Source organism: Bos taurus, chromosome 27 (assembly GCF_002263795.3).
Source record: "Bos taurus isolate L1 Dominette 01449 registration number 42190680 breed Hereford chromosome 27, ARS-UCD2.0, whole genome shotgun sequence".
NCBI lineage: Eukaryota > Metazoa > Chordata > Mammalia > Artiodactyla > Bovidae > Bos > Bos taurus.
Window position 1 is genome coordinate 17,615,249 of NC_037354.1, and position 72,089 is coordinate 17,687,337.

The window sequence follows — 72,089 nt, forward strand, 5'->3', positions numbered from 1 at the left end:
ATTAGAATAGCTTCCCCTTTTTTGAGGGTTTTCTCTGTATCACACACTATGTTACATAATACTTCATGGTACCCATCTAATAGGTGAAACATCCCAAAGAGATGTGTATTTTCTTGAGGAAATTCAGGCTAAGAGATTTTAATTAAATGGCACCCACAACTAAAAGTAGTTTTTAATTGGAATATAATTGGGACTTCCCTAGTAGCTCAGTTGGTAAGAACCTGCCTGCAATGCAGGAGAATGGGGTTCGATCCCTGGGTCAGAAGATCCCCTGGAGAAGGGAATGGCTACCCTCTCCAGTACTCTTGCCTGGAGAATTCCATGGACAGAGGACCCGGTGGGCTACAGTTCATGGGATCACAAAGAGTCAGACACGTCCGTGCAACTAACTTTCCTTTCCTTTTCTGTACCTACTAGGTGCCAAGTACTGGAAGAAATGATAGTTAAGGCTACTGACCTCACAAATTTTCAATTTGATTGGGAAAAATAAATAATAGATGAATAAATACCATTTAAGAGAGGTGTTAAAAAGCAGAAACATCATTTTGCAGGTAAAGGTCCCTATAGTTAAAGCTATTTCCAGTAGTCATGTACAGATATGAGAGTTGGACCATAAAGAAGGCTGAGCGCTGAAGAATTAATGCTTTCAAATTGTGGTACTGGAGAAGACTCTGAGAGTCCTTTGGACTGCAAGGAGATCCAACCAGTCCATCCTAAAGGAAATCAGTCCTGAATATTCATTGGAAGGGCTGATGCTGAAGCTGAAGCTCCAATACTTGGCCCACCTGATGTGAAGAACTGACTCACTGGAAAAAGACTGATGCTGGGAAAGACTGAAGGCAGGAGGAGAAGGGACGACAGAGGATGAGGTGGTTGGATGGCATCACTGACTCAATGGGCATGAGTTTGAGCAAACTCCGGGAGATAGTGAAGGACAGGCAAGCCTGGTGCACTGCAGTCCATGGGGTTGCAAAGAGCCTGACACGACTTAAGTGACTGAACAACAGGAACGAGAGAGGTGCTAAGAAAGTATAATATGAATGCTTAAGGCAGGAGTCTGAGGGGTGGGAGGTGAAGACTTCCTTAAGGAGGTGAGGTTAAACTTTGCTCTGATAAATGAATAGCAGCCGCTGGGCTCTGCACAAAGGAAGTTTCAAGTGGAAGTTCCTGAGGAAAGACATGAAAGAAGGCCCATGTGGTTGGTATAAAGAACTTCATAGTCTTACAACAATAAGACAGTGCCTATTTCCACAGCCCTAACACAGTAGGCTGTCAAAACTTCGGATTTTTGCCAACCTCACAGGTAAAAAATGCTATCTCAAGATAGACTTATTTCACAAAGTTTGGTTATTACTGTACTGTACATTTAAGGCAAGTTCTTATTAAGATATATTTGTAATAAATGTTTTGATATCAGTATTCTAAAGATTAAATAAGAGGATCCATGTAAATTTTTTAGCCCAGAGTTTTCAATACAAACAAGTTTTTATGGAAGCTTCTTTCATCATTTTGCTCAAAGATATATTTCAGTAATCTTTTCCATACTTCCATCCATCCATCCATCCATCCTAGAAACTTCCCTAATGGTCCAATGGTTAAGACTCTGCACTTCTATTGCAGGAGCATGGGTCTGACGAAGGTCTTACAAGGCAAACAGTGTGCCCCCCCACCAAAAAAAATCCATGAAACCATCCCCTATTTAACAATCCCATAACATTTCATAATTTATTTAGGAATTCCCCTATTGACATTTTTCCCTTCTTTTAACAATGTTAAAAGGAATGCCTTGTCATCCATATTTGTATACCCGTTCAATAATTTCCATGGGTTAAGTCCTAGAAGTGAACTTGTTGGATCAAAACCAAAGTATTTAAACAGATTTTTCCAGGGTGCCCTATAAAGTTGTACTCACATACACCATCTCCAAGCAATTATGAGAGTATCTGTTTCCCCATAACCTTGGCACAAAGATGCTATATATATCTGCACATGTAAAAAAAAAAAAATCATTCTCTTCTTAACACCTGAATTTGTATTTCATGCATTATTAGTGAAGGAAAAGGCATATTTACTATTTGATGTCTGCCATTGTGAAATACTTTTTTGTGTTCTTATTTTTCTATTGGACTCTGTCTTTTCTTTATTGATTTGTTGGAGCTCTTAAGACTATTAATACTTTGTCATATATGTTGCAGAACAGTTTCCCTAGTTTGCCATTTGTCTTTAACTTTATGTCATTTTAAATAGTTCAACCTTTATTTTATGGTATCTAGGATTTATGTCTTGCTTAGAAAAGCCTTTCCTAGTTCAAAACTATAAGGCTACTTTTTTCTGTAGTCTCTTTCACAGTGTTGGATTAATTTGTTTGCATTTACCCTTAATCCATCTGGAATGTATTACTGAGTTTGAGGCAAGGGTATATACTTTATTCTTAAAGGGAGAGTCAACTGTCCCAAACTGTTTATTGAATAATTTATTGTCTATACCTGGTTGGGAGTCCCCATCTCACTGGATACTTTTTATTGCCTCTTTTTCACACATTTATTATTGCATATACACTTTAGAACCATTTGGTATGTTCCAAGAAAATCCTAAAGGGATTATATTTTGAATCACTTTAGAAATTAGTTGAGAATTGGCATATGTATGGATGTGAGAGTTGGACTGTGAAGAAGGCTGAACGCCGAAGAATTGATGCTTTTGAACTGTGGTGTTGGAGAAGACTCTTGAGAGTCCCTTGGACTGCAAGGAGATCCAACCAGTCCATTCTGAAGGAGATCAGCCCTGGGGTTTCTTTGGAAGCAATGATGCTAAAGCTGAAACTCCAGTACTTTGGCCACCTCATGCAAAGAGTTGACTCATTGGAAAAGACTCTGATGCTGGGAGGGATTGCGGGCAGGAGGAGAAGGGGACAACAGAGGATGAGATGGCTGGATGGCATCACTGACTCGAAGGACGTGAGTCTGAGTGAACTCCGGGAGATGGTGATGGACAGGGAGGTCTGGCATGCTGCGATTCATGGGGTCACAAAGAGTTGGACACGACTGAGCGACTGATCTGATCTGATCTGATGACATAAAGTGTCCCATCAAGAAGCACAGTATGTCTTCCCATTTTTAAGGTCGTTAAGTAAACTTTATTATTAATGTTCCCACAAGTAACTTTGAAGGTTTTTTTTCTCTCAACGAATGAAAAACTTTTTTTGCCCTTTCATTATTTTACTTAGTTGTTGCTAATGTTACATTTACAAAATGCTAGGGATTTTAGTATTCAAAAATTCAAGTGTTCTTGCCTAGAAAATCCCAGGGACAGCGGAGCCTGGTGGGATGCTGTCTATGGAATCGCACAGAGTCAAACACGACTGAAGTGACTTAGCAGCAGCAGCAGAACTCTATGGCCCAGCAACTCCACTTCTAAACATCTACCCAAGTGGCATCAATGTGTCTATGAGAAAAATGTACACAAGAACACTTATAGCCGTTTTTTTTCCACAAAAGCTAAAAACTGGAAATAATCCAAATGTCTGCGAATGGGAGAAGAGATAAAAACTATCATTTGTTTTTACCATGAGGTACTACACAGGATGCCAACAATAATAAAACAACTACCAATACAAGAAATAGCATGGAATATCTCAAGACCAGTATTTTATCAGTGCATTCACATGAGATTTAGGAACAGGCAAAACTAATGACCAGTAGAAGTCAGCGCGGTGGTTACTGTGGGGGAAGTTCGGTATTATCTAAGAAGCTGCACCAGATGACCTTGGAGAATGTCAGAAACCTGAATCAAAACCTTAAGTGGTAGAGTCACTGGTACATAAATGTGTAAAAGTTAATGGAGCTGTACACTTAAGTATGGGTTACTCAAAATAAATTTTAACTAATTTTTTTTAAAATAGCTCCCTAATAGGCTTGAGCATACTCAGTCAGAAATAAAAGTCAAAATGAAAAACAAACATGTCCCTCAAATAAATAACCAAATAAATAAAAACGGACAAAAAAGACAAACTAATTGTCCCAAACATCTACTCATGCTTCTAACGCTCTTTCTATGTGCCCCTGCTTTGATCTGCCTTATCTGGACAGTCCCCAGTATCCAGGGGGCATAATCCCAGAGCATCTTGCCTCTTCCACCTGCTGTCCCTTATGTGTCCTGTATTTCTCTCCATGATATTTCTATCTCCCAGTTCTCCAAGTTAAAAAATAGAGTACCATGTTTAATACCCCATAACAACTGAACATCACCTCCCATCAATCTTCTTTTTTTTTCCCCTTCTTATTAACGCTATCTTTGAATGGACTACAAAAATAGCTGTCTAGGATTCCCTGGCAGTCCAGTGGTTAAAAATCTGTGCTCCCAGTGCAAACTGCACAAGTTCAATCCCTGCTCGAGGAAGTAAGTTGGCCACACTCTGTAGCCAAAAGCAATAAAAATGTATTTTTTTTTAAACCCTTCTGACAGGATCCTTCCAACCCATTCTCTGACCCCTGTGTATTTTGTAAAATGCTCTATTTGATTTTTTAGAACAGTGCTTTCTGCAATGATAGAACTATTCTGTAGCTACACCGCTGTCCAATGTGGGGACCACTGGTCGCAAGAATTGGGTACTTGAAATGTGGCCAGTATGGCTGAAGAACTGAATTTTTTCTTTCACTTTCATTTTAATGAATCTAAATTTAAATAGCCACACGTGGCTAGTGGGTAGTGTTGAACAGGGCGGTTCAAGAAGCACAGCTGTAAGCTCTGTCTCTTGATGGATGGGTCTAACTTTACACATCACTGAATGAGGGCCTGTGTAGGCTCTGAATCCATATGCTGCCACTGGCTCCTCCTCATCAAACCCAAACAAACCAGTTTGCATCATGGACTTCTCCAAGCATGATTTGTTCTTTTAACATGAATCAAGTAACTGAATAGAAACACTTTTTTAAATGTAAGATCTTTTCTCACCACTGACCATAAATGCTACATTATTTTTACAAGGTCTGACTCTGTTCTACAGGTATACCAGAAGTTTCCAGTCTCTACTTCTTTATCACTCCCACTTGAAAAGCACTTTGCAAGAACTTCCATCCCAAACACAGAACTATGTGTGACCAGGCCATACTTCCTGTCATATGTACAGATAAACAAAATTATAAGTAACTTAACTGAATCCAACCAAAACATGGGGTAATTCATTTATGGTAAACTGACAGAATGGAGCAATACAGTCATTAAAATGATTGAGACTTGTATTGACACAGGAAGATATTTACACGTTATAATATGAAATCAGCAGGACATAAAATACTAAATATCTTAATCCTAATTGATTTTTTTCTTCCTAATTTATTTTTAAGATTAAAAATATGTATACATTCATAAAGGAATAAATTGAAAGGAAATACATTAAAATATTAACAACACTGGTTTACCTCCAGGTGGTAGAAATTGATGTAGTCAACCCAAATTTTCTGTATTAACACTCTTTAAGAATGAAAACAGCACATTCAAATCCATTAAGATTCTTCCAGGCTAGATATTCTTTGCAGTCTGCATTAGGAACTGTTTTCTGCAAACTCCACAGCTACAGCATCAGGTAAACTGAAAATTCCAAGGTTAGATTGTTAATTATTCAACAAACGGCCTCTATTGATGAAGATTCTGAAAAAGGGTAAATGTAAGATTTCACAGATGGCCGGAAATAATATCAAGAAACATCTATGATGGGAGTGATATTCTAAGGAAGGACTGAATACTGATTCTAAAATTCAGAAAGGAGCATATGCAAAGATACCAGCTGACAAGAGTAAAAGAAAACTAATCATAAAAGGGGGATTAAAAAAATAATGTCACATTGGGGAGGGTTTTTCTAAACATAGCACAAAACTGAGAAACTGCAAAAACTATACAAAGCAACATAAAACAAACGTAATTGGGAGAAGTCTACAACTAATATTAGAAAAGAATAACTTCCTTAATACATAGACAACTTTTATAAATTAAAAAAAAAAAAACAACACACAGACAACAGGTGGTCCTGCGGTTAAGACTCTTCCCTTCCAATGCAGGGGGGCATAGGTTTGATCCCTGGTCAAGGAACAAGAATTCCACATGCCATGGGGGCACGGCCAAAAACGAAAACAAAGAAACAAGACAACAAAAACATGTAAAAGATACAAATGCAAAATTTAAAATATTATTATTTTGAGAAAGGAGGAAGAGAGAAACTATCAGGGAAGAGCCCATAGAAAGCATTTAAGACACTAGTAATATACATACATACACACACACACACACATTCTTTCTTCAAATTAGGTGATGGGTTCACAGATGTTTAATTATTCTTTAGTCATTCTCCCTATGTACATATGTGTAGGTGTATATACACACACATACACTCATATATTTATATGTATGTGTGTGCATGAAACAAGACCCACAGACCCACAATTGGCAACTGTGACGGTATCCTCTGCTAGTGATGGCATCCACTCAACACACACCATCCGTGGCCTCCAGCCAGGCCCCAGCCTCTTCTGAGGGTCCTTCAGTTTCTGAGCTCAGCAGTAAAGTACTCCATTTGTAAAGCACATCTGAAAATTCAGTTACCATTTACGTGTTTAAAAGGACACAAGGCTGTAGAATCTATTATAATAAAGGTTATCAACTTGTAAAATATATATATACACACAAACTTATGCTTATATATATCACACATATATTATACATGCATATTTCTAAAAAATGATTAAATGCATTAAGAATGCTTATAAGAAGGATCATACTGAGTCAAAGGGAAAGAAACAATTGTGTGATGGAGCTGGAGGTAGTCGCTCATGACAGCTCAGACACTTAACAACACAAACTTCCAGTGTTTTCCATAAGCTGTCAAAAGGCATTGTTGATGACAAAATTTGAAGGAAGATAATACATTTAGTTCCTTTCTTAAGTGTAAAAAAAACATTCGGTCAGTCTTGTAGGACGTTCAACAAACACCTAATTCATAGCATATTAGTTGAATCATAGCATATTCGTTAAATCAACAAACCGGCTTACTTGAACCATACAATTCTGTCCCCAACCCTCTATGGGAAAACAGGATGGATGCAAACATCTCCAGTGAACTGCCTTCTTCCTTGCGGGGAGGAGGTGTTAGAACCATTCTTTCAGTTGACAGGGGGACTACATTGCAACCCCACTTCCTGAGAATACCATCAAGGCGGCCCTTCAGTTCAGTTCAGTTGCTCAGTTGTGTCTGACTCTTTGCGACCCCATGGACTGTAGCACGCCAGGCCTCCCTGTCCATCGCCAACTCCTGGAGTTTACTCAAACTCATGTCCACTGAATCGGTGATGCCATCCAACCATCTCATCCTCTGTCATCCCATTCTCCTCCTGCCCTTCATCTTTCCCAGCATCAGGGTCTTTTCAAATGAGTCAGCTCTTCTCATCAGGTGGTCAAAGTATTGGAGTTTCGACTTCAGCATCAGTCTTTCCAATGAATATTCAGGACTGATTTCCTTTAGGATGGACTGATTTGATCTCCTTGCAGTCCGCAAGAGTCTTCTCCAACACCACAGTTCAAAAGCATCAATTCTTCGGTGCTCAGCTTTCTTTATAGTTCAACTCTCACATCCATACATGACTACTGGAAAAACCATAGCTTTAATTAGATGGACCTTTGCTGGCAAAGTAATGTCTTTGCTTCTTAATATGCTATCTAGGTTGGTCATAACTTTCCTTCCAAGGAGTAAACAAACGTCTTTTAATTTCATGGCTACAGTCACCATCTCCAGTGATTTTGGAGCCCATAAAGCTAAAGTCTGTCACTGTTTCCCCATCTATTTGCCATTTAGTGATGGGACAAGATGCCATGATCTTAGTTTTCTGAATGTTGAGTTTTAAGCCAACTTTTTCACTCTCCTCTTTCACCTTCATCAAGAGGATCTTTAGTTCTTCTTTGCTTTCTGCCATAAGGGTGGTATCATCTGCATATCTGAGGTCATTGATATTTCTCCCAGCAATCTTGATTCTAGCTTGTGTTTCATCCAGCCGGCATTTCACATGATGTACTCTGCATATAAGTAAGCCAGGTGACAATATACAGCCTTGATGTACTCATTTCCCAGCTTGGAACCAGTCTGTTGTTCCATGTCCAGTTCTAACTGCTGCTTCTTGACCTGCATACAGATTTCTCAGGAGGCAGATCATGTGGTCTGGTATTCCCATCTCTTTCAGAATTTTCCAGTTTGTTGTGGCCCACACAGTCAAAGGCTTCGGCATAGTCAATAAAGCAGAAATAGATGTTTTTTTTTTGTATAGTTCTGTGTATTCTTGCCACCTCTTCAAGGATGACATCCCTTCAAGGATGACTTGAAGTAACTCAAAGTTACTTGATTTTGCCAAATAAAAATTAGAGCCTGATTTTAAAGGTTTACATTCAAGCCCTTCCATGGGATCTAGTCCCCTGACCAGGGATTGAATCCAGGCCCCCTGCATTGAGAGGGCTGAGTTTTAGCCACTGGACCACCAGGGAAATCCCAGGTTATTTCTTGACTATTCTTTCGTTGCACTCTGCCACAGGGACACTCTTCTTGAAAGCATGCCGAAGGTCCTGACACAGCTCAACAGTTAGAACTAGCTGATCAACTTTTTTTTTCAGTTGTTAGAACAATTTCAGATAAAAACACTGATTCCTATTTCTCTTGGAAAATAATGAGAAGATCTGGTAGAAACAGATGTTTCCATCAAGCAACATTTTCTTGGAGTGGAAAGGCTCTCTGGATCACTCCAGTTAACTCTGCCCTGCTTCATTCATTTCCTCCTACACCTGCAGGACTTCGGCCTACTGGTCTAAATCTGTGTGGCTCTGTAAGGTCTGGAGATACACAGCGTCAGCATCTGCATTCAGAGATGCAGAATTGCAGGCACATTTCCTGTCTGCCTCACCAGAGTCTGCACTAGAACAAGGGCCCCAGATGATCTCACAGCACATCAAATCAGAGAGGCCCTCATCACTTCCTGTCTTAGCTTTACTCACCACTACCCACGAGCAATTTTCCATTCTAGCAATACTGAACTCCTTGGAATTTTCCTACTCAAAACACCTACTTGTCTTTGACTTCAAGTGGCTGTTCTTTTTGCCAAGATGACCTTCTCCAAGTCACCCACACTGTCCTAGATCAGGGGTGCCCAGCCTTTGGGATCTAATGCCTGAAGATCTGAGATGGAGCAGATGTAACAGCAATAAAGTGCACAATAAATGTAGAGCACTTGGATCATCCCGAAAGCATGTCCCCTTCCCAATCCCTCATTCAAGGAAAAACTGTCTTCCATGAGACCAATCCCTGGTGCCAAAAGGGTTGGGCGCTGCTGTCCTAGATAACTCAAATTTATTTTTTAAACTTCTGCTTAGAAGAAGCTTGGCCCCCTCTCAGATTCTTTTAAAAATTCGCCTCACTCAGTATATACTATAATGAGTTAAAGTACCCCTCCTCTGGGTTCTGCTAATACTTGGTATGACTCTACAAGATTGTAGCTCTCCGGTTATGTGTTTGTCTAGACTGTAAACTTCTTATCAGCTCAGTGTTTTGTTCATTTTTCTAGCACTAGAACCTGTAACTGGGTTGAGTGGTGGCCCTCAGAAAGACATGTAGACCTGGTGGTGCAGTGGATAAGAATCCACTTGCCAATGCAGGGTTATGGGTTCGATCCCTAGTCCGGGAAGACCCTACATGCCATGGAGCAACTAAGCCCATGCGCCACAACTACTGAGCCTGTGCTCTACAGCCCACCAGCTGCAATTAGTGAAACCATCACAGTTTAGAGCCCGAGGCTGCAAACAGGAGAAGCCACCAAAGTGAGAAGCCCATGCACCGCAACACAGATACCCCCACTTGACATGACTAGAGAAAAACCACTCACAGCAACAAAGACCCAGTGCAACCAAAAAAAAATCAGGGTATGTACATGCTTTCATTCCCAGGACCTGTGACTGTGACCATCTGGTCCTTGCAGATCTAGGCAACTCCATGGGTAGTAGATCCGATGGCAAGTGTCTTTATCTGAGACACGGAGGACGGGAAGGAAGCCATTTGAAGATGGGGCAGAGGTAGAGCAATGCAGCTGTAAGAAAGGACCACCTTAAAAAAAAAGAGAAAGAAAAGAAAGCACTGCCTGGATATCAGAGGCTGGAAAAGGCTGGGACAGATTTTCCCTACTGCCTTAAGAAGGAACACATCCTACCAAAACACAGACTTCTGGTCTCCAGAACTGTGAGCGAATAAATCTGTTAAGTCGGTCAGTGTGTAATAATCTATCACAGCAGGTAGTCCTAGGGAACTAAGAAATTGCCTCATATATAATTTGGCAGTTGTCTAATTGCATCACAAGTCACCAATACTAAGCAGCTACCAGGCACTTTTTCAGGTGTTTGTCAGATGTTCTGAAAGCCACACTGGAGGACAGGTAGAAAGGTGATTTTGGAAAAAGCATAAGCAGAAGTACAACACAGAATGAGCTCAGAGGATAACAGTGTTGTCATCTGAATTCTCATTTAAATGATCTGACTACAAATGAAGCTTTTAACTACTCAGATGGGCAAGAAGATCTCCAGCGGGAGTTCATCAGCTTTTCTGCACCAGCCAGTCAGCTTACTCAAAGGCTCGTGAGATCTTGAAGACAAAGACATAACTAAGGAATGGATAAGCAACCAGGTCCTACCGTACGGCACAGGGAACTGTACCCAGTGGTACGTGGCAGCCTGGATGGGAGGGGTTTGGGAAAGAACGGACACGTGCGTGTGCGGCTGAGTCCCCTTGTTGTTCACATGAAACTATCACAACATTGTTAATCAGCTATCCTCCAGGATAAAATACAAACATAGAGCTAAAGAAAAAAAGGAACAGGTAGCAGCCAGATGAGTTAAAGTACAAGAGTCAAAAAATATCAAAATCTAACTGAGCACAGTTTCCAAACACATGGAAACTTAAAACTCAATGTTTTTCATAACATTTTTTGGTTTCATAACCTTAGAGGGCTTATAAGAAACGGCATTTCTTATAACAAATGAACAGCTAAGTTCAACAATTCTTTTTGTTTTCCTGAAAAATTACTTATAAAACGAAATACTTAAGAGTGGGACACACGGGCAGTGGTGTACTAGTCAGTGTTTGGCAGCCAGCTGGGAGTGTGGAGCCCTAAGGGGAGCACTCACTGACTTCTGTGGTGTGAATACATCCAGTGTGACGGATCTCAAGGTATGAACATGATGTCAGCTGACTGTCACTATTCCTGAAAATGTAATAATTGGCTTGCAGGCTCCAGGAGAGCAATAAGTCAAGAGAACTAACACAAAAGAATCTCCAGAGATTTAGATGAAAAGAGACGCACACTGACATGAGGGCTCCCCAGGTGGCACAGTGGTAAAGAGTCCACCTCCCAAGGCAGGAGCCGCAGGAGAAGTGGGTTGAGTACCTGGGTGGGGAAGATCCTCTGGAGGAGGAAATGGCAGCCCACTCCAGTATTCTTGCCTGGAGAGCCTCATGGACAGCGGAGCCTGGTGGGCTACAGTCTACAGGGTTGAAAAGAGTCAGACACGACCGAGCACGCATGCACACACACTGATTTAATGTAAGAAAACAGGAGGCTGAATAATGGCTCTCAGAAAAATGGAACTAATTATTTGGATCATACAAAGGAAAAAAAGTAGCATCTTTAAAATGATCCCATTTTTGTATGACCCTGTATCTCACCACCTACCCACAGATACAGAGAAGTATTCTCATTGGGTACATTTGCTCCATGTTGCTCTATCTCTGCATATGAAATGTACAGAAACATACTGGTTAAGGTAAGGGGAAGTCCCTTGGAAACTACTAGGAAAATTTTTCTTATCTAAGAATTGAGAACTGATGGGACTTTGCTGGCAGCTCAGTGGTTAGGATGCTGTACTTCCAAGACGGGGGATTCGGGTTCAAACTCTGGTCAGGGAACTAAAATCCCACGGACCCAGAAGCCAAAAACGAAAAATGGGAACTAAAAACAACCTAATGGCCCACACTTTTGTTAATACTTAAGACCAAACAAAGGTAATTTAACAATTGGTTTTAGGCAATTTACTCCTGAAAGACAAGCCTATGAACAGCCTGATAAGCAGAAACAGCAGCATCACACTCATTAGGTACCTCATTAGGTACCTTGGCTTCTGGGAGGAACATCCCGTGCTCTGATGTCCTAACTGTGGCTCAACTTCCATCAGTCCTCCGCCTTGCAAAACACACCTTGAAAATTATCTGACTCGGGCCCTAAAATCATGTTAAGAGTCTTCACTAACTTCCCTATTTGAGAGCCTACTTATAGCCTTTTGACCTCCATTTTCTACTATCAACATTGATGAGTACAAAGCCATTCTGAAAATTACATCTGCACCCTATTTCCTCTCCTTTTGGACGTTGTTAGGGTCTTCTCTTTATCCCTGATGTTTTGCCTTGGTGTGTATGTCTTCACTCAGCACCCTGGCTTCTAAGAGGCCCCTTTAATGTAAAACCCATCCATTTAAAATTTGTTTGAAATTGTCCTGTCCTTCCCGTACTTTCTGTTCTCTCTTTGGAACTCCCACTGGTCAGGCGGCAAAGTTCCTAGATTAGATAGATATAAATAGATTGATTTACCTTTGCTTTTTCAGCTATTTTTCATCTTCTTGTTCTCTCCTGTGGGAGGTTTTTTCCTTCAAACTCTTTATCTGAATTTCGTTACTATAGTTTTTTCATATGGTTAAGTTCTTTAAAAAAATTTTTTTAATAGAAACACACTATTTCTAGAATCTTTTCATCTCTCCGAGGATAATTTAATGAGTTCTGAAGTTTTCCTTTAAATTCTACTTCTTACTGTTGGTCTCTGTCGTTCACTTTACAAGTATTTCTTAAATCACCAGAGAAACACTGGTAAATAAAGACATCTTTTCTAAAGGAAATATACATTCTTTAAGTATCTTCTATGAAAGTATGACTGCATTGTCAAACAAAAAGAAAAGCCACTAACCCCCCACTGCGGTAGGGGGAGAACCCATTGTGTTCTCAACCAGCCAATATATATTTTTGGACACTCAGTGATATTAGGTAGCTTCTTCTCTTGGACCTAGTTTTTTAAAATGACAGAAGAGTTCTGATCCTTGCATAAGAACTCTCATTTAGAGAAATGTACCCAATGAGAAAAACTGCAAGTGCTTCAAAGCTGAGAAACCATTAACTAAAACAGGGCTGAAGAGAATTTGGATTTTGACACTCATGGGCAAGCCATGGAGAATTTTGGAAGTGGCTCTTAGAATTTCTAATTTATACACAATTTCAACCTGTAACGGTCTATTTTTTAATCTAGTAGCTATAGCCTCTGGTTAGCAGAAACTATGTGACCTTTGCCCCTAAGGCCAGGATTACTATATTCCATCCATGCAAGAATAAAATGCTGTGCAAACAACAGCAACAAACAGAAAACACGGAGTTCAGATTTTTAAAATCATGTATTGAGAGACATACTCAGTAAAAGTGGATGGTGAAATGACACTGGAGGAGTTTATTTCATTAGGAGCTGCCATCTTTACAAAAAATAAAAATAAGCAATTATGTGTGTGCTAAGTTGCTTCAGTCATGTTTGACTCTTTGCAACCCTATGGACTATAGCCCAGCAGGCTCCTTTGTCCACAGGATCCTCTAGGCAAGAATACTAGAGTGAGTTGCCATGCCCTTCTCTAGTAGGGCATGGGATCTTTCCAACCCAGGGATCGAACTCGCATCTCATGTCTCCTGCATTGGCAGGTGGATTCTTTATCACAAGAGCCACCTGGGAAGCCCAATAAGCAAAACTGTACTCCAAAGCTCTAAGGTCGGCCTTCATCCACTAATGATGTCAGGTATCTGAGTTGTCTTCTCATGTCAAATACCTAGCATACAGAAATCACCTAATAAATATTTGTTGCTTATCTTATTCACCATTCTTACAAAGTCCTTGCCATGATATAGTTTACATGCCACGGAGGGAAGAAAGATAAATTAAATAATATTACTTCAGGTAATGATTGATGCTATAAAGGAAATAATGGAGAGTAAGAGGTAAGAAAATGAGACAGGACGAGATAGAATATTCAGGAGAGGGCTTTCTTTGTGAAAGACAGATGGAGGAAGGCAAGAATGAAAGCCATACTTAGAAGGCTGCCATGCTAGTCTAGGTAAGAAAGAAGAGCTTAGACTCGTATGGCAAGAGGGAACCTGGTTAAGAGTTTGACCTGGGATATATGTTGAAGGTATTGCTGACAGACTGAACACAGAATGGGAGCCAACTAAAGGGGCCAGTGATTTTCAAAGTAAATTGAGACAAAGTGAACCTGTGAAGTTCACATAAAACATGAGGTTGGTACATTTGGGAATATAGCTGGCTCTGACTAGGAAAGGCAAGACATCTGTTGGATATTCACATGTACTTTTTAAACTGTTTGAAAAGAGGGCTGGTATGTCATATATCTCCTCTAGTTCCCCAAATCGTCCAGGAAACTAGTACCCTCGCCTCTACCTACACAAGCCAAGAAATTCCACAATGAAAATAAAGAAAGCATATTCTCAGAGGAAGTTCACATTTATAGTCCCTGAAATAAATTCACATGTTTGAAGTTCTGAATCTCAACATCAAACACAGAAATAGCTTTTAGCTTCAGAAATGTCACAGACCACAGAGATAAGGAGATTGCCACCAAATTCACTGAAAGGACTGATGCCAATACTTTGGCCCCCTGATGTGAAGAGCCAACTCACTGGAAAAGATCCTGATGCCGGGAAAGACTGGGGCCAGGAGGAGAAGGGGATGACAGAGGATGCGATGGTTGGATGGCATCACCAACTCAATGGACACGAGTCTGAGCAAACTCAGGGAGATAGTGAAGGACAAGGAAGCCTGCTGTGCTGCAGTTCATGGGGTCACAAAGAGATGGACACAGCTTAGCAACTGGACAACAATGCTTAGACCACTCCCTTTTTCAAAGAGAAAACCCACCAGCATCTGGAATCACCACAGTACTATCTGAAACAACACCCACAAATACACTAAAGATTACCAGGTTAGAATATTCATTAGGATGAACACAAAACTAAGTACTCATTTAGGGGGAAAAAAAGCTTACATAACGTTTCAAAATATTATACAAATACATAAATACTTTCCAGGAAAACAATTTTACATTAAATCTCCATAGACTGCTTCTTTTAAAAAAAAAAAAAAATATTTACTCATTTGGTTGGGCTGGGTCTTATGGGTCTTAATTGAGGCATGCAGGATCTTTTTTTTCCCTCAGTGGCGACATATGGGATCTAGTTCCCTGACCCAGACCAACAGGGAAGTCCTCAACTGCTTCTTTCGAGAACCATGGATTTCACTTTCATATCGTTACTCAACTTCCCACACCTTCCCCTCCAGTCAATCTCAGATCTCACTGAATACCTTTAAGGAGATACAATCTGGGTGGAAAGAAATGAATAGCCTAGTTTTTCAAGAGTTTGTAACACTATCTCTAGGTTTTTAGCATATTTTTGACTCAATAAAACAACATCTATCTCAGAGTTAGAAGACTCAGATGAGGTAATGCATATAAAGCATTTGGAACCTTACCTTGCAGACAGTAGATATACCAACTTAAATTTTAACATGTAATACTTAAATTCAATCTTTTTGTTACTGTACCACATTTATCTATTGCACATAATTCCTCTCACTTGCGGTGAGTTTCTCATCTCACATTTGGTTCTCTTCAGGGCAAATGTCCCACTCCATTGTATACTTTCCCATCGGTCAGGACAGATAAAATGCCAACTGTCTTCATTTCCCATCCATGTGCTTTTTAACTTCAGTGTACCAGTGATGGCATTTATCACATTCTAATCAGGCACTCCAAGAAATCAAAGTTTCAAACCACTTGCCCATTCTCCATGAATTCATTATCTCCTCTATCCCAATTCCTTTTCTTTATTCAAGATTAAGGGAATTACTGCAGTGAGGTCACTTACCTTTTCTTCTTTTAACCCCAGATTATTTCAAGCAGACTGCCCTGACTCCCAGCGGAGGCTAGTAGGTCTAGACCGGTATGGGCTGTGAGCCTTCCTGGGCTCATCCCAGAAATGTGTTAGCAGTTCAGCTATAAACAGTCTCACAACTTAAGTGATCTATATAGGGACAGAGAAGTCATTTCAAGTTATAACTACAGAATGGAACTACATTTTTTTACTTAAGTTTTTTGCCCAACATACACTTATCATACTTGAAATGTTCTAAGGGTAGATACGTCCCCAGTGTCGAGGGATAACCCGAGGTGTTCTAAAGCAGTGGTCCCCGGCCCTTTTGGCATCAGAGACGGTTTCATGGAAGACAGTTTTTCCACGGACCCAGGTGGGGGAAGGGGGACGGTTTGGGGATGATTCAAATGCATTGCATTTATTGTGCATTTTATTTCTATTCTGATTACACTGTGATATATAATGAAATAATTATACAACTCATCATAATGCAGAATCAGTGGGAAGGAAGCCTTGGTCTCCCCCTCATTCTCTTTAAAATACAGACATACATATATATATATTCAGATAATAGTTATGCATATATCCCTCCCCTGCTGCTCACCTCCTGCTGTGTGGCCTGATTCTGGGGACCCCTATTCTAAACCACTGGAAGCTTCTTCCAATGGCCTGAGAGTGCCTAGCTCTTACTGAGTCCAGTTTTCCAAGACATGTAGTTTCTTAGAGTACCTTCCAACTGCCCCTGAGCCAGTCAACAATCTTCCTAAGAGAGCAGCCTGACTGGCAGTCCCAGTCATGTGAACTACACATGCTTGTTACTAAGGAAGGCGTCCAGGCTCACCTTGATCTCTGATCTAACAGCCTGACCCCCCAGCACTAGCACCACACATCCAGCACCTCTGACAGATTAAAATTACAAGCCACACGAAAGGCGGTGTAGTCACTGACCAAATCAGCTGTTCTCTGTTTGCCTTTACTAAACTTACTTCTTAATCTTGGCTGCATGTTGCAAATCACCCACAGAGCTTTGGAAAAGTGATGCCTAGATTCCAATTCCAGAAATCTTTTTTGTTTTTTTCGTTTTGGTTTTTTGGCCACAAGGGATGTGTGATCTTAACTCCCTGACCAGGGACTGAACTTGCAACCCCTGCATTCCCGCATTAGAATGCCAAGTCTTAACCACTGGACTGCCGGAAAAAATATTAGTCACTCAGTTATGTCTGACTCACAGTCCCATGGACTATAGCCTGCTAGGTTCCTCTGTCCATGGGACTCTCCAGGCAAGAATACTGGAGTGGGTTGCCATTTCCTTCTCCAGGGGATCTTCCTGACGCAGGGATAGAACCCAGGTCTCCTGCATTGCAGGTGGATTCTTTACCGTCTGAGCCATCAGCAACTGCCAGGGAAGTCCCTAATCTCAGAGATCTTGATGTAATTAATGTATGTGTAGTGGGGGGATGTAAGAGGTGATGAATACTGGGATTAAAAAAAAAAACCTCAGGTGCTTATAGGATACACAGAATTTACAAACTCGCTGTTGTACATGAAAGACTATGTTTACATTAACCCTTATGCTGTGGGTTGAATTGTCATCCCCCACCATGGGCTTCCCAGGTGGCACTAGCGGTAAAGAACCCACCTGCCAATGCAGGCAGACATTAAGAGATGCGGGTCAGAAAGATCCCCTGGGTCAGAAAGATCCCCTGGAGGAGGGCACAGCAACCCACTCCAGTATTCTTGTTTGGACAGAGGAGCTTGGCAGCCTGGAGTCCACATGGTCACACAGAGCTGGACACAACTGAAGTGACTTAGCACACACATAAGCTTCAACTGCTATACCACCACCCACCTCCAAGAAAAAATTCCTAACTCCTTGTACTTTGTTTGGAAACAGGGTCACTATTAAGTTAAAATGAGCCCATACAGTAGGGTGAACCCCTAGTCCAATGTGATTAATCCCCTTATTTATTTTTTTTAAAGGCCAAAGACCAGACACAGGGAGAACATCACGTGAAGACCGAGGCAGAAAAGGGGAGTGGTACACCTGTAAGGGAACAAAGATTTCCAGCCAACCACGAGAAGCCAGGAGAGAGGCATGCAGCCGCCTTCAGAAGGAACCGAACCTGCCAACACCGTCATTGCTAGCCTTCAGAACTACGAGTAAAGGCACTTTTGAGGTGTAAGCCACTCAGTCTGTGGTACTTCACTGTGGCTGCTGTAACAAACTCAACCACCAGTTCGCCTGAATCTGTTTATTGACCTTTTGGTTCTGACACGAGTGCAGCTCTCTTCCAGGACTTTTAACTTCTAAGCGTCACTTACCCAGCGCCATAATATACAGCACTACTTAATGCTTTCTTCCTCATTTACAATACATATTTGAGAATTCATGGTCTAAGGACTGTTTAACACAAAAGAATGAACAGAAATAGGCATGGTACTTAAATCTCATGGAAAGGCAATCAAAGAACTGTCCAAATAAATATAAAGTCGCAGACTTCCCTGGTGGGTTCAGTGGTTAAGATTCTGTGCTTCCACTGCAGCAGGGGACATGGGTTCGATCCCTGGTGAGAGAAGTTTCACACACTGCAATGTGGCCAAAACATTAAAAAAAAAAAAAAAAAAAGACTTCCCTGATGGTCCAGTGGTTAAGAATCCACCAACCAATGCAGGCAATGGGGGTTCAAGCCTTGGTCCAGGAAGATTCCACATGCCGAGGGGCAACTAAGCCTGTGCATCACTACTACTGAGTCCACACTCCAGAACCCGAGCTCTGCAACAAGAGAAGCCAATGCAATGAGAAGCCTGAGCACCACAACTAGAGGAGCCCCTGCTGACTGGAACTACAATAAGGAATAGCCCCGACTCACTGCAGCGACAGTAAAGAATAGCCTCCACTCGCTGCAACTAGAGAAAGCCTGCACTCAATAAAGACCCAGCATAGCCAGAAACTAAAAATAAAAAAGTAAACAGAATTTTTATAAATTGCAACTGTTGTTTGTATATAAGAAGCTGTAACTGGTGCAGTGATGTTCCAGGATTTGTCATTATATCAAGTATAGTTGCTTTGCAGAGAAACACTTCAGCCAAGATCACCTTTGAGCCTCAGTTTCTACATTCGAATAATAAGGATTAATACACACTTACAGGCTGTTAAAAACATGGAGATCCAGCATGATAAACCTTTCATTAAAAGTCCCTCTAATAAATATTTCATTGTCTTCTTAGCATTGTACGAACCCCTGAGCAAGGCCGCAGAAAAAAATTTTCAGTGGGTGATCAAATAGAGAAAGACGAAGGCAAACACAAGACACCGTTACAAAGCATCAAACTGTCTAATTTCTTCTAAGAAATTTAATTTTCTTATAAGAACGAAATAGAATACTTGAAACAACTTGGAAATACTCACATTTTCTGAAACACATCCTCCCCACCAAGATAAGGTATCCGGGGAAATTAAGTTGTCCTTCATGTGGAATGATGATAGAACTCTTGGCAACATCAGGAATAGGATGTCTCCATTCCACATGTCACTTTGATGACATTCTCAAATCTAAAGTCTTGATTATACCCAATTCTATTTTCTGAAATCTCAAGAGTCCTTAACCCAGTCTTAAGGATCCCAGACTATTTTCTTCTCTAATTTCCCAATCTTATACTACATAGGCACTTGCTGTTCTAATTAGCATGGGGTCCTTTAGTTATTATCATTCATGATTCAGCTTAAATCCAACCACTTCCATGAAAAGGGTATCGAAAGCCGTGCTGTGCCCTCATACTAAGCTGCTTTAGTCATGTCCGACTCTATGCGAGGCTATGGGCTACATGAATGCAAAAGCTCTGGGGTGCTCAACTGGGCTCCATCTCAAGTGCTAAAGATCTTCTACTGGCTTATTTTGAAAAATTATTTATACAAAGTCATGCTTGTAACATTCTGGGCTCTCGTGGTTATTAGATTTCACACCGAAGAGGGCTGAGGGCTAAGAGTATCATTACAAGGAGAAACATGAGGGAGGCAGATACTCAAAGAGTCTGAATTCACACCTCCACTGGAGATACTGAGAGAAAATATAGGCCTGAGAGCTCCCTGGAAGGCGAGATAAGAGAAATTATAGATGAGGGAGCTCTTTGTGGCATCATAGAACGATATCTGCTCATACTCGTAGTCCAGGAAAACTCCAACTCTGTGCACTTGCTCTCTCAAGGAGACCCTTTTGAAAGGGGGGAAAGTCCAGAAGGTGTGATCGGTTCCCATGAGAGATCCTGTGAGCAAGACCTTATTTCCGGAGCTGTTTCTGACGGTGGAGCTCCTGTACACGCCCAGCTGCCACTGCGCCGCCCTGCCCACGTCCACCTCCCAGTAGTGCCGCCCTGAGGTGAAGCTCTGCGCACCCAGCACGGTGGCACTGAAATCAAATCTCTCAGGGTGACCGGGTACACCCCGCTGCACGTTTCTAAGTCTCACACTCCTTAGATCCTCGGACAAGACCAGATAGGGATGAGCTGTTTTAGGGTCCAAAGTTATAGGTCCTGCAGGGAGAAAGAAATTTAGTTACCCGAGGGGTTCGTCAATGCCAGTGACTGATGACTTCAAACATCAGGGGCTTCCTAATGAGATGGCACCAGTCTCAGCCACAAATACTGGAGAGGCAATCTAGGAGAGTCCAGATGAAGGGACCTCTGAGCTCTGTTTCAAGTAATGGAGGGACTTCTCTGGTGGTCCAGTGATTAAGAATCCACCTGCCAATGCAGGAGACATGGGTGTGACCCCTGGTCCGGGAAGATTCCCCATGCTGCAGAGCAACTCAGCCTGTGAGCCGTAACTACTGAGCCCGTGTGTTGCAACTACTGAAACCCATGTGCCTAAGCGGGGTCCCACCACAAGAGACGCCACGACAGGGAGAAGTCCATTTCCCACAACTAGGGAAAGTCTGTGTGCAGCAACAAAGAGCCAGCACGGTCAAAAATAAATACACAAATAAATAAAATTTTTAAACAAATGGACATCACAGAGAAACAAAGTCAGTAAGATAATGGAAGGAGATGCGGTCAATCTGAGGAAGAAGAACAAAACAATGAATAATGGACTATGGAGAGTTGAAAAGCACCTCTCAAACCAGAAAGGAATTCTGCCAGGCCATAAGAATGACCTGACACCCAGTCCTGGCCCAGTATCACCTGAGACTCAAATCTAAACTCCCTAAAGATCTTCCCCAAGCCTGGAACCAACGGGAGCACTGGACTCTCCTATAGAGCAGTTGATTCATGACTCTGGCCTGTGACTGAACTTCCTTCCTTATCTTAAATATCACCAGGGCGCAGCAGAAACATCTGGGAACTGCTGCCTGCAGGACCCTAACACTGAGTAAATCAAAAGTGAATACATTAGAGGCCTGAAAACCTGTGAGAATCCTCCAGAAAAATCAAGCTGAAGTCAAGAAGGCTCACTGTGATTTCTCATACTTGACTGAAAGTGGTAGGTGTCTTCATATCTCTAACTGGTCCTTCTCATCTCCTTCTGTTCAGCCTCTAAATATTGTGACTTCTCAGAGATCGGCCCAGGATCTTCCTTTTTACTCCCTGCATATTCTTTTACCCTAAGTGACTTCATTTAGCCTCAGTTTTAAATATCTTCTATATGTTCATGAGATGGTTGGATGGCATCAGTGACTCGATGGACATGAGTTTGAGCAAGCTCCAGGAGTTGGTGATGGACAGGGAGGCCTGGCATGCTGCAGTCCATGGGGTCGCCGAGTCAGACACGACTGAGGGACTAAACTGAACTGATATGTTCATGACTTACTCCTTTAAAAAGATGACAAATACCAGCTGGACAAAACACAGGAATTTCAAACATTCTCCATCCAAAATGGAACTCCAAACCTATCCCTTCCCAGTTTCTACTTTTTAGTGGAACATATCACTTTATAGTTGGTCAAGCCACAAAACTGTAGCAGTCATTGATTTTTTTCTTTACCATCTAATCCACTAGAAACTTTTATGGGCAAGTGAAGATGCATCTCTGGACCTAATTCACATCAGTATTAAAGTGGTCTTAAAAACCACAAGCCTTAAATTTTAAATTTCAGCTTGTCCCAAGATCCTAGGATTTTCAGAAGACTGGCAGAAATAAATGCAAATTGTCTCTGGAAGAATGTACACCTTTTATTCCTATCTGAAAAGAACTTATAAAAATAATATCTAAGGAAAAAAGGAAAGCTCACTATTGAAAAAAAATCATTAACCACACACTCAAAGTGAGACTAGCAGAAAAAAATCTGAAGAACTTTACTTACTGGAATTGCCAGGCATAAACTCTACAATAAATTTTACTTCTATATTTAAAGAAAAAAGAAAAACTTCTAGTCCTATAGAATACAGGAAACTAAAAAAAGCAAGACTAAGTGGGCTTGACAACTAAATAAGATTATCTAGAAATAAAATATTAAAATATTGAAATTTTAATATTAAAATATAAAAATTTTAATATTAAAATATAAAAATTTTAATATTAAAATATAAAATAAAGTATTAAAATGCCAATGGATGATTACAAGGAAAGAAAGCTACAGAAAATATGCATTAACATAAATGCAAAAATTCTTTTAAAAACATTAAAAGAACACTTGCCAAAGTACATACACTTTGGCAATATATAAAATGGATAAAACATTATCCTGGGAATGCAAAGTTGGCTCAACATATGAAGCAAACATAATTCACATTAACAAAGAAAAAATGGATATTTTGGTAGATACAGACAAAAACATCTCTTAAGTTCACCATCTGTTCATGATACGAAATCTTACTGAATCAGGAATAGATGGGGAACTTCCTCAACATGACAAAAGGCAGCTGTGGAAAAACCTACAGCTAACATTAATGGTCAATCTTTTCTCCCTAAGATCAAGAAAAAGATTCTTACCACTCCTATTCACCATTACATTGAAGCATTGAAGGTCCTAGTAAGTGCAATAGGTTAAGAAAAATACAGAAAAGGCTTACAGACTAGAAAGGAAGAAATAAACTGATATTTAATTTCACTAATAGAACTAAAAAACACTTACGTATCTGCCTAATTAAATATGTACAATATTAGCTGAAAACTATAGAACACCGTTGAGAGAAATCAAAGATGACCTAAATAAGTGGAGATATATCACCTTATCCCCAAGTTGTTCTACAGACTCAGTGTAACACCAACCAAAACCCCAGCAGGCTTTTTGTAGAAGTCAACAAGCTCACTTTGAAATTTATGTGGAGAAAGATTTAGAGTAGCCAAAATTATTTTTAAAGAAAAAATCTGGAGAACTCACAGTGCCCAATTTTAAGACTTTCTATAGAATAATCAATCAAGCCAGTATGATATTACCAAAAGTATAAATAACGATCAATGAATCTATTAGACTCAAAACAGGTCTGTTCATTTTCAAGTGATTTTCAACAAATGATGTTAGAACAACTGAATACACATATATACAAAAAAGGAGGAGAGTTGTACCATGTCTTGAATAGTACGTAAATAGTAACTTCAAATGAATAAGACCTAAGAGCAAAAACTAAAACTGTAAAACTTCTAGAAGGAAATCTTTGTTGCGGTAAATTTCTTAGGCCACAGAAAGAACAAACCATAGGAAAGAAAATGATAAACTGAACTTCAAAATCTAAAACTTCTGCTCTTCAAAAGATACTACTAGGTAAATGAAAATACAAACCATGGGAGAAATATCTGCAAATACAGAGTCTCTTTAAATCCTTCAGCTGTCTGGAATTTATACAAATATAAAATGTCCTGTGATCATGGACATGTGTCAACTTACTTTGCAGCACTTTGAGCATTTTGCTCATTCCTGTTATTTGGCACAAACTCAGGTCTGTGATTTGGGCGGGCTGTAGAAACTGATATAGTAGTGACTCACTCCTGTTAAAGAAATGATAATCTCAGTTATCCATGCAGACCTCAGGCTCCTCCATCCAGTAGGTGGTTCTCATTGCTACCCGCATCCCAAAACTCCACCCTTGTGTGCTCACATATCAGACTGTGAATCTGACCCAAATGTTTCCAAAATGATTAACTTACCTTTCCAAAGCATATTTTGCATTCTATAGGATGAAAAAAGAGGAAAAAAATTACTAGGGGGTATTTGAGCCAAGCCTTTTGTGACTTGTCCTCATGAAAATATTTTCTCTCATAATAACAAAACTCGATTTCCAAGTAATTTCTTCAGCCTCATGGTGCTAATTCTCAGATATCAAATTTCAACACTGAACAGGAAATCAAAAAAATGCTTGAAATCACTGTTATATTCCCAAGGGAAATAATCCTCTCTACTTCACATAGAGGATGCTCCTCATTCAAATTCTGCCCATCTACCTGATTTCTATACTGGGGGCGGCAGGAACTTAGCCTGCGACGCTGGGGACGGTGGCTGGAACGAGGTCAGGAACTGAACGTAACTGGGTCACACCTGTCTGTGCCGTCTGGAACGAGGCTTGGCTCTACGACAGAACCTAACTGTTTATGTCCAGGTGCATCTGAATAGTTTTTTTTTTTTGTATAGTCTTTAAAATATAAAAATGTACTTATTGAAAATGGTAACCATGTTGTGCTGTGCTTAGTTGCTCAATCGTGTCTGACTCTTTGCAACCCCACAGACTGTAGTCCACCAGGCTCCTCTGTCCATGGGATTCTCCAGGCAAGAATACTAGAGTGGGTTGCCATGCCCTCCTCCAGGGGATCTTCCCAACCCAGGGATCGAACCCAGATCTCCTGCATTGTAGGCAAATTCTTTACCATCCAAACCACCAAGGAAGTCCCAAAGCATGCTCCTGAACAAAATTTAAAATATACAATACTGGGAATGCCTTGGCACTCACTGGACTCTGCGTGTGTGTGTGTGTGTGCGTGTGCTGAGTCTGAATGCTCTGGACTCTGCATTCTTACTCCCAGTGTGTGTGTGTCTGTGTGTGTGTGGGCGCGTGCGCGCACGCAGTGAGTCGTGACAAACTCTTTGTGACCCTATGGAGTATACCCACTAGGCTCCCCTGTCTATGGGATTTCCCAAGCAAGAACACTGAAGAGGGTTGCCATTTCTTCCTCCAGGGGATCTTCTCAACCCAGGGCTGGAAATCTGCACTGCAGGCAGATTCTTTACCACTGAGTCACTGGGGAAGCCCACTTACCCTAGTAAAGGGCATGTCAATTCAAACTTAACTATTGATCAGTGAAGCAGCTCTGTACATACTATGATTTTAGGATGAGTCATAATGCTTTTGACAGTCTTCAAGTAGGCCTGAAGATCACTGGGTACTGTATTCTAGCACTGACTCCTAATAAGTACTATCCACGTCTCATTTCTCAAATACTGTAGTGAAGGTTATTTCCAGACTCTTACCTGGAGCAACACTGAGGCAGGCTGCCTACACTTCCTCTCGAGCTCTGTGGTGATCTGCTGGAGGCTGCAGATCTGTTCAGAAAGCCTGACTTCACTCTCCTTCAGTTTCTTCATGTTCTCTCTCCCCAGAAAGTTCAGTCTCTGCAGAAGCATCTCTTTATTACTATTCAACAACTGGCAGTTTCTCTTACTGGCTAATTCAACCATCTCGTTAAAAACCCACTCTATTGCCTGCCAACCCAGAAACAGACGTAACTGGGTAAGGCCAGGATATTCCTCTGTGTCAAGCAAGACACCTCAACAGACCCTTGATTCTCTGACATACTGTATCTATGTTGATGTGGACAGTATCCTTCTATCTACTTAATCAGTTCACAACTTGGACCTAAAACAGGTCACTTTCTTTTTTTGGCTGTTCAGTTTTGTTCAGGAAGTTTCTTATTTCCTTCATTAAAACTAAGACTTACTATAATTTAATTAAATATTAAATTCAACCAATAATAAAAAACATAATCAAACCACTGATACGAGGTTCCTTCCTACTCTTGCAAAGATGCTCCATCTAGGCACGTATGAGAATGTTCATGCTATTTTTTTCTTAACACAAGTGATGTCATATTCCAGTGCTGATCTGGCAACTTGCTTTTTTTCTTAATAGATAATATGCTCTTGGAGAGCATTCCTTATCCATACATATTAAAGCCATGTTATCTTTTCTAAAGGTTAAAGAGCATTCCATTGTATGTCCTATACAATGCATTTCATGAGTCCAATATTGATGGACACAGGTTGAATCCACTCTCCTGCTATCAACAAATGTTAAAGTAATAAGAACACTTAAACTTACATTTACATTACGCAATAATGAACACATGTACAAACACTATTTAAAGAGCTTCATGTAGATTATCACACAATATTATGAACTCAGGGCCATTATCATTTTACATCTAAGGAAAGTAAGCCAGAGCTTAAGCAGAATGTCTAAAGCCACCTATTGTCATTCGGTCACTCATTTGTGTCTAACAGTTTGTGATCCCATGGACTGTAGCCCACCAGACTCCTCTGTCTGTGGGATTTCCCAGGTAGGAATACTGGATCGCATTGCTATTTCCTCCTCCAGGGGATCTTCCCAGACCAGGGACCAAACGAAGGTGAATTCTTTACCACTGAGCCACCAGGGAAAGTGGCCAATGAGACTAGTAAATTACAGAACCCAGTTAGGAATCACATCAGTTTGGCTTCAGAGACTTTCTCTAAGCCATGGCTCTGTACTGAAATCATTTTACAACATCCCTTATGAATGTGTCTTTTTATATGCATGCAAATGTATCTGCAAAACAAATTATCAGGAATAGAACTGTGGGGTGACTATATATATACACATTATTTTAATAAAAGCATAGTTGTCAGTGGTTGTGCCATTTTAGCTCTTCTTTCTTTCATTTCCCAAATATTGTAAGGATGCCACGTTGCATATCTCACCTGTAGTGTTTCCTGGAACTTCTCCTTTAGGTTCGTGGCAAACTCCATCAGTTGGTTCTGACTGGTTTGTCTTAAATTCAGGTTGAATCTGCCTTGCAGGCTTTGCAAATTCATCTCATTTTCTTCAGTCATCAACCGGATCCTTATGCTATATTCAGACTCAATCATTTCTTTAAAATTCTGCTCCTCTTTCTTCATCATAGACACAGAAATGAGATTTCAGGTTAAATACTAGAGACAATTATTTATGGTCCTTTTCCATCTATAATTCTAATATAAATCCAAGGAAATAGAAAGTACTGGAGAGGAAATAATAGGCATAGATACAAAGGACAAAGGGAATTTCAGGGTCAACATCAGCCAAGGTATCAACACAATTTTAGAACATGAAATGCAGATAGAGACATGTTCACTGACAGGAAACTGAGGAATCTACACAACTTCAGGACCAAAGAGCAGGAGATCAGGAAAACTGGAAGGTAGGACCAACAGCTTTTGCTGATGCTTTGGACAGTGGATGAGAGGAGAAGAGGAATCAACGGGTGACCCCAAGGTTTTTAGATAAAGAACAGAGCTGCCAAAACATAAAATGCGAACTATGGATGGGACAGATTCTAGACATGGGGAAGTGTATCAGCAACTCAGTTTAGGATATGTTGATTTTGATAAGTCAGCCATCCAAGGAGAGATACTAGGCAGAAAGTTGGACATGAAAGCCCACTACTTGGAAAGTCTGAGCTAGAGACATATATTGGGAGTAGTTGGCTTAACAACTGTATTTAGGGACTTCCCTGGAGGTCCAGTGGTTAGGACTCTGCATTTCCACTGAAGGGGCACTGGTTCGATCCCTGGTCAGGGAACTAAGATTCCACATGCAGCATGGTGCAGCCAAAACAACCACAACAAAATGACCATATTTAACCTCATGACACTACTGAGTGAAGATTTATCAAGACCCTGACTGTTCTCACCACTTCCACTACCCCTCCCGCCACAGTTCACCATCACGTGGCCCTGATTATTGCAAACAGTCCCCTTCAGGTACTCCCTACCTGTGGTCTCACCCTCTTACAGTCTATATATTATTTTTCAGCTTCTGTTCCCTTAACAGACTTTTACAAGATATTGACTATAGTTCCCTGTGCTTTAGAGTAGGTCCTTGTTAATTTTCTATTTTATATATAGTACTGTGAATATGTTAGGGCTTCCTGGGTGGCTCAGCAGTAAAGAATCGGCCTGCAATCCTCCTGCAGTGCATGTCAATGCCAAACTCCTAATTGACACGCCCCGAATAGAAATTCTTACATTGACCTTTAAATGCCTTCAGGATTTACACTGCCACATCCAAAGTACAAACGATGCTCAATCTCCTACGGCATTGTTAACTGCACTATCAGTCTTTTTTATATTTATAAATAAGGTATAAAAATGCCATCTCCCTAACAAATTTAATATAGTTAATTTGTATTTCTCTTAACGAGCGTATGAACCAATTCAGTCTACTCAAAAGATTATCTGCATTTGCTTTTCTGCAAGCTCTCATGTCTTTGATCATTTCTCTATGGAGTTTCTAGTCTTCTCCTACTGACGTTTTGTTTTTGTTGCAGTATCTTAGTTCCCTGAACAGGAATTGAACCCATGTCCCTTGAAGTGGAACTGTGTCCAGTCTTAACCACTGGAGCTCCAGGGAAGTCCCCTGCTTATTGACTTTTAAGAGCTCTTTATACATGAAGAAATTAATACTTTTCCTACCTATGGATTTTTAAGTAACTTTTCCTGCTGTGCCATTGGTCTTATGATGCTGTTTATGTTATTTGCTAGCCAACATTATAGGTAATTTCCGCCCAAGAATCAAGATAAGCACTGACCTGCATCATCACCATTCTTTCTTGTTCATCAGCCAGTATGATTTTAGCTGCTTCAAGTTTCTCCTTCAATGTGTCCAACATCTCCTGGAATAACTTCTGCAGAGAAATATATCACAGTAATTGCTTTACAACAGCTCGATTCCTAACCTTAGACAACTGAAAGGCCAATAGCCCTGACTACACGTGGAAGGTCTGCATTTGGTACTTATCTAGTATTCCGTTGATCAACATCAACTAAAGGAATGGCCTTGAAGGATCAGAATACCTGTTCCCCAAACAAATAAGGTAATTAATGAAAAGAGGAGGCAGCCAAAATGGCAGGGTGGTCTGGGATCCGTATGAAGCTTACCCTGTACTTCTCGGCCGCCTCTGGCACTTCATTCACCACCACGGGACTCCCACGCTCCTGGGGCGGGAGGCTGTGGCCACAAACCGCCATTTGGTCACCACTGCGGAACAGCTGCGGTGGCTGCGGGCGTGTCTCACAGCGGACACCTCCTGGGGTGTCTTGCTCTAACTGGGAGCGGGGCCTTTTGGACATCCCGGCAGGTGGCCCTCGGTGGAGATGATCAGGCTGTTTCTAAGGCGGTATACACCTCCCCACACGCCGAACGGGAAAGGAGTGCGGGGTTCTAGGGCAGACGCACTCGGCAGCCTCCGTCCTCCGCAGTCAAGGGTCCTGGACTCTTTGGATCCAGCAAACCTTCTGCAACCACGAGCCTGAGGAACGAGACACGATGAATTCCACCAATGGTCAAGTTCTCCGAGAATTTCAAGTTATTGAAAATAATTAACAAGTGACAAAATAGCAAAGTGCTTCCCAGTAAGTCATTAAAAAACGAAAAGAAGAAAAGTCACGCTCAAAGGAAAGCACACTGTGGCAAAGAGCAGGAAAGGAACTTCTGGAACTAAAAGCAGACAGAGCCTAGCCTCAGGCACTGCAGTCGCAAGCCGAAGGAATCCCTCCCTCACCTAGTTGCTCGCAGAGATCCACAAAGTGAGGCTCCTTAAACCAGACGGACGGGAACTGTTGTGTCACCGCGTTCCAAGGAGGCACTCCTTTTCACGTCTGGCTTCCAGGCGCGCAAGCTTCTCTGTGCCTGAGAGGCGCTCTGTGGAGCTCCACAACTGCGCATGCGCCTGGCTGAGGCGCCATTTTTGTGCCTGAAGGGTAAGGCGTGTCACACCAGAGACTAGGCCGTTGAAGGATGTTTGCTAAAAAAATAAATGAAAGAAAAAAAAGAAAGTTAAGTCGCTCTGTTGTCTCTGACTCTTTGCGACCCCATGACTATAACCTACCAGGCTCCTCTGTCCATGGGATTCTCCAAACAAGAATACTGGAGTGGGTTGTCATTTCCTGGGGATCTTCCCAACCCAGGGATGGAACCCAGGTCGCCCGCGTTGCAGGCATGAGGGAAGCCACAAACCCCAAGTAAATAAACCTTTTCAAAAATACTGAAGGGAAATTGCACGTATTTATATGTACATATGGGATCTGGCCGTGGCGCTAGTGGTAAAGAACCTGCCTGCCAATGCAGGAGATGTAAGAGACATCAGTTAGATCCCTGGGTCAGGAAGATTCCCTGGAGAAGGGCATGGCAACCCACTCCAGTTATTCTTGCCTGGAGAATCCCGTGGACAGAGCAGCCTGGCGGGCTACAGTCCATGGGGTCGTAGAGTCAAGACACGACTGAAGCAGCTAAGCGCAACACAGCACAAATGTACATATTTGCGCTTCCTGGGTGGCTAAGTGGTAAACAATCTGCCTGCAATGCAGGAGACACAGGTCCCATCTCTAGGTGAGGAAGACCCCCACCCCCACCCCCCACGCCCGCCCCTGGAGAAGGAAATGGCAATCAGCTCCAGTATTCTTGTCTGGGAAGTCCCTGGACAGAGGAACTTGCCAGAGGGAAGGGACTGAGCTACTAAACAACAAAGTATGTGCATAAATACATGTAGGTAATACATATGCACATATGTGCATATATACAAATATATTTTAAGAAAACAGAACAAATGATCTATAATCCGTGCATCCCCATTTCCAGACAATTCTGATAACGTTTGAGCAACAATTCTACCTTTTCCCTAGATATATTTTAATTATGTTATTAAAATGTATTACCTACTGAATTTGGAAATCTTTCCCAATGAGGAATCGCCTTAGTTTCCTTGTCTAACCCCATCTGTAGCCATTGTCGATGACACTGTAACACCAGATTTACATTTGCCCATTCTGTCTCATTAGCCAGCTCTTTTTAACAACATCTCTTGCAAAGAATTAACTTGAAAGAAAGCAGAACTCCAAAACTTTTATTTCTGGATTCATTGGCTTCTTTTTGCCTCTCATACTTGCAATTCCGCCTAAACTTGACCATCTACTGTGGAGCCCTATACCAAGGTCACAGGTGTGAAGCCCTGTACCAAGATCCCAGGATAAAAATCTCTGGAACTGACCAAGCCCCATAGCAATTGTTGCCATGAGCCTCCAGATCTAAACCGGCCAGTTTCCTGACACCTAATGACACCATTCCAGTAGGAATTTTCTGTCTTGAGGCTATGAATATTGGCTGCAAGCCTGCCGAAGTGTTCGGCTCTCCCTTGAACCAACCCACTATTCTAATACTGTTCTGTCTCTCTCTCTCTAATAAACTTTATTCTCTTCTCATTCTGCCTGATGTCTGAAAATTCTTTTCCAGCCCATGCATGGACCATGACATCATCTAGGCCTTTTACTCTTTTTTAATTTTTAAGATACATGAAACAATAAAAATTCTGAAGCTGTTATTCTTATATATTCAATGTATGAAGACATTGTTATTTTGCTAGGGTACATGCTAAAGCAGCAGACTTGATTTGCCTTTTCACTATGTTGACATTTGCACTGATAGTAGATAAAACTGCTGGTGTCCTACCATCAAGGAAGTAGCAGCAAACAGGACCACAGTCATTTACTGTATTTCTCTACCTATTTGTAGACTTCCAGTTTTTAAAAAAAAAATCTGTTTTAATTAAAAACATTCATATTTCTTGCTGCTGTGGTAAAATATTAAATCTCAACCATTGAGGACAGAATTTAGGGACTTCCCACAATCCTGTGGTTAAAACTCTGCACTTCAAATTCAGGGAACACAAGTTCGATCCCTGGTCAGGGATCTATGATCTCAAATGCTGAGCCATGCTGTCAAAAAAAAAAAAAAAGATAGGATTTAGCATACCAGGTGACAAGATAGAAATGTGTAAAACATTTATGTTGCTTATGGAAAAACAATGGATGTCTCACAAAAATGCATTTTTTCTGATTAAGTTGCAAGCTATACTAGTGCTATTTTTTTCATAGGTCATTTTTAGTAGAAAGACTGTGGTCATTCACATGTAGTGATTTGGAAAGACGTTTTTTCAAACACTGTCATCTCAAGGAAACTAAGTGCATTAGTTCCCAGTGATAAAATCTGAGCTTTTAAGCAAAAATGAGAGTTTTAGAAAACTTGTATCTACTATTCTAAGCTTGACAGCTTCCCGATACTTGGTCTTTTCTGATGAAATTAGTAGAGATATTAACAACTCATTGTTTTTGCTATTGTAAAATGAAATCTGTCCACATTTGGAAAACCTGCAAATTCAGTGAACCAATTAAAAGATGCTTGCTCCTTGGAAGAAAAGCTATGACAAACCTAGACAATGTATTAAAAAACAGAGACATTTCTTTGCCAACCAAGGTCTATATGGTCAAAGCAATGATTTTTCCAGCAGTCTTGTATGGATGTGAGAGGTGAGTATAAAGATGGTTGATCTTTATACCAAAGAATTGATGCTTTTGAACTGTGGTGTTGGAGAAAAGGATTGAGAGTCCCTTGGACTGCAAGGAGATCAACCAGTCCATCCTAAGGGAAATCAGTCTTGAATATTCATTCGAAGGACTGATGCTGAAGCTGAATCTCCAATACTTTGGCCACCTGATATGAAGAAATGTCTGATGGAAAAGACCCTGATGCTGGGAAAGTTAGAAGGTGGGAGAAGGGGACAACAGAGGATGAGATAGCTGAATGCCATCACCGACTCAATGGACATGAGTTTGAGCAAGCTCCCAGAGATGGTGAAGGACAGAGAAACCTGGTATGGTGCAGTCCATGGGGTCACAAAGAGTCACACAACTGAGTGACTGAACAAGTTATTTTCTAAAAGCTCAATGCATGATATTACAAGATTATGAAAGGGTAAAGTGGATTCAAAGTATAAAATCAGTGAACTTTCGTGTTACCGAGGACACAACATTCATTAATATGATTTAAAAACAAACAATTATCTGAAAAGGTATAGAATGATCTCCCCTTTCCCAACTATGTCCTAGTGTGAGGACAGATTTTCTTCATGGACTCCAGCTAAAATAACATTGCAATGGATAGAATGTTAGAATAGATATAAATCAAAAATTAAAGAGATATGCAATTTTTAAAATCATGCCTCTTGTCTTGAAGAACTGTTTAGAAAAGGTTCTTCATAAAAATGTTTATTTTTAATATTTCTGTGAACCATGTTTAAGCCTTTCAGCTGTTTTTTACCTGACAGGTTTTTGGTCTTTTTTTCTTAATTTTAAGATATACATTAAATAGACCATCCCCTTATTATACAAATTGCAAATATTTATCCTCTACTTATCATCTGGATTTGAATTTACTCCAGTTGTTTTTTACTGGGTCCTTTCAAATCCTTGAGCTTGTCTTGCCTCCCTGAACATAATGTAGACTGAAAAACCAAAGCAGAACACTGATCCATTACAAAAATGAAGGCTTTTAGAAAGTCAGTGGTAACTCCTGGCCTTATCTTGAGCTCTCAGCAGTGAAAATAGTTGGCCAGGAACAGTTTCCTTTCTTTGCAATCAGGATCTTGTAAATGACATCCCTTCTACTTAATTTGCCTGTTTCTCAGCATTCTTTTTTTTTTTTTTGGCTTTGAATCCTCTTGAACCTCTAAATTTTCACAGGCTTCAAGGGTCAGTGTTGGTTCCTTTCCTTCTAGTTCTAATATCTCCCTAGGTAATCCACATTTACTTCCAAACGTTTATTTAATCATCTACCTAGACCCGGCACTCCCAACTCATCTGCAATTCAATGTCTAATAAGCACCCCACATTAACATACCTGTAACACTTTTGGATTTTAATCAATAATGCTTTCCCTCCCCCAACTCCCTGGTGGCTCAGATGATAAAGAATTTGCCAGCAAATGCACAGATGCCTGTTTGACCCCTGGGTCAGAAAGATCCCCTGGAGGAGGAAATGGCAACCCATTCCAGTATTCTTGAGTCAGACCCCAAACTCACTTTAAAATTTCATTTGGAAGCACCATGTACCACCATCAATTCCTCACCTCTATTAGTTCATACTCAATCCTGCCCCACTCCTATCTCTAAATCATCAGCACAACAGCCAGAATACTATCTTTTGGGGGGTAAGAGCTTTTTTAAAAAAAAAAAACAAAAAAACAATTTTTTATTTTATATTGAAATATAGCCCATTAACAATGTTGTGACAGTTTCAGGTGGAGAGCAAGGGACTCAGCCACACATAAACACGTATCCATTCTCCCCCAGACCCCCATCCAGGTTGCCACGTAACAATAAGCAGAGTTCCACATGCTATATAGTAAGCCCCTGTGGGTTATCCATTTTTAATATATCAGCGTAGACATGTCCATCCCAAACTCCCCAACTATCCCTCACCTGATCCTTGTACCCTGGCAACCATAAGTTTGTTCCCTCAGTCTGTGAATTCAAAAACCTTAATCGAGTTTCTTTTTTTTTTTTTAATTTGGCTGTGTGGCTTTCAGATTGTAGTTCCCCCACCAGGGATTGAACTGGCATCCTCAGCAGTGAAATCTCAGGGTCCTACCATTGGAGAGAATTCCCTCTAATCATTTCTAATAACTTCCCACGGCACTTAGGATAAAATTCAAAGGCTAACACAGTTCTAGATGATCTGGCCTCCTGCCCAGAGAATCCGATGGATAGAGAAGACTGGTGGGCTACAATCGTTGGGGTCACAAAGAGTCGGGCTACAGTCTTGGGGTCACTGAGCAACTAACACGTTCGCTTTTTCTTTCAGCCCTCTTTCCTCCCTACAGTTCTCAGCTCAAATATCACTTCCTCTGAGATTCCTTTCTCTAACTATCCAACTTGAAATACCTTCCCACCATTTATAATCATTTCCTCTGTATCTATTTTATCTAACACTGAGTAAATATTTTAAATCAAACCAGCACAAAGAGAAATCAGTGAAGGACAGAGAATAGAGATAAAATATTTTTACAGGAGCCAGGTGAAAACAAAGTAGGAGATCATGAGTACGTTATCTATGCACCAAATTCATACCTATTCTTGTTTTTTTATAATTTTATTTATTTTTTGCCCTGGCTTTTTTCTCTTACCCTTTTATACCATTGTATTGTATATATGTTTCTAAAGCTTCCCTGAATACTAAAATCAAGCTTAGGTATTTAAAGAAAACCATGATTAAGGAAGCTTCCCTGGTGACTCAAAGGGTCTGCAATGTGGGAAGCCTCGGTTGGATCCCTGGGTGGGGAAGATCCCCTGGGGAAGGGATTGGCAACCCACTCCAGTATTCTTGCCTGGAGAATTCCATAGACAAAGGAGCCTGGCGGGCTACAGTCCATGGGGTCGCAGAGAGTCTGACACGACTGGGCAACTGAGCACGCACATGATTTTCTTCAGAGAAAAGCTTCCCTTTCTTTGTAATCCTGAGTATTTCCTTTCGGGGAAAGAGCAAGAAAAATGGAAACCTAGGAGCTTTGATCTATTCAGCTACTCCCTCAATCCCTCCCTCTCATCATCAGGTAGGGAACTGGTCACATTTCACATCCTATCCATACAATAAATCTAGGCCAGAGGTTATCAAAGTTCAGTGAACACTAGGATCATCTCAGCTTATTCAAACGGATTTCTGGGCCCCGCCCTAACAGTCTTCTTGGGGTAGATCTGAGGTGGAGCCCTAATTTGCATTTTAATGAGTTCTTAGAAATGCCCAATAGTCAGGGACCTTCTTCAGGCATTTCAGTCTCTGTGGCCAGGTGAATATTTCATTCTTTCCTATACCTCCAATGTCTTCCCTTGTGGCTCAGCTGGTAAAGAATCTGCCTGCAATGCAGGAGACCGGAATTCAATCCGTGGGTTGGGAAGATCCACTGGAGAAGGAAATGGCAACGCACTCGAGCCTAGAGAATCCCATGTAGCCTGGTGGGCTACAGTCCATGGGGTCAAAAGAGTCAGACAGGACTTAGCGACTACACCACCATCAAGGTCTAATTAAGGGGTTACTACCTGGTAGGCACTACATAAATGTTTTTGTTGGTGGTTTATTTTTGTTCTTCATGAACATCATGTATATAGTGACAATTTTCACAGGAAGAAATTCTTCACAAGCATTACCTGAGACTGATTCAGTTCTTTCCTTAGCCATCCCATTTTATCCTAAACCATTGAATAGTTTTTATTAGAGAACAATGCCCGAGTTCATTGTTTGCTGAAAGAAGTGATCATTGCTTTATTTGTAGGTAGGAAAGAGAGAAACAGCTGCCTGACTAAGGAATGTGCTCTAGAATGGGAGGTCAAGGGTAATCTCAGATAGCTCTTAGTTGACCTCACTGGATGGCTTCCCAGATGGAGCTAGAACCTGCCTGTGCAGGAAACATAAGAGACTCTGGTTCAATCCCTAGGTTGGGAAGATCCCCTGGAGAAGGAAATGGCAACCCACTAGAGTATTCTTGCTTGGAGAATAACCCTGGATAGAGTAGCCTGGGGGTCTACAGTCCGTGCGTCTGTTCGAGCATCCTAAGCCGCTCAATCTTGTCAGACTCTGAGACCCATGGGCTAGTTGCCTGCTAAGCTCTCAAAGAGCCAGACAGACTGAAGTGACTTATCATGACCTCAGCAGAAGGACAATCTGCACAACTCCACAAGTTTTATAATTCTGTCTCTGAAAAGTTTGTGTTTTTAAAATTTAATTTAAATATTTTGCATCAATCAGTGTGCCACTGATCAAATATCAATGCCTGTTTTGTTTTTTTGTTTTTTTTTTGTGGTGGTGGTTTTAAAACTACCAGACAGGACAATGAAAAAATTCTTCTGCTTGCTATCTGATCTTCCAAAACCTAGTTCCACCCTATGGAATCTTAAGTATACATCCTTTCTCTTTATCTCAAATGACACTCCCCACCAAACCCTCTTCTCCTTCAAATCACTCGCATTCTTTTCTAAGTATCCCTCCCTCCTCAGCCTCCATCTCTTTCCTTTTTCTACTCAGTCCTCATTTTTCGTTTAACATTTGATGCAGCCAAATTATGTGATGATTTTATCAATTATTTGGTCATTTATTCTTATTGTCCTGAGCTTTTATAATTTATATGATTTCATTCTGAGACAGGAAAACATAACCTTTGAATTGAAAGGTAAAACATCAAGCAAAATTCTCATGTCGTGGAGACATATGAGGTCTATCTTAGACTCTAAGAAAGAAAGTGAAGTCGCTCAGTCGTGTCCAACTCTTTGCAACCCCGTGGAGTGTCGGCTACCAGGGACCCCCGTCCATGGGATTTTCCAGGCAAGAATACTGGAGTGGGTTGCCATTTCATTCTCCAGGGGATCTTCCCGACCCAGGGATCGAACCTGGGTCTCCTGCATTTTAAGCAGATGCTTTACCATCTGAGCCACCAGGGAAGTCTAGACTCTAAGTAAATAGTAAATTATTCTGGAAGACCACATATTTAAACTAAGATAATTCTAGAAAGTGCTATGCAACACAATATGTTAAGCTCTTTTTATATCTGTATATTTCCCATGATCCTGTGAGAAACACTTTATCAATATGTTTTATAGCTGATAAAGCTGATCAGTAAAGAATTGGCCTGGAGTGTAGGAGATCTGGTTCGATCCCTGGGTCAGGAAGATATCCTGCAGAAAGAAATGGCAGTCCACTCCAGTATTCTTGCCTGGGAAATCACATACATAGAGGAGCCTGGGGTCACGAAGAGTCAAGCACAGCTTAGAGACTAAACCACCACCACCACCATTTCCCACCATCTTGTGAGAAACATTTTATCAATACATTTTATGGTTGATAAAGCTAATGATTTTGAGGTTGAGTAAGTGACCCAGAGCACTCAGTACAGAAAATTACAGATATTGGATTTGAATCACAACCAAGCTTTACAATACTTCCTTACTTCTAGTAACTAAAAATTTTTGCCAACTTATAAAAGAAAGTACCTCAAATTTAAATTAAAATTTATCACAAAGTACTTTCATAGGCCCCCAATAGTATAGTCAATATCTTTAAGTATTTCAATCATTTCACTTAAAAATCCACCGCCCCAACCCCTACCCAACCTCCCCCTGCCCAAACTTCTTAAGAGGCTCAGTGGTAAAGAATCCACCTGCCAACGCAGGACACTCTGGTTCGACCCCTAGTCCGGGAGGATCCCACGTGCTGCAGAGCAACTAAGCCCGTGTGCCGCAACTACTGAGCCAGTGCTCTGGAGCCCAGGAACCACAACTACTGAAACCCACGTGACCTAGAACCCATGCTCAGCAATGGCAGAAGCCAGCACATGAGAAGCCCTTGCACTGCAACTGGAGAGTAGCCCCCACTCGCCACAACTAGAGAAGAGCCTGTGCAGCAACAAAGACCCAGCACAGCCAAAAATAAATAAATAAAATTATTTTTTTAATAAAAATCTCCCCCAAGCATTAAATTCTTGTGATAAATTAAGCTTATAAAAATAGTAAACCTGGGTTCAGTTCAGTCACTCAGTCATGTCTGACTCTTTGCGACCCTGTGAACTGCCGCACACCAGTCTTTCCTATAATCCCCAACTCCCAGAGCTTGTTCAAACTCATGTCCATCAAGTCGGTGATGCCATCCAAACATCTCATCCTCTGTCATCCCCTTCTCCTCCTGTCTTCAACCTTTCCTAGTATCAGGGTCTTTTCCAATGAGTTAGTTCTTCGCATCAGGTGGCCAAAGTATTGGAGCTTCAGATTTAGCATCAGTCCTTCCAATGAATATTCAGGACTGATTTCCTTTGGGATTGACTGGTTTGATCTCCTTGCAGTCCAAGGGACTCTCAAGAGTCTTCTCCAATACCACAGTTCAAAAGAATCAATTCAGCGCTCAGTTTTCTTTCTAGTCCAACTCTCACATCCATACATAAACCCGTATGTATACATAAATCCATGGAGAAGGCAATGGCACCCCACTCCAGTACTCTTGCCTGGAAAATCCCATGGACAGAGGAGCCTGGTGGGCTGCAGTCCATGGGGTTGCTAGGAATCAGACACGACTAAGCGACTTCACTTTCACTTTTCACTTTCATTCATTGGAGAAGGAAATGGCAACCCACTCCAGTATTCTTGCCTGGAGAATCCCAGGGACAGAGGAGCCTGGTGGGCTGCCGTCTATGGGGTCACACAGAATCGGACACGACTGAAGCAACTTAGCAGCAGCAGCAGCATACATAAATCCATACAGTAAATCTGGAGTTTTTATATATTACAGTGCATTGTATATATTTGGTGCCTGTTATGTTGCTTCAGTCATGTCTGACTCTTTGCAACCCTATGGACTGTAGCCCACTGGGCTCTTTTGTCCACAGGATTTTCCAGGCAAGAATACTGGAGTGGGTTGCAGTACCCTTCTGCAAGGGATCTTCCCAACCCAAGGATCAAATCTGCATCTCTTGAATCTCCTGCCTTGGCAGGTGGGTTCTTTACCACTAGCACCACATGGGAAGCCCAATATATTTGGGTCTCTACTTAAATTCACAAATCTGAAATCAGTGTCTCAATTGTATATTTTAGATTACAATTATATGGCTATTACCATAAGCTATGTACTCTTAAACCTTAGAAATGACACTAAGTAGATGTTTAAGTGTTTAATATTTAATACATGTTTATGTGTTTAGTAGATGTAAACGTTAAGAGTGTGGTTATGATTGGTTAAAAGGTTAACCAACTAGGAGATAATTTGCTTCTTAGTTAAGTGAGTTTATATTTTGCTGGAAACTTCCACTGGGTTTGAGTGCTGGGGCTGCGGGTATCCAGGGTATTTATCAAGCAAACTGACATCTTACCTTCATTCTAATCAATCCCTTCCCAAGTGATTATTTTGCAGTTCCCTTTCACCCTTCACAGAGTGACATAATGACCAGATGCATCTGCCAGAATGATGATTAGGATCTTTTCAGAGACCCTGGTAGGGCTTTGAATTTTATTGACTATGTTAGCAGCCCTATAGCTTCCTATTCCTAAAACTGAATACAGTTTGCCTCCCCTCTCAGCAACATATACACGTAATTATAGGTTTTTACATGATTTTCTTCCTTGACTCAATAGAGTTCTCTCTTCTGAGGAAGGGGCTGTCTTGTGAGACTCTAATGTCTTATACAGAAAATCTGGGATTTCCTGGATCTCATTCAGAAAAGGAGAGCTTGCTTTTAACTCCTCTTGGAGGTTGCTATGCTAGATCTATGTAATAGAAGTTATAGCACAAACTCAGGAATGAGTTCTAAAGTGAAAATTAATTACTCCTTGTCAAAATGGGGTCTTTTTTTTTCTTTAAAAAACTTTTATTATTGTGAAGTGCTATACCTATACTTAAGAATTATTTTAAAAAATTATACTTAAGAATTATAGCTCAGTGATTATCAAAAAATGAATATCCATATGACCATACCCCAAAACAATATTATTATAGAACATTATCAACTTCTCAGATGCCACCCTCAGCCTCACCTAGTCACTGTTCATTCCTCCCCACAATGATAACAACTGTTGTTACTTGCATTTTTTAAAGATAAGTATGCATGCTTGAGATAGAAGTTTTACTGTAAAACAAAAATGAGGTCTTTGGGGCTCCCAAATCTCCATATTTGACAGATCAGGGATAGCAAAATGATTTCAATCTGTATGATTTTGAAAACCCAAGGTATTTAAAGAGGAAAGAATGATAAGAATGAATCCCTGAAATTTTAAAAGACAATTTTACCTTGAAATCTTTCATCTTCTCAGTGGTAAGCACCATGAGGCTTGTGTTCCTGAGACATAAAACAGATCTCACAAAAGAGCATCTGATGTCTCACACAGAACCTCTTCAGTTTTTCTTGGTAGATCTCACATATGCTAGCCTTTAAATCCATCATGTGAGGATTTTGCTGTCTCAGCCGTCATCCTCAGCTGCAGGTTACACCTCAGATCACTTATCTTGTACATTTATTTTATTTTTTATTCAAAAAAATTTTTGAATATGCCATGCAGTGTGCAGGATCTTAGTTCCCTGACCAGGGATCAAATCCGTGTCTCTACAATGGAAGGGCAGAGTCTTAACCACTGGACCTCCAGGGAAGTCCCTTCCCTTGCAAATTTCTTTATACTTAAAGCAGGTGCTGTAATCAGATTCCTTTCCAATTTCATAAGAGGCAATCACAGCAAGACTTGTGTCCACATTCAACGGCAAGTGGTTTCTTCAAATTGTGTGAACAGATAGAACAAGTCACCTCTTCCAGGAGATCTGGTAGAGCCAAGGCAGCCAGTGTCCTTTTGAGGAAGGCAGAGAGGGGTTAAGAAGAAAGAAATCTCACTTTAACCTGGTATTTTGCAAGATCAGAAATTTGTCTCAAAGTCAACTCATAATCACATTCTTATCTTCTCACTTAACGCTGTCTTTTGTCCCCACTGTTTTTCACATTTTAAGATTGAAGTATACTGATGTACAATATAAATTGAAGTGAAAGTGAAAGTGAGTCGCCCAATCGTGTCCAACTCTTTGCAACCCCGTGGACCAGTTCCCTCTGCAGGGAAGGGATTCTGCCCTTTGTTATTCCTTCAGGACAGCCCAGCAGTGGACCCAACAGAGGGACTCAACAAAAGGTCAGCTGAATAAATGAGACTTGAAAAGTCTAAAAAGAAAAAACTGAGGTCAAAAACTTTCTAAGAAACCAAGGAAAAATTCGAACTCCATACTGATTCCAAATTCCTGTTGCTGCTGCTAAGTCGCATCAGTCATGTCCGACTCTGTGCAACCCCATGGACTGTAGCCCACCAGGCTCCTCTGTCCATGGAATTCTCCAGGCAAGAATACTGGAGTGGGTTGCCATTTCCTTCTCCAGGGGATCTTTCTGACCCAGGGGTCGAATCTGGGTCTCCTGCTTTGCATGCAGATTCTTTACCAACTGAGCTACTAGGGAAGCCCCACAATATAAGTTACAGGTGTACAATATAAGGATTCATGATTTTTAAAGGTTATATTCCATTTATAGTTATTATAAAATATTGGCTTTAATTGCCATTCTTACCCCATTAAGTTGTGTGGGACTTCAATTCCTCTACCCAGAATGTTCTTCTCAGAATGTTACTCTCCATTCACATTCCTGCTGGTAATTCTTGTTTCTAAGACAAGGAGGTAGACGTATGATTTTGGTAAAAGGCAGGGTGAAAACATGACCAAGGAACCAGTCTGCATTGCGGTGGAACCCAGTCCTAGGGAGTAGTTTTTTTCACTAAAGTCCTGCTTCTCAAGTTTCACTGCTTATTGGAGTCTTCTGGAGAGCTCTAACAATTGTGATGCCTAAAGCTGTGGCTTCCAAACTTTACAGTTCATCCGTGTCAAGAGGAGATCTTGTTAAAACAGGGATTGCTAGGCTCCACCCTAGAGGTTTTCATTCAGTAAGTCTGGGGTGGTGCTCAAGAATTTATATTTTCAACAAGTTCAACATGATGTTGAGAAGTACTGTACCAGTTAGGGCACTGTTGTTCAGTTCCTAACTCATGTCTGACTCTTTGTGACCCTCTTCTCTTTTTGCCTCCAATTTTTCCCCGCATCAGGGTCTTTCTCAATGAGTTGGCTCTTTGCATCAGGTGGCCAAAGTATTGGAGCTTCAACTTCAAGTATCAGTCCTTCCAATGAATAATCAGGGTTGATTTCCTTTAGGACTGACTGGTTGGATCTCTTTGCAGTCCCAGGGACTCTCAAGAGTCTTCTCCAGCACCATAATTGGAAAGCATCAGTTCTTCATTGCTCAGCCTTCTTTATGGTTCAACTCTCACATCCGTGCATGACTGCAGGAAAAACTATAGGTTGACTGAACGGACTTTGTCGGTAAAGTGATGTCTCTGATTTTAATACACTGTCTAGGTTTGTCATAACTTTCCTTCGAAGAAGCAAACATATTTTAATTTTATGTCTAAACCAAGTCAATCAGAACCTCTGGAGGTAATCTATAGGCTACAGGTTTTGTGTAACTCACCAGGTGAATATATACAATTAAGTTTGAGAACGACGACTCTAATAAGATACTGAAAGGATTTAAAAAGAAACATTTTGGAGCATCTATATGGTTGCATATATAAAACCTCAATGACCTAGCCTAACCTGTGACCGTGAACCATGCTTTGTGTCCCCAGCTGCTTTGCCAGGAAAGATTCGATCTTTTGGGGATGCTCCTCCACAAGCATTTCTAAAAGTCTTTTTTTGTTTGTTTGTTTTTTAACCTTCCCTTTAACAGCTCCTTAAGGGTGCTTAGCACTTAGTTCTTGTACTTGCAGCAATTTTCGTCAAGCACACTTAAACACAGTACCTGATTATTGTCATGAATTACTATAATTCATGAATTCCCAGCTATGCCTAAGACCTCCAACTCTAGGATTCTCCCAACTATAATTCATGCCCTAGCCCAACAGGTATTTTCTTAGATCTTTGCACCTCAATATCCAAGAAAGGGCAAGGGTGGTGAGGAAAAGTGTCATTTTGTTTTTCTCAAGAGATTCCACTTGCTCTCTTAAGCTATGTCATAAGCTTAACCTCTTAGGAACTTAACCTCTGTGGCTGCAATCAATAAACATGGGCGGAGCGCCACCTGGCAGTATCTAGCACCAATTACCATTGGATAGTTGGAGGGGGAGACACCCCATTGACCTTCAGTGTTTGATTTGACTGGATCTTTGCACAACCAACAAAGCTGCTTTTGGTCACAGTTGTATACTCCTCGAGTTTAAAGTTTGTGGCTCATTCAATCCTGTGGAAATGGAAGTACAGCTCTGTGGGTAGTAGCAGGGACTCTGGAGTAAGGCAACAGGGATGCCCTAGTGGTGCAGTGGTAAGGAATATACCTTGGGTTTGATCCCTGGGTTGAGAAGATCCCCTGGAGAAGGAAATGGCAACCCACTCCAGTATTCTTGCCTGGGAAATCCCACGGACAGAGGAGCCTGGTGGGCTATAGTCCATGGGGTTGCAAAAGAGTCAGACACAACTTCTCAACTAAACAACAACTGGAGTTAAGCCACCTTGAATATCTAGGGCAAGGTTCACAAGCAAGGTTTGTTTTCTCATCTGTAAGTGGGACTAGAACTAATATATACCTCCTCCCATCACTTCATGGGAAATAGATGGGGAAACAGTGGAAACGGTGTCAGACTTTATTTTTGGGGGCTCCAAAATCACTGCAGATGGTGACTGCAGCCATGAAATTAAAAGACGTTACTCCCTGGAAAAAAAGTTATGACCAACCTAGATAGCATATTCAAAAGCAGAGACATTACTTTGCCAACTAAGGTCCGTCTAATCAGGGCTATGGTTTTTCCAGTGGTCATGTATGGATGTGAGAGTTGGACTGTGAAGAAGGCTGAGCACCGAAGAATTGATGCTTTTGAACTGTGGTGTTGGAGAAGACTCTTGAGAGTCCCTTGGACCTCAAGGACATCCAACCAGTCCATTCTGAAGGAGATCAGCCCTGGGATTTCTTTGGAAGGAATGATGCTAAAGCTGAAACTCCAGTACTTTGGCCACCTCATGCGAAGAGTTGACTCATTGGAAAAGACTCTGATGCTGGGAAGGATTGGGGGCAGGAGGAGAAGGGGACGACAGAGGATGAGATGGCTGGATGGCATCACTGACTCGACGTACGTGAGTCTGAGTGAACTCCGGGAGTTGGTAATGGACAGGGAGGCATGGCGTGCTGCAATTCATGGGGTCGCAAAGAATCGGACACGACTGAGTGACTGAACTGAACTGAACTGAACTGAGGGCCACTGGGAGCATTAAGTAAAAATATAAAAAGTGTTGAGAAGGAATCCCTGGTAGTCCAGGGATTAAGACTCTGTGTTCCCACTGTGAAGTATTAGTTGCTCAATTGTGTAACAGGAGGGAAAGGGACAGGGCTTCAATTGGTAGAGAATCTGCCTGCAATGCAAGAGACCTGGGTTCCATCCCTGGGTTGGGAAGATCCCCTGGAGAAGGAAATGGCAACACAATCCAGTATTCTTGCCTGGGAAATCCCATGGACAGAGGAGCCTGGCGGGCTACAGTCCATGGGGTCGCAAGACACAACTTAGCGACTAAATCACCACCAGCACCACAACTTTTGAAAAAATGACATAGCCCAAGGACACAATAAAACTGATTAGAATCAAATGGGACCAAGATGGCAGACAAGACTAGATCTTAATCCTCAATCAACAAAGCAAAATGATGCACCCAGAGATCCCATGACAGTTCTAGGCACTGTTAAAAGACCAAGGAGTGGGCGGTGGCCCAAATCCTGGAAATCTCCAAAATAGTTGGAATAATCCTCCCCCTATAAAAACAAATCACACCAAATTTCACAGTGCATTCACCCTCTGCAATGGCCCACACTCTGTCTGTGGAATGTGTTTCTCTCTGTATCTGAATAAATCCAGTTCTCACATTTTACTTTGTCTCTCACTGAATTCTTTCTGTGATGAGACATCAACAACCTGAGCTTCATTAGGTCCTGAAACCAGGTACTGCGGGTTTTGGCTGGGCTCAAGTCCCAGCCACGTGGGTACAAGTCTCAAACAGGGTTTTGGCTGGGCTTGAGTCCCAGCCGTGTGGTGTTAAGTCCCAAACTGGGTTTTGGCTGGGTTTGAGTTCCAAACTGAGGTAAACGGTTTCATCTGTGAGTGCTGTATGTTCTCAGTTGCTCAGCTGTATCTGACTCTTTGCAACCCCATGGACTGTAGCCCGCCAGGCTCCTCTGTCCATCAAATTCTCCAGGCAAGAATACTGGAGTGAGTTGCCATTTCCTTCTCCAGGGGATCTTCCCGACCCATGAATCTCACCTCAATCTCCCACATTACAGGCAGATGTTTTTACTGTCCGAGTCACCAGGGAAGCCCCATTGTGAAGGAGTGGAGTTTCATCCCTGGTTTGGGAACTACGATCCCTCAAGCTGTACACGTGGCCACAAACAACAACAAAAAAAATGGATAGAGAGAGAATGGTGTTTGGCAAAGAGCCAAAGTTCTCATTTTATACTAGCTACTCTCATTCTTTTTTCCCCTAAAGATAACTGTTTTTTTGGTGTGAGAATCTTAGGAATAAACGTTAATAATTCCTTGAGAAAAGCAGACCTTCCCATTAAAAAGATGAGGAAGCAACATATACACACAAAAGCATCTGTTTCCTTACCTATAAAATACATGTCTATGTGAGATAATTGTTTTTCTAATTTACTGGGTATACTACACCTGGAACATAAAGATGTTTAATAATTCCTGGAGGATTAAGTGATAGGCATCTCCTAAAGAGTGTCACATGATAAAAGCAAGACATAAAACTAGCGACCTTGGGGAGGGAGGTGGAAGGGACGTTCAGGAGGGAGCGGACATATGTATACCTATGGCTGATTCATGTTGCTGTTCGGCAAAAACCAACACAATACTGTAAAGCAATTATCCTTCAATTAAAAATAAATAAATTAAAAAAAAACTAGTTACTTTTGCATTCTCTTTTTTCAATCTAGCATTATCCTTTACCAATATTAAATCCTGTTTGCATGGTACTCAAAATTATTTATCTGTAATAATCTCAAATCCCATCCTCCCCATTAAAAAAGGGGAAAGAGCGGGGATATATATGTGTACTTATGGCTGATTCATGTCGTTATACAGCAGAAACAGACACATCAATGTAAAGCAATTATCCTCCAATGAAAAATGAATTTTAAAGAATAATTTAAAAAAAAAGATTGGAACCGAAAAAACAAATAAAATGGAGAGGGAAGTTAAACTATAACTCCTTTTTCTTAATAGTCCAACCTAAATTTAGACTATGTCTTTTTATCCTTATTTTTCACTATTTGTTCGAACTGCTTTTTAAAAATTTTCCTGCTCAGGCTTCCTAACTCAGATGTTTTTCTTCTTTTCCTTGGCTTCCCTTTTTATCTCTTTAGAAGATAAAGTACATAAAGCATTCAGCACAAAGCCCGGAACAAGTACATTTTCAACAGTTGACTTTTCTTAACGTAAAGGGATGAACAAATAAAGGGTTTATTCTCCAGAAAAACAAACAAAACACCTCAGCCTAAATTCTCACATAAGACGTATAAATTGTCAGAGCTCTGGAAGGCAACTCTCAGCCTCCGACCTTGGTAACTCAGCAGGAGCTGCTGGGTTACAACTTTGAACGGAGTGTGAATTTTTAGCACTAGCTCCCTCCCCTCTGATCTGCCCTCCAGGTGTAGTGGGTAGAAACAACAGGCTACCTAGAAAGAATAACAAAGGCGAATATTTACAAGCCAAACAGGGTCTTTTAATATGTCTTAGATAAAGAGAATGTTACAATCTATATTTTTTGTTATGATAATACCTTGACCCACTGTCAGATCCTGTATTTTATTCTTCAAATATCCCCACAGCTTTCTCACTTCTAAATAGTAGCTTATTCCTTTATTTGAAATGTGCCTAAGCCGTTAGTTTAAAGGTTCAGGTCAAATGAAGTTTTCCCTGGTTTTTCATCAAGAAGGAAATATTTCTTCTACAAAAATGCCAAAGCAGTCAAGAAATTTAAATTCTACCACCTTTTTTTTTTTTTTAAGGCTCTTTTTACATGCCTTACAAGATCTTCCGGGATCAGGGGCTGAATCTTCAACGTTGGCAGTGTCAGCGTGGAGTCCTAACCACTGGACCACCTGGGAACTCTTAGCCCTCCCTGTGTCTTTGAGGTTCCTCTTTTCTGTGTGTTTCACACCTAGCTGCAAGTGGGTGATAGTTGTGACTGCGGACCTCTTGAGTTACCTCTTGGTTACCTCTGCAGGAGGAGACAGGCCAGAGAAGCAGCTGTTTGAGTTGTTAATCTCAGAAATCCTGTCTGGCTGTACAGGGCTCGAAGCGTTGGTATAATGGGTTTTGGGAAGGCTGGCCCACTCTATAAACTTCATCTTGAATTAAATCTAATCAAGGTGTTCAGACAGAAGGTAAAGAAGTCTGCTTTCCCAATAGTGAGTGTGTAGCCATTGATTGCAGATGCTTATCACAGGATCACACCATAATGAGAGCTCTCTAATTTCCTTCTGAAAGACACTTGAGCCAGTAAGTAAGTGGGACTTCCCTAGCAGTCCAGTGGTTAAGACCCAGCATTGCCAATGCAGGTAGCTTGGGTTCAATCTTGGACTGGGAACTAATATTCTATGTGCTACAAGGCGTGGCCAAAATAAATAGAAATTATTTTTTAAAAGAAGACAATAAGCAAGTTGCAGCATAGTGTAGACAGAAAAGAATGACAGGCAGGAGGGAGACCCAGCTTCCTAGCCCAGGCTTGACTCCTACACTAAGTATTCAGGGAACTAACACAATTTATTAGTCTCCATTTCTTCATCATCTTTAGAAGGTGGTTGGACTGTATGACCTCTTGGCTTCCAGTTAGACAGAAGATTGTGATTCTACAACAATATGGTTCCCCTACCTATTCATCTGAAACTTATTTACAGGGAAACTGAGTCCTTTCTATGAGCAAAAGGTTCTTTTAGTCAGTGATGAATAAGATATGGTTATTGTGTTGAGTTACGGAAGGGGTTTATTTGGAAGAGGGAAGTGGGATGAAACAGATCAGTGTGAGTCGACTCAGAACACGAGAGTCCCCTCATTCCAAACTGGAATACGGGCTCTGTGATGAAGGGCTTATTCTAATAATTCTGGTCAGTGTGAAAGACTCTGAGTTTGTGTGGGAAATTAACAGATCGACTGTACATGGTAACATAAATCCTTTTCCCAGAGATGGCAATTCATGGCAGTGTAGTTTTTATCTCATGTATGTGTGTGTTTGCAAGACCCTTACTCAAGACTAATTTCTAACAGTATTTTGAAGCTGTGCCCCTAATTTCTAGCCTATAAGAAATCTGAACACTAGATATTTCATGACCCCAAACTTTGGTATAACTCTTTGCTCTGGTGCTTCTTTTTTCTAGCATAAATTCTCACTCCAGTCATTCCCATATACATATGATTAAAACATTAATGACTTTAGAAAAATGAGTTTTGACTAGGAGGATGGAAGGTGGAGGCAGAATCATTTCAGGCTTGAAAACGTCTTTTGACAAAAGTTCAGGATAAGGAAACATTTAACATCTTGTTGGAGATGATTGGGAAAGAAGAATCAGTTGGGAGCATGAATGTCAGAAAGAAATTATTAGGATAACACGAGTATGGAGAACCATGAAAGGTTGCCAAGTTGGAGACTGAGAAGAGAAAAATAGAAATAAAGTATGATGAACATGATGGGGGTATAGAGCTGGTTAGACTCTGAGGAAGAGCTTTTAAGATTCCACTTCCTGGTATGCAGGGAGTGGAGGACGTGCCATGACAAGACTCGATTCTTCTGAACATATGACAGCAAATGTATAGGATTCAGCACTAATTTCAGAGGTGGTTGTACACAGTCTGCAAATCGAACATTTAATTTTTTCATCAGTATAAAAATAACATCTACATACTTAATTTCTGTACAGTAAGAAGTGATGAGGTTTAAGAAGGTCTAGTTTAAAAATTTTCAAAGGGTGAAAAGAAATGGGCAAAATTATGTTTTATCCTGAAATACAATTTCTTTCCATCCACTCCACAGTGTCATGGCTCCCCATGGCAAGTTCCAACAACAAAGATGTTCTTGGTGCTTTCTGTGGTGGCAGAGAGGTGAGTATCATAGTCTGTAGGGCAGAGCAATACATGTAACTCTAGTAATCCACTGTACATCAAAAGTCAGGGAATGCTTCAGTGGCATTAGTCTCAATTGGGGGAATAAATAAAATTAAATCAAAGGACACAGTACCTGATAAAGGAGTGAAAAGCTTGTAGGCTCTGGTCAAAGAAAGAAAAGGCCCTAAAGAGAGAAGGAATGTATACTATAGTTTTCTTCCTTCAGTATCTCAACTAGATTCCATTAGTGGAAAGATTTGGCTGAGACTCCAATTCCGATATTATCAGAGATCATTATAATTTAAATCTCTGTACTGGTTTATACCAAATTACCCAACCCTCCGAAGAAGGCAATGGCACCCCACTCCAGTACTCTTGCCTGGAGAGTCCCATGGATGGAGGAGCCTGGTGGGCTGCAGTCCATGGGGCCGCTAGGAGTTGGACATGACTGAGCGACTTCGCTTTCACTTTTCACTTTCATGCACTGGAGAAGGAAATGGCAACCCACTCCAGTGTTCTTGCCTGGAGAATCTCAGGGACGGGGGAGCCTGGTGGCTGCCATCTATGGGGTCACACAGAGTCGGACACGACTAAAGTGACTTAGCATAGCCTACCCAACCCTCCAGCCTAAAACCAATGTGTCTCAGTGGTTTGATGGTACTATTTATACATAGTAATCAACTCTTGAAATGACAACTCTTAGCAGCAAGTATCCTCAGAATCCAGCATGTGGCTTGCATGACATTCCTTAAAAGTTTGGGGTTGATGATGAACCCAGCATACAGGAGTTCCAAATTAAGTCATAATTGGCTTTGTGTCAATGGGTGAAATTAGTCACAGAGGAGAGTAAGAATTTTGTGTAATAACAACATAGCAAAATGATTACCTACTTGTTACTCGAAACAATAGACTCTGGGGGAGCATTTTCAAATCCCAGAATAGAGACTTGCTGAGATGTCCTTCTTTGAGAAAATGTCTACAGCAGATCTGATGGAGAATCTCAGGGAGGAGCTGACCTGTTTCATCTGCTTGGACTATTTCACCAGCCCAGTGACCACCGAGTGTGGGCACAGCTTTTGTCTGGTGTGTCTCCTGAGAAGCTGGGAGGAACATAACACCCCCTTGTCATGTCCTGAGTGCTGGAGGACCTTGGAGATCCCGCATTTCCAGCCCAATGAGCGTCTGGGGAGGCTGGCTGGCATCGGCAAGCAGCTCAGATCCCAGGTCCTGCAGAGTGAGGGCAACCAGGGCAGCTACGAGAGGATGCTGGCTGCCACCAGGATGTTGTCTGACAAGGAGCCGGGGGGCCACAACTTCTTAACCCAAGGCCACGGAGTAAACAGAATGAATCTCTCCAGTGAGGCTGAGGAGCATCACAAAGTAAGATGGGAGGCTCGATATGAATTTCAGAACACAAATCAGATTCTATCACATAAGGTGATGTTAGTTGCTCAGTTATGTCCGACTCTTTGCCCACCAGGTTCCTCTGTCCATGGGGTTCTCCAGGCAAGAATACCGGAGTGGGTTGCCATGCCCTTCTCCAGGGGATCTTCCTGACCCAAGGATCAAACCCGGATCTCCCACCTTGCAGGCAGATTCTTTACTGTCTGAGCCACCAAGGAAGCCCCAACTGCCATAATATTTTCTATGGGTAACAGTCATGGGTGTTAGTCTCCAGGCACCATATCACAAATCTGGGCATGGATCCTTTTTCCCCTTTTGATCTAAAGTCTCAGTCATCTTGTTAGTGGTCCTCAAGACCCCTTCATGACCTGGTGCTCTGCTCATTTACCACAAAGAGTTTGTTTCTATTGCAGGAGAAACTCCAGGAAATACTAGACATTTTGTGTAAAAAGAGAAAGGAAACAGAGGTTATATTAAACCATGAGAAGGAGAGAGTGATATTGTGTAAGGTCAGTATCTGTTTTACTTTTCCATTTTGTATGTGATTCTACAAGAGGGCATAGAGGGATGCTTCACGGAGCATCAGAAGGAAATGACAGAATTTACCATCTCCAGTGCTGCAGTGTGGAGTATCCTTGCTCTGGGCTGCCTACCTCTGTTTGTCCATCTGAAGACTCAGCTCAATTCTCCCATCGCCTGGCTGGCTTATTTTTCCCTTCTTTGTACCTATACCACATGGTGGCTACCTATATGTCTGCTCTGATTATAATTATGAAATATATGTTATAGATATATCATATAGAATGGAAACTGATTGAAAAAAAGAATATCTCAAATGATTTAGGGGAAAAAGGGCAGATAAAAAAGAAACAAAGAGGAAGGAAAATTGAAGCAAAATACGGTGCGGATTGGTACACCTGAACAAGAGCTCGAGGTTAGCTGCAGACTAGAATTTAAGCTGTATAGCAAAAAGCAGAACTAAATGTCTAATTAGATTTTTTAAAAGCATGTTTTTGATTATCTCAATAACCTCTGACTTCTTACATGGGAGCATTGGTGATGTTCATTTCTATTCCTAGTATGTGATCCATTGTCTACTTTCATTGACTAAATGTTTGATGAATAAATGAATGCATGCTTCCCCCACCTTAATTTTTGTCCTAACTTTATTTTGCTTTACTTTTAAAAAATAATAGTACTCATCACCACCTATCATAATTTGCTTGTTTATTTTTTGTTGCTTCCACTAGAATGACAATCTCCTAGGAGTAGAATTTTTGATTTTTTTTTTTTACTACTATAAGCTACAACACACAGCTCCTAAAATATCAAACTATCCACCTAGCTAGTCAACAGAATGTATGTGTTATGTGTCAGGTTTCAAGAATTATCACAGTGAAACTCTAGGACTTTGTAAGAGTTAAAAATCTACTTAAGTGATTCTGTGACTAACTTTACTGTCCGTGTGTGTGTGTGTGTGTGTGCGCGCGTGTGTGCATGCTGGTGTGACGGCAGGAAGAGACAAAGACCTGTAAGCAGGTTGTCCTGTCAGAATATGCAAAAATGCACCAGTTCCTGAAGGAGGAGGAGCAGCTGCAGCTGCAGCTGCTGGAAATGGAGGAACGAGAGAACCTGAAGAAACTGCGGGACAATGAAATCAGGCTGACCCAGCAGATGCGAAGCCTGAGCAAAATGATGGAACAGATAGAGTCCACGTGTCAGAACTCGATTATAGAGTCTTTCGAGGTAAGAACATTGGAGAAACGAATGAAAAAAAAAAAACCCTTATGTCATCTATCATATTTCAAGTTGCACAGAATAAAGTTTTCTTTATTTACTTGAAAAATTAAGTTCTGGCCCCCCAAGAAAACTTTCTTAAAGAATGACTGTTCTCTGTATAGTGTAAATAAAATTTTGAAGAGGAAAAGGAAAAAAAGAGGAATGTCCATCCAAACAAGTCAAATTATGACTCCAATTTTTTTGTGTACCTGCCTTATTGCAATCTCAGCTTTGCCAAATATTTTATATTTAATGAACATTGTGTACTGGGCACTTTAAATTACATCTTCAAAAAGACCCGATGAGGTTAAATACTATTATTTAACTATTATGATATTTAACTATTATGATATTTAACTATTATGATATTTACTATAGGTGATTGGTAGTGATAAAACGGGTTGAAGTGAAGTGAAGTTGCTCAGTCGTGTCTGACTCTTTGTGACCCCACGGACTGTAGCCCACCAGGCTTCTCCATCCATGGGATTCTCCAGGCAAGAATACTGGAATGGGTTACCATTTCCTTCTCCAGGGGATCTTCCCAACCCAGGGCTCAAACTCGGGTCTCCCGCATTGGAGGCAGACGCTTTAACCTCTGAGCCACCAGGGAAGCCCTAAAACGGGTTAATGGAGGCAGTTATTTTGTTTTCTTTTAACTTTTTATTTCATATTGGAGTATAGCCCATTAACAATGTTATGATAGTTTCAGGTGAACAGCAAAGGGACTCAGCCATCCATATATATGTATCCATTCTCCCCAAAACTCGACTTTCATCCAGGTAATAGTGGCAGTTATTTAGTAGTTCAGATAATTTGCCTGTCAAATAGCTAGTAGGTGATAGAACCCATGTATTTGTGTACTGAGTCCACATTCCTCACCATCTTTCCTCTACTAACTTTCTAGGCTACTATTGAGTTCTTTGGGACCTTTCTAAACATAAGCTGTGTTCCAGTTTCCTGTTTCCAGCTTCAAATCACTTTCCTAGACTAGCTCCCCAGAATGCTGCTGTTTAATTTATTGCCTTCCCAATAAGCCAGTTCAGGCTTTCTAGGTGGCACTGCTGGTAAAAAAAACCTGCCTGCCAATGCAGAAGACCTAAGAGACCTGGGTTCCATCCCTGGGTCAGGAAGATCCCCTGAAGGACAGCACAGCAACCCACTCCAGTATTCTTGCCTGGAGAATCCCATGGACAGAGGAGCCTGGTGGGCTACAGTCCCTGGGGTCGCTAAGAGTCGGACACGACTGAAGTGAGACTTAGCACGTACAATAACCCAGTCTAACCATACACAGGCTTAGTTTCACCTCTCACAAAGCTACTTCCCTTTGCTTATTTCTACCTCCCAGAGACATCATTAGATAAAAAGGCCAATAGTTTGACTCCTTTCTCAGCCAAGTTCTGTTGACAAAGGATGGTATGAGAAAAAGAGATCTTTAGTTATTGTGAGAAACATTTCACATTCACAAGCACTCATCCTAGAAGAAGTTCAAGACTTTTTTCTGCCACACGATCTCCCATTCAAAGTATTCTTGAGCCATGGGAAGGGGACTCTATGAAATCTGCAAAGGACTGTATTCAAAATGGACTGTCTTTGCTAGCGCTCAGAGTGCAGAAAACTAACTTTCTTTCTTTTATACCCTTAGGATGTGAGAGGAATACTGGAAAGGTAGGTTTTTCTTCTGTGTTCAGTCGTGTAAGGAATGGGGTGGTGGTGCTGATACAATAGGTTTTCAGAGAGGGGATGAAAGTGTCCGTGCTGTTGGGGCAGAAAGGGCTGGATTCTCACGTTGGAGCAGGTCATGCGGTCTGTGCGGAGGAGACCAAGTGACCGTCTCTGCCCTCCCGTAGGAGCGAGCCCCTCTTGCTTCAGTGTCCGGAGGCCATCAGCACGGAGCTGACTCTGTGCCACATCACAGGAATGAGGGAGATGCTAAGAAAATTCAGCAGTAAGTCAGCATGATTTGTCAACCCTCTAGGGGCTTTCAGAGTTGATGGGTGCAGGGTGGGCACAGACCATCTCTGCTGGAATGGGCAGAAGCACTGAGACTTGACTGATGTTTGATCTGACTTTGTTTTCTGTCTGAGTCCTGCTCCTTCCTCTGTTTGCATGGTCCTGTTTTGTCCATCCTGTCTCCTTGTACATGCACACACACAGACCTCCTCAGGGGGTTCTGCGTTGCTCCCTCTGTTCTTGTGAGGATAAAAGCTGATCTAAACTCTTAAATCTCAGTGAGGGAACATTCAAAGAACTATCCTTTTAGAATGCTCCAAATATTTACACTGGCTAAGACTTAGAGAGGTGAGCACTAGGTTTCACCTTTTATCTTGTTGACAATCTGACCTTCAGAGAAAGGCCTAATGGATGCTGGACTCAACAGATATTTGAGAAGTGCCTACTATGTGCTATAGTAGGGACTGTGCTCTTAGGTTCTGTGGTGCAAAGTGGTAAAGAACCCACATGCCAATGCATAAGAGAGACATAAGAGGCACGGGTTTGATCCCTGGGTCAGGAAGACCGCTGGAGGAGGGCATGGCAACCCAGTCCAGTATTCTTGCCTGGAGAATCCCATGGATAGAGGAGCCTGGCAGGCTACGGTCCATAGGGTTGCACAGAGTCAGACACAACTGATGCGACTTAGCACACATGCAGCACGCATGCACATATTTACAATGATGAATGAGACATTTACTTCTGCTTTTGTAGATCTTACAGTGAGATTGAGGAGACTGATGTTAATCAAACAGATAGTGATGATTGGGATTTGATCTACAAAGAAAAGTATAAAATGATATGATGGGGGTGCCTGATCTTGTCTGGATAATCAATGATAGTTACTCCCAGGAGGCTGGGAGAGGTGGTCTCTCACGGGGTTCAAAACGAGTTTCATCGAATGATCATTGGCAGTTGCAATATATCTGTGCTCAGTCAGGTCCGACTCTTTGTGACCCCATGGACTGTAGCCCACCAGGCTCCTCTGTCCATGGGATTCCTCAGGCAAGAATACTGAAGTGGGTTGCCATTGCCTACTCCAGGCAAATCTTCCAGATCCAGAGATCCAACCTGTGACTCTTGTGTCTCCTACATGAGCAGGCAGATTCTTTACCACTAGCGCCATCTGGGGAGCCCTAACTCATAGGAAGTTATTAATACATTTAAGCTTGAGATAATGAAAAATGCGGATTAGGAATTGCTATTCAAACACTCGGCAACTTTGTAATCTTGGCCCAGTTTCCTAACCTCTACAAACCTCAGTATTTTTTTCTTTTATAAAAATGGAAAGAAGATAATAATATTTGCCATGATTAAATGAGATAATGTACAGAAAATGCCTGGCACCAAGTAGTTCAGTAACCGATAACTTTTTCTCCCACTCAAACTCAAGAACCATAACCAACCCTGGCTAAAACAAATACAAATGACAAAAGATATGACCTGTGTGGATAAACAGCTCTTAGTTCTACAAGTGTCTTTTTTTTTTTTTAATTTTATTTTATTTTTAAACTTTACAATATTGTATTAGTTTTGCCAAATATAGAAATGAATCCACCACAGGTATACCTGTGTTCCCCATCCTGAACCCTCCTCCCTCCTCTCTCCCCATACCCTCCCTCTGGGTCGTCCCAGTGCACCAGCCCCAAGCATCCAGTATTGTGCATCGAACCTGGACTGGTGACTCGTTTCATACATGATATTATACATGTTTCAGTGCCATTCTCCCAAATCTCCCCACCCTCTCCCTCTCCCACAGAGTCCATAAGACCGATCTATACGAAACAGAACCACTTCCACTCCATTATCAGAGATCCAGTATCATTCTCCACATGATTTATTGGTTTCCTTTTAGAGATCCACTCTCTATGTTTTGTGATACAGTAAAAGAAGGGTCTCAGAGACACTGTTCCAATTAGGACAAAAATTCCCACCACCGTCACCTAAATTAAATTTTAAACAATAGGACTAGGGGCTTCCCTCGTGATCCAGTGGTTAAGACTCCATGCTTCTATTGCAGGGGTTATGGGTTCTGTCTCTGGTAGGGGAACTAAGATTCTGCATGCTGAGTGGCTCAGTCAGAAAAAAAAAAAAAAAAAAAGGACTAGATACTAAGACCTTAATTTAAATTCCACATACGTAAGAGAGTTTTCTAGAATGCAAATGGGGATTCATTCTTTTCTCCTTTTGCAGCGGATATAACCCTAGATCCAGCCACAGCCAATGCCTACCTAGTCTTGTCTGAGGATCTGAAAAGTGTGAAACATGGAGGAATCCGACAGCAGTTGCCTGACAACCCTGAAAGATTTGACCAGTCTGCCACGGTGCTGGGCACTCAGGTCTTCACCTGCGGGAGACACTACTGGGAGGTAGAAGTAGGCAACAAGACCGAGTGGGAGGTGGGCATCTGTAAGGACTCAGTGAGCAGGAAGGGGAATCTCCCCAAGCCTCCTGGGGACCTCTTCTCACTTATAGGCTTAAAGATTGGCGATGATTATAGTCTTTGGGTCTCATCACCTTTGAAAGGCCAACACGTCAGAGAGCCAGTGCATAAGGTTGGCATTTTCTTAGACTATGAGTCCGGACATATAGCGTTCTACAACGTGACAGACGAGTCCCTCATCTACAGCTTCCCTCCAGCCTCTTTCCAAGAGGCTCTCAGGCCCATCTTCTCCCCTTGTCTCCCAAACGAAGGGACCAACACAGGCCCTCTTGTCATCTGCTCGCTGAATCACCACGTCTGAGGGAGACGCCCTCAGCCTTCTCGGAGAGTGAGGTCTAAGACCAACTGTAACTATTCATTAGGATGATTAATGCATTGATAGTATTAACATCAGGTGATCTGAAAGAAAGCACCGCCCCGCCTCCCACAACCCTCAAGAGTTTCCATTGTCTTGAGCTCCCACTGAACAGCCAAATTGGATAATCAACTTCTAACACCAATAGGAGAAAGCTGACTTTATCCTGTCTTGAATCAAATTCATTATCTAGACTGCCCCCTATATGTGCTGATCACTGAAAATGTAAAGATAGAACTAGTTCCTAGTAACCTGAATCCCATTGTCATAGGCCAGGTTTATAAATCTATGTCATTTTTTTCAAGTGTATTTATTTATTTGACTCTAAAAAGCTCTACTATTTGCATGTGTCTGTCTTATGTGTAAAGCTCTGTGTGCCAGGGCAAACCTAACTCCTCCAGGGGGCTGGAGGCATGGGTTCTCCTTATTGTTCATGACTCGGCCTTCTCTGAAAAAGTGCTTTTCTTCCCATCCTGTGGGGCCTGAAGAGTTGGTCCTCAGGAAGAGTTATGTGTTCAGAATGCTACAAAGATATGTGTGAATATCATCGTGGCATTCACATTACCATATTCACAAGATCATGGAGCCTTCTGTTGTTTGTTAATATATTCAAAGGTGACAGAGCAAAGTATTTAGTCGATACATATATCAAGGCTGTGGGTGCTGAGTGATTTTTTGAGTTTTGTGTGTTAGTTGCTCAGTCATGTCTGGCTCTTTGTGACCCCACAAACTGTGGCCTCCAGGTTCCTCTGTCCATGGTATTTCCCAGGCAAGAATACTGGAATGAGCTGCCATTTCCTTCTGCAGGGGATCTTCCTGACCCAGGGATCGGACACAGTCTTCTGCATTGCAGGCTGATTCTTTACCTTTTGAGTTTTATATTAGGTTATTTTCCGAGCTTTTGCTATTTTCTATAAGCAGAAGATTTTTCATCTCTGAAAGACCAAATCAAGCTTTTTCTTTATCCCAACATGCCAGGGTGTAGGAAGAGGATAGTGACTGAGCAGAATCTCTTTTGTCTTGTCTCACTCAGGCTCCACATTCTTAGTGCTCTGTCCCTAAGGTTTTTTTTTTTCTTCCTTGCTCCCATTGCAGGATGTCACCTGTCACAGAGGGCACACCTTCATCCACTCTTCCCACTCAGATAAGTTTGTGTCAGTATTTTTAGTCTTTGACAAGAAAACGCATGGATCTAACCTATGAATGACTGCTAATTATTAAGAAAAAGTTTCTCACAAATTTTAATTTCTAAATTAGAGAATAAATGAGGAAAGTTTGATAATGGGACCTCTTAATCAGCATAGAAAGTCATAGAAGGAGGTCAATAAGTAACTGGGCTTATTTTGGGGGTCTCTGTTCACCCTTCTCTTTAATCTAGACCTCTTTGGTCATTCAACCTTATACATCTTAATCCTGTGCCCTCAAAGGCAGGGAGCAGATATGAACTAGACTATGAATCCCAGATACTGTCCTCTTCTGCTCTTTGTGTTCCCTATTTGCATTTTCACCCTGACATCAGGTATATTCAGAGGATTGTGGAAAGGTGAACCAGTCACATCTGTTTTAGATAATCCGTGGCTATATTTCTCTCTTTCTTTTTTTGATTGCACCCTGAGGCACGTGGAACTTCTCTGACGAGGGATCGAACCTGTGCCTCCTGCTGTGGAGGCACAGAGTCTTAACCACTGGGCTGAGAGGGAAGTCTTTCTATTTCTTCTTTTATTAAATTTTATTTCTTGATTTGTTCTCTCAAAAAGCTAAGAAGCAAAATATAAACAGACACCAAGCATATGTGGAGTATGCCATCTTCAATTACAAAAAATTGAATTTTTAAATATTTGGATAAATGAATGTAAAAGTAATACATTTTAATTTAGTGCACACTACACTTAATTGTAGAATAATCTTGGCAATGGCCTTTTTATTTATTTTTTCTCTATTTCCCAGAGGGGTTGATATTGCCAAGGAAACCAGCCTTTTTTTTTTTTCCCTCTCCTCTGAGAAAGTTATCCTGAGTAGATCTTGGCTGCATCCCTATCTACACTGGACTGCCACTGATTGAGTGTGTGTGCAGGGGAGGGATGGGGAAGATTAAATCTACATTTTTCTTATCCTTCTGGGTTTGTGTAAATAATGATATAAAACTTGCAAGAAAATTTTCACCCAAGCTTTCTAGATATAAATTCCAAGCCAAGCAGATGTGGTAGGAAGGATGGGAGCAAGACTGGCCAGCGGAAAAATGAAAAGATATACTTCCTTGCTTGGCGAAGACACCCCCTTGCACTGTTCAAGGACCTGGGTCTCCCTGTCTCAGACAAAACATGTGATAAAAGCATTTCCTTCAACATAAAGGGAGTCCCACAAAGAACCTGCTCCCATCACTCAAGCTGCCTATTATCCATCCATTAACTTCCTCTCTCCTTCCTGAATCGCTCTATTCCACCTTTTCCTGAATGGACAATTTCCCCAGGAGACAGCAAGGCACTGGTAGCTTCTTGCAGTGAATATCACCAGATAGAATGCACAATCATAGCCATTTCCTTCCCTACATCCTCACAGGGGCTTCCCTGGTGGCTCAACTGGTAAAGAATCTGCTTTCAATGCAGGAGACCCAGGTTTGATCCCTTGGTTGGGAAGATCCCCGGAGAAGGGAATGGGAACCCATGCCAGTACTCTTGCCTGGAAAATCTCATGGACAGAGAGCCTGGCAGACTATAGTCTATGGGGTCACGAGAGTCGGACATGACTTGGCGAGTAAACCACCACGTATCCCCCCAGCTGGCTGGAGGAGAGGGGACAGTCTATCCTAAGGTTGGAGGACATCACCCAAGATTCCACTCAGGACTGCAGTTTGATAACCTTTAAAACATTTTTTTTGTTTGTTTGTTTGCCTTAGAGTAACTTAAAAATGAAATATTATATAATATTTCTCTTGTCCTGAAATTTTCCAATAAAACTTCATTCTTCAAGTAAGGTTTTTATCTATTTTGCTACTTTAATTATCCCTTCCCTTACAACATAAATGTAACTTTGATCTAATTATTCTTTGTGTGTATTGGTGCCTTATCTTACTTTGAATACAAGGCTCTCTTATACTAATTTAACTCAATGATGTGTCAATCTTTTCCTAGTCTTAGATTTCTCTCTGTGCCTTGGAGAGGAGGAAACAAAATAATTACAGGTCACAATAGGAAAATAGAAGTGTGCACAAATGTGCAAAAAATAAAAGATTACTCTCACTACACAGAGATAACCAATGTTAATTTTTGGTATGTGTCTTTCTAATTTTTTTTCTATGTGTGTGTGTATATATATATATATATTTCAAGCAAAATGAAAATTAATTACCCTAAATTATATTGTGGACTGCCTTCTCATCATATTTCTTAAAAATACAGCTTTTTATCTTTAAATGTGTAAGTATGTATCTTCTAAGAATTTAGTACATTTGTTAAATTTCATTTATATAAAAATGTACTCAGTAATTGATGTAATTATTTGATGATATTTAATAAACAGTCCATATTAAAAATTCCTAAATTAGTCTTATAATGTTTCTTACGACTCTTTTTTTTTTCCTTCAGCATCCAGAAATAATATAGGATCATGTATTAAAAGTAATTGGTTTGGAAAACATAGTTCTTAATGGGGAGTGATATTTTACCATTTGAGTATCCCTAATTTGTTTAATCATTTCCCTACTGTGGGACATTTAGATTGTTCTCCATTTGTAGCTATTTCATGACCGGCACTGTGATGAACGCACATATTCATAAACCTTTGGGTACATTTCTAATTATTCCCCAGGAATATCTCTGCAGGTGGGAAAACTGCCTGCGGACCCTGTGGGCATGTGTTTGAAGGCCATAACATCCCTCTACAAAATTTAATGTGCATGGCAGGGAGTCCAGAATGTCTTACTCACCGACATTTCTGAAGAAGCAGACACAGCTTTAAGACAAGTGAAAGAACATGTTTTTCTGTGCCCTATGGTCTTGCCAGAGGCACTGTATTTATGCCTCAGAAAAATCTATCCTGGGAGGAATTGGGGAGCAGCAGTTGGGCTCTGAAACTAGATAGTCCCTGGTTGGAGCTCTTAACTTCACCACAAAGTCATGTTTCAACTTCCCCAAGTTATTTTAACTCTCAGAGCCTTGCTGTGCTGTGTTGTTCTTAGTCCCTCAGTCATGTGTGACGCTTTGTGACCCCGTGGACTGTATCCCGCCAGGCTCCTCTTGTCCACGGGATTCTCCAGGCAGGAATACTGAAGTGGGTTTCTAGGCTCGCGTCCAGGGGATCTTCCTGACTCAGGGATCGAACCCAGGTCTCCCGCATTGTAGGTGATTCTTTACCAGCTGAGCCACCAGGGAAGCCCAACACGACACTCAGTGAGCGCACCTGAACACGCTCAGATGTGCCCATGTGTGCTCGGAATTCCTGTTCGTAGAGCTGCGGGAAGCCGCGCTCCCCAAACCGCGGAGCGGTTGGGCGGGGTGGGCGGAGCGGAGGCCGGGGCGCCGCGTGGCCGGCGGAGGCGCGGGTGTCCCGGCGGCGCGTGGGCGCCAGGGGCCGGGGGCGCTTACTACACGGGAACCGCGGCTGCGACTCCCGCAGGCCCGTGAGCTGCCTCCCCGACGGCACGACTTCCATCGCCCGGAGCGCGTCGCCAGGCACCATCGGATGAGGTAGGCGGTGTGGCGAGGAGCCCGGGGTCCTGGGGTCCCGCGCCCCCGCCGAGCCCTTCCACCTCCCGGGCGGGTCTCCATCCCGGAGGCCGGGCGCCCCCCGGCCGGGACGAGCTCCCCCCCGGATCCCCTGTGCCTCGCGAGTTGGGGCGCCGTCTGGGCTCCGGGGTCGCAGCCACCCTAGGCCCTTTGTCTCCCCCGTCCCACCTCGGGAAACCTCATTTCTAACTCAGGCCCGGTTTCCTCGTGTGGCAGGAAATTAATCTACTTTTTCGGTTTCGGTGAATTAGCCAGTAATTTGTGTAAACGACGTGGCATACATTCTAAAACCGAAGTCTGTCCAACACGTGGTAGCTGATAGATGTCCGGGTATTTTGAGGACCCTAAAAGCCCAGACTTTGCCTGCCTGACATGAATTTTACTCATTCAACAAATGTTGAGCATCTACCCATCATATTGTGCTTGGCGTTGAGGATGTAATGGCGAAAGCAGCCCTGGTCTTTGTATGCTTGTTACGCCTTCAACTAAAAACACAAGAAATAAATTCGTTTTCTGTCAAAGAGGAAAGACGCTCCAAACAAGGAACGCCATTTCAAGTTCTACTTAAGGCTTGATAACAACCTCCTCTGGTATGGCTTGCCTTTGCCTGTAGAACAACACGGGCATTTTGCATACCAAGGAAAGGATGATAAAAATGAAATTTGTTGAAGCTGATGAAATGTTTGTACTTTTGCATCGTTGGAACAGTGGTGAAGGCTTGGGCTGTTCCTTGCTACTCTTTGCAAGAGTTTATCTGCCTGTATGTCAGAAGGGAGAAGAATGCTGTGACTCAGGTGGTGAACACTATCAGTTAATGTGGCTTAAAATGCTGTAAAGCACATGCTTTGTAAGTTGATTCAGAGTGAAGATAGATGCAGTGGAGTTTGGTTATGAATGTCCATTTAGGGCCCAGGTTTGGCCTCCCCTCAGCGCTCAACATCATACATACGTGTCTGTACAGCTGATATGAGTATAGCTGATAAAGAGCAAGCTCCACCCTCTGATAAACAATCCCAACAGGCAGGGAATTACTTTTGACCTCATCACTAGTATTTAAATTGGTTTCTGCTGTCATCAGTGGGACAATTCCTTCGAGAAAAGAATAGTGTTGAAATAGAATGATAATAGTAATAATGATGAAAGCAAATGCTTATAGCACTTACTCTTTGTATGGGATTATCCTAAATCCTTGAACACATTTACTCATTCTCACAACAATCCAGAGATATAGTTACCATTGTTATGACCAGTTTCTAGGTGGGAAAATGAAGCACAGAGAGGTTGCTTGACTTTGACCATGTTCAAAGAGCCAGCAAGGAGTAGAAATAGAATTTGAACCCAAGTGGTCTGGCTCCAAGTCTGTTATTTTTAACCATTATCATAGTTGGAGAAGAAAATGTATCCTTCACATACTAAATGTACAGCAGTGTTCTTTTGAACTCTTCAGGAGTTGAACAGATAATTTGATCTTCTTTCTTACTAGCTCCTTAATGAAGATGCAAAGAATAAGTCTTTAAAAGGGGCATGCTGTGGAAGACTCATCGATGCAGTTGTGTCTGCTAGAAATCACATTCTATTTTATGCACCTCTTTTCAGTTTTACCACCTTTATCTTCCATTTATGGATGGTATCTTGGCTGCCTGGGTTCAGATTCTTTCCCTTTTCCTAGAAGCATGGCCCTCTCAGGGCTGTACCCCAGCTTTCCACCCTGATGACTGATTATCACACCTTCATGCTTAGGTAATTAAGCCATTGCTTTGAAGCTTCTTTAGGGCATTGATGAAACAGAGGCAGAGAGAACACCTGTGACTTGAAGTATTTTCTCTGCATATGTGTTTTCTCTCTACTAAGATTATATTCTGTTGGATAATGTATCCCAGGTGGAAAATATTTTCTCACGTTTATTAAACATCTGTTGTAGGCGAAGTATTGTGTATAATGTTTATGCTACTGTGAAAAGGTTAAAGGAGTTGCCCAATGCCACAAGTTTGTCAAGTGGAAGAGGCCAGGTGTACAATATCCACCTAGCTGTACTGACTTCAGAGTCTGTTTTCTTTAACCACTGGGCTTTATTTTTCTTCAGTAGAAATTAAGTGAAGAATCCAGTTTGTTTGATAAAACGTTTGCATTTGAGGGAGGTTGTGGCACCTAATTGGAGAAGGCAATCGCACCCCTCTCCTGTACTTTTGCCTGGAAGACCCCATGGGTGGAGGAGCCTGGTAGGCTGCAGTCCATGGGGTTGCTAAGAGTTGGACATGGCCGAGAAACTTCCCTTTCACTTTTCACTTTCATGCATTGGAGAAGGAAATGGCAACCCACTCCAGTGTTCTTGCCTGGAGAATCCCAGGGATGGGGGAGCCTGGTGGGCTGCCGTCTATGGGGTCGCACAGAGTCGGACACAATTGAAGCGACTTAGGAGCAGCAGCAGCAGCAGTGGCACATAGTGGGGAAAGAACAGTGAATCCCTTGGCTTTTATTGATTTATTATTTTAAATGAATTAATTAGGCTGTGCCGGGTCTTAGTTGTGGCACACGGGATTGTTGATCTTTGTTGAGGCGTACAGGATCTTTAGTTGTGGCATTCAAACTCTTAGTTGGCAGCAGGTGGAGTCTAGTTCCCCAACCAGGGATGGAACCCCGGCCCCCTCTATTGGAAGTGCAGAGTCTTGGCCACTGCATCACCAGGCAAGTCCCTTCCTTGGCTTTTAGAGACAGAAAATCAGTTTTTTTTGACAGATTCAGACTGCATGAAGGGTTTTTACAGTGATTGTCATATATATAAAATAATGGAAGTGAGAAATGACATCACTTTATATCTAGAAAAGACTGGAGATCAAGAACATAGGACCAAGTATTGAGCTTTGGAAGAAATCCTCAGGTTAGCTTAAAGCAGCAGCAGATCAGAAGGGTAGAAGAATATCAAATAAAAGTCTGTTGGAAAAAGTATTTGAATTAAGAGAAGTCATCGATGTACTGGGAACTATTGTACTATTTTAATGTACCGAATTCATTCATAACGAATTTCTAAGAGAAAAATCACAGGTGGGAAGGAATAAGATGCTACGTTACACTCAATTTTTTTTTTCCTTCCCATGTTTGAGTCTCCTTCTTCTCTTTCTTCATTCTGCATTTAGTTGACCAAGTAAGTGGAAAAACATTTACTTTTGGGGGGCACAAAATTTAAGATCTTACAATGATAGCAAAATGTAGGCATAAAACAGAGGATAACATATAATAAAACCATGTTCTTGGTTGTTAAGTGACTAGAGGATACCACCAGTATTTTAAACCAAATATTAATACTCTGGGTTCTCAACCAGTAGCTTTCTCCCTGTGAAGATTTGCGGATTATCTCATTGTTTTTGGTTGTTAAGTAGCCAGAGGGTACCAATGATATTTCTAATCAAGTATCAGTACTCTGGATCCTCAGATAACCAGTAGTTTTCTCAATATAGCTCAGGATTTGCTGACTGACTCATCTGGAGGTCTATCAGTATGTTCCTGACAGTCTGGTTTGATTGGATAGAGTTTCAGTGTCTTGGTTAGCATGTTTAGAATATTAATAAAAAGCTAGTGAATGGATCAAGGCTAGACTGATTAGAAATTCAAGAATTATAAAGAATAAAATAAAAAAGAATTCCCAGAGTTTTATATTTTGTATATGTTTATCCCCTTAGTACAATTTAGAAAGATCTTTTTAAAAAGAGACTCAAGATTCTTTGTCTTTTCCTTCTACTGAAATCTACACAGGGACAGCCTTGAGGGCTGCTCCTGTACATTATCTGAGAGAAACAAACACTGTTTGAAAAAGTTGGTAGTTAAGAAACTTACTATTAAATGACTGGAAACAAAGGGAAGGAAAACAGTTTAGTGGATTTGGGCCAGTGCTGACCAGCTAATTGTTTTGCATGCTAATTAAGATTTAATGAGAGGGAAAAAACCAGTGAGCTGAAAGGGCATCTTATTTAAATAAAGAAACCCACTCAAATATTTGTATACACATTTTAAATAGAAACAGTGAAACCAACATGCTAATTTCAAATTGGTGACCTTTGGGTTGTTGTGTAGCAGTTAAGTGTTGTAACAAAGATAAGCCCAAAATACTGTGGATTAAATAGTGGAGAAAGTTTCTTTTTTTCTTTAGGTAACAGCGCTTGCTGATTAAGTGGTCTCTGCTCCACAGATTCACGCACACTTGTGGCTAGCAAAGTGTCTCTGGCACCGCTTGGGACATGGCTTCCAACTCAGTTTCCGAATAAGTTTGCACCAAATTGAGGAAAGCAGTTTTAGCTTTGGAATTTGATAATGTACATAAGCAATTATGGAATCAACACTAAAACCATGTAATTTAAGCATGAATAAGTAATTAAAAGCAAAATTTAAAAAGCAATTATAAAGATATAAGGTGAAAGAATTCTTATGTATTTTTTCATGTTCTTGGTTTTTTATTTTAGTTTTTAGGAACTTTTTATTGGAGTATAGTTGATTTACAATGTTGTGTTAGTTTCTGCTGTACAGCAAAGTGAATCAGCCACGCATATACATATATCCACTCTCTTCTAGACTCCATTCCCATACTGGTATTTACAGAGCACCAAGTAGAGTTCCCTGTGCTATACAGTAGGCTCTTATTAGTTATCTTTTATATATAGTAGTGTGTATATGTCAATCCCAGCTTCCCAATTTATGCCTCCTAATTATATATGTATTTTAAAATTTATGATTCCTTAACTCTGCATCTATTTTGTGACAACTACGCCTTAAATAATAACAGGATGGCTTAGAAGTCTAGGAATAAGTAGCTAAAACAGCTCCCGTGTCCAGTAGCAGCAAGGTTAGAGATGTTGGAGTTCAACCCAGTACCCAGCTACCGGTTAGCTCCGGGAGTCAGTGATGGATAGGGAAGCCTGGTGTGCTGCAGTCCATGGGGTCACAAAGAGTTGGACATGACTGAGCGACTGAACTGAACTAGGGATGTTGGAAGTGATGGCAGGGATGAGGAGGGGATGAGGAGTTGGGAAGAGGGGAGGCCCTGTGCTCTCTGGGAAGAAAAGAGCAAGAGAATATATTGCCATTGTGGTTGTTAAGATGATGAGACAAAGGCACTGGAGGCAGCAGCATGAGTTCTGCACTCAAAACACCACTTTCTGTCTCATCCAGGACCTACTCTGCTAGCCTAGCCCCAGGATCTCTCCCCATTAGTTGTAACTAGATTAGGCCTCTGTAAGCCCTGCGCTGCACTTTCCTTCTCACCTTCCTTTTTGCAAAACACATCCTCATATGGACATGCTTTCTTCTGGGCTTGCTCCCTGTAATCCCTTAGTACACTTACCTGCCTCTCTGCACTCAGCCGTGCCCGACTCTTTGAGGCCCTATGGACTGTGGCCCGCCAGGCATCTCTGTCCATGGAATTCTCCAGGCGACAGTAATGGAGTGGGTTGCCATCCCCTTCTCCAGAGGATCTTCGCAACCCAGGAATGGAACCCGGGTTGCCTGCATTGCAGGTGGATCCTTTATTCTCCGAGTCACCAGGCAAGTCCTCACAGTCAGCATTATGCAGGATGCAAAAACTAGTGCTTCTTGTTTGTTCTCAGGATAAACTGGTTCAGACGTACAAGTTACATGCCGCAGGGGCTTGTGGCTGATCAGTGTAAGAGATGCGAATTTGATTCCCCCTTTGGATGCTCTCAACTTCTCTTCAGGGTACTATGAGAAACACGGGTTGGAAATTCTCTATAGCAGGAACAGTATTGCTTGAGAAAGTCTTAAGGCTTTTCTGTTGACAACTGGTTGCTGCGTTGAACTCATACTCCATACATATTTGTAATGTCTTCATTTAAGTTCTTTTCAAAGGAAGGATTAAAAAAAAAAAAAAAAACGGACTTTATTCTTTAGAACTGTTTTATGTTAGCAGCACAATTAAGCAGAAAATAGAGATTTTCCCATATATCCCCCTGACACCCTCACACGCACAGCCTCCCCCACCATCAAGATTCCCCAGCAGAGTGGTACCTTTCCTATAACTGATGGACCTACATTGACACGTTATTGTTACCTAAAGCTCAGAGTTGACGTTAGGGTTCACTCTTGCGGTTGTACATTCTATGGGTTTTGACAAATGTGTAATGACAGGTATCTACTGTTGTGGTGTTATGCAAAATAGCTTCCCTGCCCTAAAAATTCTCTGAGCTCTGCTTACTCATCTCTCCTTACCTAAATCCTGGCAACCACTGACCTTCTTCCTGTCGTCATTGTTCAGTTGCTAAATCATGTCTGACTCTTGATAACCCCATGGACTGTAGCCCACCAGGCTCCTCTGTCCATGGGATTCTCCAGGCAAGAATGAAAGTGAAAGTGAAGTCACTCAGTCGTGTCAGACTCTTTGTGACCCCCCCATGGACTGTAGCCTACCAGGCTCCTCCATCTGTGGGATTTTCCAGGTAAGAATACTGGAGTGGGTTGCCATTGCCTTCTCCAGGAGATCTTCCCCACCCAGGGGTCGAACCTGGGTCTACTGCATTGTACACAGATGCTTTACCGTCTGAGCCACCGGAGTGCATAGCCATTCCTTTCTTCAGGAGATCTTCCTAGCCCAGAGATCGAACCCATGTCTCCTGCTTGACAGGCAGGTTCTTTCCCACTGAGCCACCTGGGAAGCCCCTCTTTACTGCCTACATAGTAATTTATTTGCTTATTTATTTTCTTTGACTGCACTGAGTTTTAATTGTGGCATACGGGATCTAGTTCCCCTACCAGGGATGGAAGCCAGCCCCCCTGCATTGGGCGCTCAGAGTCTTAGCCATTGGGCTACGTGGGACGTCCCACTGTCTCCATAGTTTTGCTTTTTCCAGAGTTTCATATGGTTGGAATCATACCTACAGTATGTAGGTAGATGTTTTTGAACCAGAAATTCAGTGGAAGGCTCAGAGGTTAAAGCGTCTGTTTGCAATGTGGGAGACCTGGGTTCGATCCCTGAGTCGGGAAGATTCCCTGGAGAAGGATTTGGCAACCCACTCCAGCATTCTTGCCTGGAGAATCCCATGGGTGGAGGAGCCTGGTGGGCTACAGTCCACAGGGTTGCAAAGACTTGGACACAACTGAGCGACTTCACTTTTACTTTACTTCATACTGTGATAGACTGCTTCCTTGCTTCCATTTCCTCTTGCGTCTCCCTGAGACATCTTCCCACTCTCTTCTCCATTTTACCTTTAATGTAGGGGAATGATTCTTAGTTCTCAACATCTGTCCAGTGATACCCAGAGATGCCTGAAAAGTGAAAACAACTTGTGCGTAGTAGTTTGATAGGCTACTGTCCTTTGGCTTATCTCCCTTAGGAGGATCTTATCAGAACACTCATACACAAATATGTTCAGTTTTGCTATAATGCTTGTTTTGAAAATGCAAATTTGTTCCAACACAATGGATGTATCAGATAATAATTCGAGCATAACAGAAATCTCATGTTTGCTTATGCATGATTTCATCCACAAGAAACACTAGGCAAACGCAGTAAACTGCATTCAGCTAAGCCTAGCCAGCAAGGAATGCACAGAGCAGGAACACACACACCCACACACCCACACACCCACACACACCCACACACACCCACACACACCCACACACCCACACACACCCACACCCACCTCAAACCTTTGCCAGCTACCTGCATTCACTACACATGTTACAAGCCACATCGTTAACCTTTGGAGTCCATCCTTCCATCTGAGTCCCCTCCTTTCCTCTCCCTCCTGGTGACTCTCCTTTCACCACTTCACAGTAACTCACAAGTTGCAATCTTTCTGATGCCTGTGTCCACAAGCACACCATAAGGCTTTTCAAGGTAAAGTGTCGTATTTATTGCAACCCATTTATGTATTTCTTAACCAATCAACAAGCGAAAAACTGTGCTCCTGTATTTATTAGAATTCTATTTTTTTAAATGTGTCACTGAAAAAGTTTTTAAATATTATGTCCATAAACCTTTAAGCCCTGTGGTTTTTATGTGGTGATTTTTAGGAACACATATGTAGCATCCTAGCAGAACTGACTGTATATGACAGGATGTTAAAATGGAGCTCCTTTCTTTCAGGCTTCCACTGAGGATCAAGATCATCTATGTGACAATTTCCTCATTTTTCCTTGTGTTAAACTTGCAAAGAAGTTGGAAAAAAAATAGCTTTTTCGTTTACTCTTGCTTTAGGCGGGCCAGTGTTAAAAGCTGATGCAGCTGGAGGTTTACAGGGAAGTTGCAGGCTTTCTTTGGAGAAAGAAAGTACACAGGTCCCAAGCACACAAGTTATTCTTGTGACTTGTATTCCCTGATGACTCAGATGGTAAAGAATCCACCTGCAATGCAGGAGACCCTGGTTCCATCCCTGGGTTGGGAAGATCCCCTGGAGAAGGGAATGGCAACCCGCTCCAGTATTCTTGCCTGGAGAAGCCCCATGGTCAGAGGAGCCTGGCAGGTTACAGTCCATAGGGTCACAAAGAGTTGAACACAGTTGAGCAACTAACACTACTACTGCCATCCCCCTTTTGTGGGAGAAGGATAGCACTTACTTGCCCTCACCTCATGCCTGATAAGAGGGATTTTGGATGATTGTGATCCATAAAGCTCGTGATTGCACATGGGATGGTGTCAGCCTCATGCTTGAAGAAAGCCTACAGCCTGGCTGTCGTGGTCTGAACCACACTGATCAATACTCCCCCACCTCCTTTTTATTTATTTTATTTTTTAACTTTACAATATTGTATTGGTTTTACCATATATCAAAATGAATCTGCCACAGGTATACATGTGTTCCCCATCCTGAACCCTCCTCCCTCCCCATACCATCCCTCTGGGTCGTCCCAGTGCACCAGCCCCAAGCATCCGGTATCATGCATCGAACCTGGACTGGCGACTCATTTCATATATGATATTATTCATGTTTCAATGCCATTGTCCCAAATCATCCCACCCTCTCCCTCTCCCACAGAGTCCAAAAGACTGTTCTATACATCAGTGTCTCTTTTGCTGTTTCATATACAGGGTTATTGTTACCATCTTTCTAAATTCCGTATATATGCGTTAGTATACTATATTGGTGTTTTTCTTTCTGGCTTCACTCTGTATAATAGGCTCCAGTTTCGTCCACCTCATTAGAACTGATTCAAATGTATTCTTTTTAATGGCTGAGTAATACTCCATTATGTATATGTACCACGGCTTTCTTATCCATTCATCTGCTGATGGACATCTAGGTTGCTTCCATGTCCTGGCTATTATAAACAGTGCTGCGATGAACATTGGGGTACACATGTCTCTTTCAATTCTGGTTTCCTCAGTGTGTATGCCCAGGAGTGGGATTGCTGGATCATAAGGCAGTTCTATTTCCAGGTTTTTAAGGAATCTCCACACTGTTCTCCATAGTGGCTGTACTAGTTTACATTCCCACCAACAGTGTAAGAGGGTTCCCTTTTCTCCACATCCTCTCCAGCATTTATTGCTTGTAGACTTTTGGATCGCAGCCATTCTGACTGGCGTGAAATGGTACCTCATAGTGGTTTTGATTTGCATTTCTCTGATAATGAGTGATGTCGAGCATCTTTTCATGTGTTTGTTAGCCACC

General features: G+C 41.6%; 2 protein-coding genes and 1 non-coding gene across 3 annotated transcripts; 1 reads left to right on the forward strand and 2 right to left on the reverse strand.

The window, feature by feature from the left end:
* Window positions 1-19,372: 19,372 nt before the first annotated feature.
* On the reverse strand, window positions 19,373-29,928 carry TRIML2 (tripartite motif family like 2). Its single transcript, XM_015460857.3, has 7 exons — window positions 29,140-29,928; window positions 28,791-28,886; window positions 26,923-27,114; window positions 25,438-25,578; window positions 24,123-24,145; window positions 23,863-23,963; window positions 19,373-20,572 (listed from the first exon to the last, which is right to left on the reverse strand). The coding sequence occupies exons 1-7, from the start codon at window positions 29,329-29,331 to the stop codon at window positions 20,001-20,003; spliced, it is 1,317 nt and encodes a 438-aa protein (XP_015316343.1). The 5' UTR covers window positions 29,332-29,928; the 3' UTR covers window positions 19,373-20,000.
* Window positions 29,929-37,448: 7,520 nt separating this feature from the next.
* Window positions 37,449-37,520, reverse strand: TRNAF-AAA (transfer RNA phenylalanine (anticodon AAA)). The gene has a single exon. It is a non-coding gene; the product is annotated as a tRNA-Phe (tRNA).
* A 13,236-nt stretch (window positions 37,521-50,756) lies between these two features.
* Window positions 50,757-57,700, forward strand: TRIML1 (tripartite motif family like 1). The gene is made up of 6 exons (NM_001205868.1): window positions 50,757-51,164; window positions 51,602-51,697; window positions 52,704-52,934; window positions 54,610-54,632; window positions 54,815-54,912; window positions 57,150-57,700. The coding sequence occupies exons 1-6, from the start codon at window positions 50,757-50,759 to the stop codon at window positions 57,698-57,700; spliced, it is 1,407 nt and encodes a 468-aa protein (NP_001192797.1).
* Window positions 57,701-72,089: the final 14,389 nt, after the last annotated feature.

Bases quoted from the DNA above. Each gene is read 5' to 3' on its own strand.
- TRIML1 (NM_001205868.1), top strand. From the start codon at position 50,757: ATGTCTACAGCAGATCTGATGGAGAATCTCAGGGAGGAGCTGACCTGT. The intron at 51,698-52,703 runs GTCAGTATCTGT...GTGTGACGGCAG, and splicing joins AGAGAGTGATATTGTGTAAG to GAAGAGACAAAGACCTGTAA. The intron at 54,633-54,814 runs GTAGGTTTTTCT...GCCCTCCCGTAG, and splicing joins GTGAGAGGAATACTGGAAAG to GAGCGAGCCCCTCTTGCTTC.
- TRIML2 (XM_015460857.3), bottom strand. From the start codon at position 29,331: ATGTCCAAAAGGCCCCGCTCCCAGTTAGAGCAAGACACCCCAGGAGGT. The intron at 28,887-29,139 runs GTAAGCTTCATA...ATTTCTCTGCAG, and splicing joins AGGCGGCCGAGAAGTACAGG to AAGTTATTCCAGGAGATGTT. The intron at 27,115-28,790 runs GTCAGTGCTTAT...TCTATGATGAAG, and splicing joins AAAGAATGGTGATGATGCAG to AAAGAGGAGCAGAATTTTAA.